At 37.8% G+C, this 72089-nt stretch overlaps 4 protein-coding genes across 4 annotated transcripts in view; 1 reads left to right on the top strand and 3 right to left on the bottom strand.

Moving 5' to 3' along the window:
* The window catches only part of LOC133327352 (beta-1,4-galactosyltransferase 2), a 975-nt gene extending 675 nt beyond the window's left edge, over nt 1-300 (bottom strand). The window contains exon 1 of the mRNA XM_061535911.1: nt 1-300. This exon is cut by the window's left edge and continues 675 nt beyond it. Within this exon, the coding sequence (XP_061391895.1) occupies nt 1-300 (300 nt within the window).
* A 15538-nt stretch (nt 301-15838) lies between these two features.
* LOC133327349 (uncharacterized) lies at nt 15839-29913 on the bottom strand. The gene is made up of 19 exons (XM_061535909.1): nt 29803-29913; nt 29394-29734; nt 29003-29326; nt 28045-28247; nt 27685-27983; nt 27457-27618; nt 26797-27378; nt 26477-26731; nt 26022-26408; nt 24880-25764; nt 24466-24814; nt 24123-24285; nt 23815-24004; nt 21011-21190; nt 19950-20950; nt 19792-19869; nt 16349-16844; nt 16120-16251; nt 15839-15952 (listed from the first exon to the last, which is right to left on the bottom strand). The coding sequence occupies exons 1-19, from the start codon at nt 29896-29898 to the stop codon at nt 15845-15847; spliced, it is 6231 nt and encodes a 2076-aa protein (XP_061391893.1). The 5' UTR covers nt 29899-29913; the 3' UTR covers nt 15839-15844.
* Nucleotides 29914-31586: 1673 nt separating this feature from the next.
* Nucleotides 31587-34090, top strand: LOC133327345 (zinc finger protein 3 homolog). The gene is made up of 4 exons (XM_061535906.1): nt 31587-32561; nt 32633-33140; nt 33585-33705; nt 33781-34090. The coding sequence occupies exons 1-4, from the start codon at nt 31587-31589 to the stop codon at nt 34088-34090; spliced, it is 1914 nt and encodes a 637-aa protein (XP_061391890.1).
* Nucleotides 34091-43737: 9647 nt separating this feature from the next.
* LOC133327353 (uncharacterized) lies at nt 43738-47909 on the bottom strand. The gene is made up of 3 exons (XM_061535912.1): nt 47889-47909; nt 47195-47605; nt 43738-47134 (listed from the first exon to the last, which is right to left on the bottom strand). The coding sequence occupies exons 1-3, from the start codon at nt 47907-47909 to the stop codon at nt 43796-43798; spliced, it is 3771 nt and encodes a 1256-aa protein (XP_061391896.1). The 3' UTR covers nt 43738-43795.
* Between the last annotated feature and the right edge of the window lie 24180 nt (nt 47910-72089).

Genomic DNA, 72089 nt, shown 5'->3' with positions numbered 1-72089 from the left:
TTCACCACCCGGCAAGATTTCTTCCGGCTTCACCACCTCATCACTGTACTGGGGTGTGTACATGAAACGATTCTCTTCGATAATTTCCTCATAGCTACACTCCTCCATGTGTTGTTGCGAGATATTTGTTGTCACCTGCGATACCAGGGCGTTGGGTATTTCTTCGGGACTCAAGTAATCATAATGGGAAGCAAATCGATGTGGTAGTATGGAATATATCAACAATATACAGCAGGTAACTTTGGCCAATAGTTCAGCAAGGTGATATTTTCTTTGGAAAATCTTTAGACTTTTTAACATTTTGTGGTTGTTGTTGGGATTTGCACTTTCTTTAACAGGAATTGAATTTTTGAAGGCTACTTGTGTTTTACACTTTTAACAATTGCTGGACATTTCTTTTAGTTTTTTGGGGTTATTGCAAAAATTACTAAGGCTAGACTGTTGTTGTTGTGGTTGCGGCTGAGGCCAAATCGTCGTTTTTTTCACTTTGAATTTTGATTATGACTTGAGTGGCCTCTTTGATAATCGCGAACCCCCAAAAAAAAGTACGGGGCCAGCAGTATTAAAACAAAAACAAATGCAGCACAATAGAAGCAGAATCAGAATTTGTTGTGTTCGTGCAAGATGCAGGGGGCACGCACACACATTGCAGTGCAATCAGCTGTTGCGAACAGATGTTAAGGAAACGGCGGCAACAGAGTTGTATTGTTGGAGAAGGGGAAGATTTTAATGCTACGTTTACATTAAATAACATTTTATGCAATTTTATACAATTTATAGATCACAAAAATAATTTTTTAAGTTTTTATATTATTTATTGATAATTTTATCATATGTAGTCCTTGGGGCCTTGATTAAATTGTTCTTGCGGGACTCCGTATTTTCGTAGATATGGGCCTTTAAAGTTCAATTTAAAGTTGTATAAATTCTGGTTGAAAAAATGTAAATGTAATATTTTATCAGGGGATTCAATATGGGTAGACCTATTTAAATTTTCTAAAGCAATATGGATAACAGCGACTGAAGTGCGGATGTCTAATATGTAGATTCCTTTTATTTTTAATTCATACTTCGTGAGACATTGGTCGGTAAGTACCTTTCATATTTAATATTGATGAAGATTTAGAAAGTCAAATAAGTTTAAATAAAGACTAAAAGTATTATGGCCAAAGTTGGCATCCGTTCATAGGAGGAAATCTTAAATCCTTGGCCGAGTGCCAGCCACTCACAAGTACTTACTTACTTACTTAGCTGGCTTGTTACAGAACGGTTGTTCCATAAGCCGAGCTTAAAAAAGATTTCCAAGCGCGTCGGTCTTGTGCGCAAGTCCACCAATTTGGAAGACCACGTTCCAAGATGTTGTTTTCTACTTGGTCTTTCCATCTAATTCGTGGCCTTCCCCTTCTACGGGAACCATCCGTAGGCTCATTTTTATATGCCTTTTGAGCTGGGGCATCTTCATTCATCCGCACAACATGGCCTAGCCACCGTAGTCGCTGCAGCTCAATACGACTGACTATGTCGATGTCTGCGTATAAATTGTAGAGCTCGTGGTTCATTCGACGCCGATATTCACCGTCGACGCAGATCGGCCCGTAGATCTTTCGGAGAATTTTTCTCTCAAACACCCCAAGCGCTGCCTCATCTGCTTGCGCAAGTACCCATGCTTCTGATCCATATAATAGCACGGGTAGTATCAGCGTCTTGTAAAGTGTGAGTTTGGTCTGGCGAGAGGTGGCCTTGTTTCTAAACTGCTTACTTAGACCATAGTAGCATCTGTTGGCCATCACAATCCTTCTCCGAATTTCAAAACTGATATCATTCGTTTTATTTATGGCGGTACCAAGGTATATAAAGTCTTTAACTACCTCGAAGCTGTAGTTCTCAAGTTCCACAGTTGGTCCGAGTCTACTGGACGTCTTGCGCGTTGATACCATCAGCTTGGTCTTCTCGCCGTTTACTGCCAGACCCACTTTGGCAGACTCCTTTTCAATTTGTTCAAAGGTGGCTGTTACCGCTCGCAATGTTCGACCCATTATATCGATGTCATCGGCGTAGGCGAGTAACTGGTGTTGTTTGGTGTACAGAGTGCCATTTCTGTTCACCTTTGCGTCTCGTATGACCTTTTCCAGTAGGATGTTAAAAAGATCACACGACAAACTGTCACCTTGTCTGAATCCTCGTTCGGTATTGAAGGGCTCCGATAGGTCCTTTCCTACTTTAACGGCTGACCTTGTGCCACTTAAAGTTATCCTGCATAGCCGTATTAATTTTGCAGGAATGCCGAACGCAGACATGGCTTTAAACACCTCTGAACGGATAGGACTGTCGAATGCGGCTTTATAGTCGACAAATAGGTGATATGTGTCGATATGTTTTTCGTGGGTCTTTTCCAGGATTTGGCGCAGAGTGAAAATCTGGTCAATGGTCGATTTGCCAGGTCTGAAGCCGCATTGGTATGGTCCGATGATGTCATTGACCATTGGCTTCAATCGTTCACACAGCACACTGGATAGCACTTTATATGCGATGGGAAGGAGACTTATTCCTCTATAGTTGGCACATATCGTCTTGTCTCCTTTTTTGTGCACGGGACACAGGATGCTGAGGTTCCAATCATTGGGCATGCATTCATCTAGCCAAATTGTGTTAATCAGCTGGTGCATGCTCCTGACCAGCATCTGGCCACCAGTCTTGAATAGTTCGGCTGGTAACCCATCGGCTCCTGCTGCTTTGTTGTTCTTGAGCCGATTAATTGCTTTTATGACCTCATCTTGGCTAGGTGGTATACACTCTATACCATCATCTCCTATTGGTTCTGGGGTATCTTCTTCATCGCCACTATTTGATACTAGTAGCTTTTCGAAATGCTCCTTCCAGATCCTCAACACGCTGTCTGTATCTGTCACCAGGTTTCCTTCTTCATCTCTACAGGAGGATGTGCCTGCACCAAAGCCTTCGGTTTGGTGTTTTACTCGTTGGTAAAATTTCCGGACTTCATTCTGACTCCTGTACATCTCGATTTGCTCACGCTCACGTTTTTCTTGTTCTTTCTTCTTTTTTCTGAAAACACGTTTCTCCTCTCTCCTTTTCTCCCGATAATTCTCCATCACGTTACGTGTTGCTACTGTCTGCAGGGTTGCCCTATACGCTGCGTTTTTCACATCAGTAGCATTACGACACTCCTGATCGTACCATGGGTTTCTTGGTGGTGGTTTTTGGTACCCAATTGTTCTTTTTGCTGCAGTTTGTAGGGAGTGGGCAATTCTTTGCCATTGTGTTTCTATACTATTATCGGGACAAGAAGTGCTTTCTTCAAGCAGATGGGTAAGTTGAGCGGAGTAGGCCTCGGCTACCTGTTGTGTTTGCAGCTTTTCGACGTCGAGTTTCCGTGTTGTATTAGATCGCACCTTTGCTGCAACATTTAGACGGGTGCGTACCTTGGCTGCCACAAGGTAATGGTCCGAATCGATATTCGCTCCTCGGATCGATCGGACGTCTAACACACTGGATGCATGCCTTCCGTCTATCACAACATGATCAATTTGATTTCTCGTTACTTGATCAGGAGAAATCCAGGTGGCCTTGTGTATATCGAGATGCTTGAATCTGGTGCTGCTAACTACCATGTTTTTTGCTGCCGCGAAGTCGATCAACCTCATGCCATTGTCGGAAGTTTCTTCATGAAGGCTGAATTTTCCGACGGTGGGGCCAAAGATATTTTCCCTTCCGATTTTTGCATTAAAATCTCCTAGCAGAATTTTAATGTCATGGCCAGGGCAACGGTCATATGCTGTTTCTAGGCGCTCATAAAATATATCTTTGGTCTGTTCATCTTTATCTTCGGTCGGAGCATGGGCGCAAATTAGACTGATGTAAAAGAACTTCGCTTTTATACGGATTATAGCAATTCGCTCATCTACTGGAGTGAATCTAGAGGCAAGGTCTTTTATTCTCCTGTTAACCATAAATCCGCAGCCAAATTCATGTCTCGTTTCATGGCAGCTATAATACAGGGCGTAATCGTCTGATTTACTTACGCCTGTCCCTTTCCATCGCATTTCCTGTAAGGCAATAATATCGGCTTTGTACTTCTTAAGTATATCCGCCAAAGCGAACACTGCCCCTGTTCTGTATAGCGTGGGCACATTCCAAGTGCAGATTCGCAGATCGTGGTCCTTTATACGTTTGCGGGGGTCGTCAACATTATGGGGGTTTGGTTTTCTTTTTCTTTGCTTTTTCATAGTAGGTTGGGTTTTCCGAGAGTGGGCAACTAACCCGACGCCTCAACCCATTTTTTTATAGTTCTTATGGGTGAACTCGCGGCACATATTAGCTCACTATTTCATCGGGTGATGAGAATAGCTCCCCAGGTGGCACCGCGGGGAGGTCAGTGTCCACAATTGAGATGAAAGAGGGACCAAGATAAGCCTGGGCTTCGCCATGTTAAAGCCAATCAAAGCCGTTGCTTGGTATCTATCATCCCCTACGCCACCCACTCACAAGTACTATTCTTACTAAAAAGAGATTTTGTCTTGTAGCCGGAGTTGTCATCTGCCCGCAGGAAAAAGTTCAAAACTTCGGGCTGGCCACCCGTAACCGGAATTGCCTTTTCTCCATAGGAGAAGGTCTTAAATCTGGCTCCGGATTATAATATATCTAAGTTTCTTTCTTCTCTCTTACTTAGTCTCTTCGAAAATTGCCACGATTTTAAAGCAGATATCCAAACAATCATGAAGGCAGCTGAGTTAGCCAAAGAACTATGTACATATTACTAAATCAGCACTTATAACAATATTTGTCTATAGGCAAGCGGCCCTAAAAGCAATTAAGTAACGACTGCAAAACAGCCTTGCGGGATATATGTCAGTTTGTTAAACTTTATTGGGTCCAGGTCATAGCGACATGAAGGGAAATCTATGTAGCAATTTATGCTATTACCAAACCCTATCAAAGCTGTCCGCCGATCGCCGATATACTCCTTAAAAACACTCTAACGTTGCTACATAAGCTTATACTTGCGATCAGAAGTATAGCTGAATACTATCGGACCCATCCGCAGGTTGCGTATAGTAGAAAGTCCAGCACTGTTTTTTGAGTAGTTGTGTGTGGAAGAACAGTCGCGGACAGTAAAAGGGAGAGTATCGGAGGAAATGCCATGACCTTCTGGACTGACGGGGCCAAGTGTTTTTGGCGCCCAAACTTAACAAAATTTAAGGAGCCCTAGACTTCTCTCCTAAAGACTGACTCCCAAACGCTGGTGTGTTATGCGAACTCTTGTCTATCTGTGTATATGGCTGGCAGTCAGGGTTCCGGGTTCAAAGGGAGGGTCTGGACCGACGAGGCAAAATGTTTTGGCACCCAAACTTAGCAAAATTTAAGGGGTCCTATACTCCTCCCCTAAAGGATAACTCTCTAACGCTGTTATGCGAACTTGTGCTCGTAACTGTTTTCGAATGGAGTCTCATCGATACCTGGGCGACTCGATGAGTATTAGGTTTAGTTACCAATTTCTTGCCAATGTAAGGAGGCTATGACATGATTGACCTCATGTCCTCCACTTAACCAATGCCGATAGAGTATCAGATCTTTAAAAAAAAACCCAAAAGCCAAGCACAAAAAAATCTTCCTCTGATGATGGTATCGCTGCCTTGGCGCATATACACGGAATATGAACTCGGATTCGGACAAGGACTCTTCTAACTAATCAATGAGCGTATGTTCACGCATGTTACAACGGGCGCCAACTGCGGTAGGGGACTACTTTGCGTTAATCTTGATCGACATAAATGAAAATTTGACCCGACAAAGTGAATCCTTCTTCGCCATCATTGAGGAATGCGGCAGCTTCCGTTTAAGCCAGGAGTGTATCCCAGCTGACCAATGGGATGATACGCCATTGTCAGATGAGGAGGTCGATGCTGATGCCACTGTCATCAGAACTCGATCATCGAATCAACAGGGGATGTCAAATATGTCAGCTGTGGGTGTGGCTCCTCCGAAGCGGAATCCGACGTAGATACTTCGCTTCAATCGATAGACCATCTATCATGAGCAAACTGCCACTTAAGGGATAGAAATTCAAAGTGACTGTTCCAAAGCTTCAAGCCAAACGAAGCGGTATCGAAGAGCATTTTGTTATTATCAACGATACATAAAGAATCTAACGTGATAAGGAGAAGAAATTGGATAAAGAAGCACCTAAACGTCGTGAGGATATACGAAAATAGCTATCCCCATAAGGCCTCTAGGTATCTTCCGATCAACCGAATTCCAACCTTGTGTACGGTGACAACAAAGGAAACCCACTCTCCAGGATCAATAAATGGGGGCAAACACGACACCAACGACTGGGGTTGTGTTAGCCTGAAATTTGTAGGTCTTTTAAAATTCAAGGCTAAGACTTTTAATACAAAGTCAGGAAACTATAAGGCGAATATAAGGAACTGGAACTACTACTTCAAGACGTAGGGTTCTATCGTTCTTCTCGACACATCAAACCGTTCAAAGAGAAGACATATTTGGAATTCTTCATGACTATTAAAAAATTCTCATTTCGCCCATCCTCAGCGATTGTTCTCATTTTCCAGTGTTAGTTCATTCTTATAATCGCATGTGTACGTTTGTAGTTAAATGTTCCGATTTGCTCATTTAAAACCTAATTGAGATTGAGAATAAAAACATAATTCAAACAACAACAACCAATCATTACTATCCAAATTAGTATTTAAATTGCCTCCTACACAGACATTTTTCATAGTGGTAGATCGTAGTATTTAATGCACATCAACAATTATTCCATTCACGTCGACATAGCTGGATGATAAGTTCGATTTCCTAAACCATATCGGACAAAGAGTTCAATTCCCTTGATATGGAAACAAAAAAAAATCAGAAAAATAATATGATTAAAAGTGACAAGAAAATACTTTTAAATTCCAATATATAGTATAAGATATGTGAAGTCTTTTTAATTCTGCGCGGGAAAAGATAAGATAAAATATGAAATTATAAAACTCCGAAACGTCGGAGGCATACTAAGTATGTAAAAACAATACAAAAACCTAGTAATAAAACAAAAACAAAATAACTGAATTTTATTTGTTTTGCAAAGTCAAACAAAAGGCAAGAAATGGAAGGGATGGATGAGGTCGACTTTGTAATGCGTTACAATATGAAATTGGAATTTAATATATACCGCCAATCATATAGGATTGATTGGAAAGTATTCTGTGTGTTTCCAGATATCGAACACATTAAATAGATCTTCTAATGGAAGGAAATCTTCTACAGATCCTGCATATTTTAAAACCCCTGTAAATAAGGTTTTCCATGGATTTTCAAAAGTCCATGTTTTAGCTCTGATATTCTATAATAACAGCTGCTAAATATATTTCTCAACGGATGGTCCTTGGAAATACTTTATTTAACAAATCCAAGTCTATGAATGTACCTTGTAGGTTTCTATTCTACCTGCTTCGAGACAGCGGGTTTGGATTTCACCACACCCTCACTGCTCTTAACAGGTTTCTCGAACGACACTAACGACGCGAATGAAGCAGAACTTTGTGCAACTGACGACTACGTGGGTCTCTTAGCAGCTGTGGGCTGTGATCGAGATTCGGCTCCTGGGGTCACAATTGCCGCAGAGATAGGTCCAGCCGACGCAGGCACCTGCTTCGCGCTCGCTACCTTTAGAGCATCCACTAATAACTGCCCAATCGTCACAACCTTGGATATCGGCTTCGACATTCCGGCAGAGGGTGGATTTCCAGAGGTAGGTTGTGCCTTATCAGTCTTCTTGGAGGCCTTTTTACGGGCTCTCTGTCGGGCTGACTTCGACAGTCCCTTACCCTCCGTCTTCGTGGATGCTAGTGTCTGAGACGTCTCAGTACTTAGTTTAGCCTTGAGGGCTTAGACGTCTCAGCTACCAGCTTCCTAGATGTGCTAGGACGTCCAACAGTTTTGTCCTTTTTTGAAGGGACTACCGTGGTGGTCTTCACACTAAGTCTAGGAATCCTTTAAATCAAGCAAACCCTCGCAATATCATTCGGATAGTTCCTGGAGAACTTCCGAATGAATTTGAGGTTCCTCTTGATCAAAATGAAATCCTTATCCGTGACGAAGTCGCTATCCCGTCCGATGAATCGGTTGCAGTAGTTAATCTCTCTCCGGTACATCTTCTTGGCAGCGACCTCCTTGGGGTTGACTTTTCTTGCAGTTCCTGGTACTGATGATTCATCCATCTCAACAACGGGAGTCTTCATCAGTTCCAGTCCAACTGCTTGAGAAGTCTCGCGACGTCACTACAGGCCATGGAGATGGAGTTCGGATCCTCTACCTCACCAGGGTTGACATCCCTACTCATCAGCTGGGAGGTCTAATCTTGCTTCGGAGAAGACATTAGGATAGCTGCTGTGTTCGTAACCGTAGCGCTAATCACTGCAGTTTCCATAATGTCTGACAAGGCTGTGTCGTCCCAGAGATGATTCGGGATGCTCTCCTGACTAAGGTGGAAGGAACCGGTTTCCTCTAATAAATTGAGAAGAAGATCCGTCTGCCTCTGCAGGTTTTCTTTCACATCGTGGAGAGTGACAGAACAAAAGAGTGGTCCAGGGGAATAGCTTGGATCGTCACCATGTGTGGGGGTTCATTGAAGTCTGATCTTGTAGAGTTCGAGACTGAGGGTGCCAAGGCAGTCACACCAGCATTAGTAGAAAAATCTCATGTCATATTGTTTTTGTTTTTAGAAGTGGGGGTTGTTGTTAAAATTCGGTTCCATAGAAAGTTTTAGTGAGGGATTGAGGTCACCCGTGGCATAGCCTCTTACCATGGCAAGGTCTCGGAAACTAGGCCTGAAAGAACTTTTTGAGGCGCCCAGGTATCAACAAGGCACAGTCGGGACCCTGATTGCAAACCGTACAACAGTGATGGGGACGAGGTCGCATGACACCCCAGCGTTAGAAGGGTCACTTTAAGATGTTGTGATCCAGACCTTTGAGATGGATATTTTAGGGGCACATTCTTGCCTCGTCAGCTCAGGGATCATAGGCACTCGGTCATTTTCTTCGAGACTCTCCCCCTGAACACTGAATGAATAGTATATGGCTTCCCACTATCCGCAACCTGTGGACGCGTCTGATAGCTCAAGGATAACCTTAAAACCCACTAAAAATTTCCTTAAATTTAGGTAAACTTGCTCTGAGACATCACCATCTGGTTCAGAAGATTTATAAGATTGGAAAGTTGTATTGGCTCATATCAGTTATGAATAATTTACTAGATCGTTAAAGATTGGATGAGATTGGATGTAACATGAATATCTGAATATCTAATGCTACCAATGGACTTTGTATTCTTAGATATTATTTTCCTATTTCTTTGCAGATTCTTTAACACCTTTTATCGACTCACAAAAGAATATTCCAAACTCTTACTCTTTTACATCTATTGATCTTCTTTATAGACATTCGATTTATTGGCTGTATAATATAATTTTCTTGTGTCTATTCGCTGGCATCTCTTCGAAAAGTTGGTCGATTTTTTGGCTAATGTGTGCTAATGACAAATTGAGGTAAAGTGTGATGTTTAACTACTCGACTCCGGATTCATCCAGTTGCTTAAGCATAACTATGGAAATTTCATTCGAGCCAATCGCTTTGGATACAATTACGACGAAATATTCGTAGTAGATCGTCATATCGGTTATATCCGCCTCTATATGATTTCTTTATCTAATCACATTATTTACCTTCCGAACGAACAAACGTAACGCATAAACTCAGTATACCCTCCCTCGCAATTTAGGGGAACACACAACAACAATAGCAACAAATGAGTGAGGAAAAATAGACCGAGAAAAAAGCAAACGGCTGCAGCTATTCAAATATTAGTTTGTTTTGTCAGTAACGTAATTGAGACCAATATGGAAGCAGTATTCATGCATCTTTCTGCAATAAAAATAAATTCATAATAATAAAAAAATTAAAACAAAGTGCTAATTAAAAATTATAAACACATACTTACAACAACGCAGAGATATGGCGGTTAAACAACAACAACAAAGGTTGCTGATAGTATTATGCTATGTGCTAATGTTGATGGTGGCGGCAATCAAGGCGGTGGAGAATGACAATGCTGCTGCTGCGGGTGATGTTGAGGATGGTGACAATTGTGAGTGAAATTCAATTACAAAATTAAAGAAAAAAATATTTCGTGAATGGAATTTAATTTATTAAATAAAACCTAATTCGCTTTGTTACTATTATTCTTTATAGTAAAAAGCTGCTCGCATAATTCAACGTCGCCCCTAGATTGCCCACCGAATTCCCTCTGCGCCCGACTGAATTCATCCGAACCGCAGGATTTAAAATGTATTTGTTTACAAAATTTCCACTTAAATCCTAAATGGGATGATGCGGATGATTTTACACCCACCTTGGCACCGCCACAAATCTATTGTATTCCCAATAATGGAGAAGAAGAAGTCCCGGGTAATGGCAACGATTCCCATAAAATTGTCGTCTATCTTCGTTCCACAGCAAATCCACATCATCTGATTTTTGGTATTGTCATGATTTTGCTCGGCGTTACCCTAGTCACTGCAGTATTATATGGCATTAAGGTTTTAAGTCCCGTCAAACGTACCAAGGCGGCTTATAAAATGTTAAAAAATCGCCGTCAAAATATAACACCTCTACAGGAGATGGATGAATTGGAATTGAATCGCCGCTATGAAATGCAAACTTTTTGAAATTTGTGAAAATGCGGAGCGGGCAGAAAAAAATAGAAATCTAAAGACTGAAATTGTGAAATGAAATTTTGTTTTATATAACGGTGGCTTTTAAATAAAATTTGTTTTTTATGTGATATTTAAATTTGACTGTAATTTGCAGAATAATGATGGTGGAAAATTTACTTTAATTTTAAAATTCCAATTGGTGAAGGAGATGATAAATTCTAACTATATATATATCAAGTGTAACATGAATCTGTAATAAAATTGTCTGCGAAGAAATTTTGTGCTCAAAAAGAATTTGGAATGCCATATTACAGCCACTTCGTTTGGACAATGAAGAGCGACTGCGTCTGTGCGTATACCATTCAGACCTGCTTGATAGGCTTCTTTGTCTAGAGGTTCACGTTTATATCTTTGGGCCACTCTCTCTAGATCATGAAAAACTCTTCTGAGGTGTCTGGGCCGAGAGTTCTGTCCATAAGACTTAGCAAGTACTGCATCGACAACATATAGTTGTGACGATGGACGGGTAAGATATTCGTCTCGTCATGAAGATGGTCCACTGGAGTCATGGGGAGACACTATGTTACAGTTCTCTAGGTAGCATTCTGGCAGATCTGGATATTCATCCACTGCGTATCATTTACAATCGCAAATCACACTGGTGCCCCTGACCGACCTATTGCTTTAAATGTGATCAACAGGCTTTGTCTGTCAGCGCGCCAAGTTGTGCAGGCTAGGAGGACCTGAGGACCTTATTACTACTTTTCAGCTTATCGCTGAAAAGTGGCTTATGCAGACAACATGAAAAGACTATCGAACGTTACCCCAGTCGGAATCAGTTCCCAATGAACCATTATGTTCATGTGGTGAAACAATTTACGAGATCAGTTGTGTAAAAGTTAAACCTCTCACAAATGTCATCAATAATGAGAGGACGCGACGCGATGATCGTACAATCTTCCGCATACATTACAGATTCACTCTACTAAGTTAGACTTCTTGTTTCTGAATTCCAAATACGACTGACGTACACACAAATAGTTGATTATACAACGTTTCAAACACGGTCGTAGATTTGTCTTCTCTTGGCCTTCGATAGGTCAAGTTCCAGCGTAACTGTTCGGTTGCACGGCCTGCATCAGGTGGTCTGACCACTTTTTCCTTTTGTGCTCGCATACTAATCTGTTGACTTCAAGGGTAAGTTCTCGCACCCTTGAGTTTTCAGAGTCATACGACGGAGCTCATCAGGTTCATTGGCCAGTACTGTCGCCTCTGGTGGGAAGTTTCGTCTTCGGCTATTCGACCAGAATGTATGAAGCGAGCGGCAACAGCCGTGATGATATTACGAAAATTTCTGTCAACTACCCGAGGATTTGTAAACACTCTGAAACCAGGCAAATCAGCTTTCCCATCGTTCAGGTTACGTCATTTATCAGATAATAAAGTCGGATGGCCTGTTTGATAGGAAAGTGGTCTGAGTCCAGTGAAATGAAATGGTTTGCCAGGTTATGTCATTTATCAGACCCGGTGTCACAATGATGGTGTCTGGCGAACAATCTCCTCTTATCCCCGTGAGGGCATCCTCATTAACCGCGTAAAATTTTGAGTTATCAATTTGCTCTGCCATCGCCGTACCCCTCTGGTAATTACACAGGACGGAAAGTCATAACTCATGGGGGGCATTGAAATCTCCTAGTACCAGGCGGTTATTACCTTCTTAAAGCGGACTGATATCCGGTAAATAAAGCGGTGTGCCGCTATTTATCGGCGGTATATAAACATTTAGCAACTCTACCTCGGTAGCTCAACAATTGACTGCTACCCCCATGCATTCAATGTATGGGTCACTAGAGTATAGCTTATAGATAGGTCTGTACTGGACAGAATGGTGTAACAATAATGCAAGTCCCCCACCTCCGACTCTGGTACGATTCTTTCGCACAGCGTTGTAACCACCGCAATGTTAAAAGCTACTGTTCTCCTTCAGCTTTGCTTCCTGGATCTTATTCTTTTTCTACTCATAAACTCCACAATTTCGCTGACCTTGTTGCGGAGACCATTGCAGTTGAACTGCAAGAACGATGCATTTTCTAGGCGCGGAACAGCAATAAGTGGTGTTAAGTGCTGCGTGTTTTGCTGTTGATCGTATCCTCAGACGACGATTCCTGAGAAACATTGGGAGCATGAAGGAACGTAACTCCTTTCGCAGTACTCCTGGATCCGGTTTAAAAGCAACGTCAAACATGCGCCCATTCTCTATATCAATTGCATTTCACAGAGATGGATCTACGAACCAAGGAACGGTGTTTCTTTTTATGCCGGCACGGACCAGTAAGGTTCGAAAAGGCATTACGGGGTATAATGCCTCTCCCATGACAAAAACAACGCACACGTAAATGTATTTGTTGAGGTGACAGCCTCTGGTCGGAGTCCACCTCCGGGTCAATCCGGTACACAGAACCAACCGCCGTGGCAGTTAGAAGTCATAGTCGCCCCTTCGCACTGGTGCATGGTACCAAGAATCTCTCATCACTCATTGACTCTCCAGAAGGGAAGAAAATCACTATACTAAAAAATGCAACTAAAAAACCTTCAAATTTCGATATTTTGAGAATAAAAATAAATTCCATAAAAAGTGGCTTAAATTTCGCGCTTGTTCTAATATTTGTTCAGGTAATAGCCTGTGCAGCTGTTGTTGAAAGAACATTCAGACCTTCCAGAATGTCTTCCTTTGGCCTTGAATAGAGTTAACGCCCTTGTCAAAAAATATATCACTCACGTAATGATTAAGTATTTTGATGTCCATAAATAGATAAGTAATAAAAAATGCTATCCCATTTTGACAAGTTGCACATACAATGTATTGTTTTAAAAACAAACTTAAATAAAACCAGTAAGGAAAGTAGTAAAGTCGGACGGGGCCGACTATATGATACCCTTCACCACTGTGGGTATATTAAACAGGACTATTAACATGAAATTAGATGAAATAAAATACCTAGATCTATCCATAAACATGTCATTCGTTTGTTACAATGGGACAAAAGTATGTAGATCGACTTCAAACAAATATAAATAGGTCATCCGTTGGGCTATATCTGTACTTCTGGAAAACGCAACTACGTAATTCTATGCTCAATTTTGTAAGTTGTGCAAAATTTGATGTCAATCTGACTAACATGAGCAGTTTGATGCCCAATTTACTTGAAATCGGGCGAAAATGTATATGGAAGCTTTATCCAAATATTAAGCGATTTCAAACAAACTTGTCACAGGTTAGGTTATACTAATTTCAGAACATTTTGTTCCTATTGGTTCCTTGGTGCGTCAATTACTTAAAATCAATCTAAAATAAAAGGGAGCTATATCTAAATCTAGGCCGATTTTCACGAAACAAGGCAGACATCACTCTATGCTCAATTCAGTACGTTATGCCAAATTTCGTGCAAATCGAAGGATATATAGGGACGTTGGTGCATCATTTACATGAAATCGGACGAAACTATATATGGGAGCTTTATCTAAATCAGGACCGATTTTCTCAAAACTTGGTAAACATCACTCTAGGCTCAATTCAGTACGTTATGCCAAATTTCCTGCATATGGAAGGATATATAGGGACTTTGGTGCACCATTTACATAAAATCTGACGAAACTATATATGGAGCTATATCTAAATAAGGACCGATTTTCTCGAAACTTGGCAGACATCACTCTAGGCTCACTTCAGTACGTTATGCCAAATTTCCTGCAAATCGATGGATATATAGGGACTTTGGTGCACCATTTACATGAAATCGGACGAAACTATATATGGGAGTTATATCTAAATCAAAACCGATTTCCACGAAACAAGACAGACATCACTCTAGGCTCAATTCAGTACGTTGTGCCAAATTTAGTGCAAATCGAAGGATATATAGGTACTTTGGTGCACCATTTACATAAAATCGGACGAAACTATATATGGGAGCTTTATCTAAATCTGGGCCGATTTTCTCGAAACTTGGCAGACATCATTCTAGGCTTAATTCAATACGTTATGCCAAATTTCGTGCAAATCGAAAGATATATAGGGACTTTGGGGCACCATTTACATGAAATCGGACGAAACTATATATGGGAGCTATATCTAAATTAGGACCGATTTTCTCGAAACTTGGCAGACATCACTTTAGCTCAATTCAGTACGTTATGCCAAATTTCGTGCAAATCAAAGGATATATAGGGACTTTGGTGCACCATTTACATGAAATCGGGCGAAACTATATATGGGAGCTATATCTAAATATGGACCGATATTCTCAAAACTTGGCAGACATCACTCTAGGCTTAATTCAATACGTTATGCCAAATTTCGTGCAAATCGAAAGATATATAGGGACTTTGGGGCACCATTCACTTTAAATCGGACGAAACTATATATGGGAGCTATATCTAAATCTTGACCGATTTTCACGAAACTTGGCAGACATCATTCTAGACCTAAATGATTAGGCTGTACCAAATTTCGTGCAAATCGAAAGATATATAGGGACCGTTTACATTAAATCGGTTAAATATATATATGGGAGCTATATCTAAATCTGAACCGATTTTTCCCAATAGGGTTCGTCCTTGGGCCAAACAAATGAGCTGTGCCAAATTTCATCCAATTCGGATCATAAATGCGACCTGTACTTTGCTCACAAAAATACATGGACAGACGGACGGACGGACATGCATAAATCGACTTAGAAAGTGATTCTATGCATATTCTCAAAAGGAACCATGTGTCTATCTCGTTTCCTTTTGCCTGTTACAAACATATGCACAAAGACATAATACCCTGTACCACAGTGTGGTGAAGGGTATAAAAATCATAAATATTAATATGGTTATAAATTAAATAAATAAAACAAAAAATATATATTATAAACAATTCATAATAAGTATTTGATTTATTATTTTCATGTGATATAAATATAGAAGGAAAAAAATTAAATTAAATAAAATAACTTTAAGTAAAAATAACTTAATGGAATGGGTTAATGAGATATGAATGAATACCTGTTATGTATTTGCATATGCATTATGAAGAACTTAAATCTGCCACGCAATAATCTATAATTTCAATTCTTTAAGAGCAAAATTTAAAATAAATGGTAGTATTCCGGCATCTTCTAAATCTAAAATGTCTTGACGCATTTTAGCATTGCGTGTTGTGATGAGCTGAAATGAGAAATGGAGAATGGAAACAATTTTAAATATTTTGATTATGAGTAATAATAAATAGATAACATATTATTTCACAAATCCATCCCAATGTCTATTAAATATTTGAATATTTACCATAACATCAATACATTTTTAAAAATGTTGCGTGGTGTTATACTCACATTTTTAATTTGATTTCTTTGTTCGTCAGTTCGACAGAATGCCAAAAATATTGCAGCCATGTGGGGTCTATTCAAACGTTCACAATTTTCGGCAAATTTCAAAAGATTCAAAGAATGCACCACGGGACAGCTCTAAAAAAAAACAAAAACAAAAAACAAAAAAAAAAAAAAAACAAATAATTCAAATATAAAAATGTATTTTATAATAAAATTAATTTTCCAAACTCACCTGCAATCGGAACAATGTCTTATGCAATAGTTCCTCCTGTTCCATCGACTTGGTTTGATTGGCATTTTTAAAGGGATGCATTAGAACACAATCCCATGCCAAAATTAAACCTTCTGTGTGCAACAATTGCGGTTTACATGATAGCAAATCCACTAAGGCATTCAATTCCTTCACCATACCAATCATAACCATACGTTTCAATATACCATTCCAAACTTTCGATAAATAGATATCAAATCCAAGACAAATGTTTGCCAATATTTGTAATGTATTGGCGTTGTGAGTGTTTCGCTGCCATATTGTCTTGAGGATATCAATTTTATTGCTATTCGCGAATTTATCTAAACTAGAATTATAGCCGAGTTTTTTCAGTTCATGGACACATTTTATGGTAATATATTGCTTCTGACTCAAGGTATTGTCAAACGATTTACTGCCATCGTACAATTTGAAATAGCATTCATACATTTGTAGCTGTTTGGAGGTATTAACGGTGCTGCAAAAAGGAAAATAAAAAAGTAATATTAAATGGGTTCGATTGCATGGTCTGTTTTGGTTAGATCCTCTGCAAATATGTGTGAAAATGAGGTATGTTCCAAACACAAGTCTACCAGCAAATAAAAATCTGAGATGGTCAATTTCGACCCAATTTCAAAAACGTTAACAAATCTGTTTTTAAAAGCAGGTAGAATGAAAGAAGTATTTTGTTTTTACTTATTCGATATCCACACTAATCCCTTGTGGAGTATTCATAATACAAATATTCCAACTTATTTTTAAAATAGGTTAGGTTTGGGAATGTGCAGTCACTTTTGTGGCTGCAGCACTCTGAGACCGTCAGGTCTATTGTGATCATCCACGAAAAGAAAAATATATGGAGAGATCCATGGAGGAGAGAAGAAGGGGGATAGAGAGATGGGAAGCTTGCAAGGAAGTGTATGAAGGTAAGTATGAGATAGTATCGATGGCTATAAAGATTGGACAGAAGATATATTACGTGTCAAGGTTGTACTTTTCCCAACCACTTTAGTTTTCTAATTATGCTGTAGATTAGAGCAGGTTCCGTTGTTGAGAAGATACTAAGACTCGGTGGAAAATGAGCACCCACTAGTCTGGGCCGTCTGTAAGCCAGCACTGGACAGTGATGCTCAATTGTCTCCGTCTCCTCCTCGTCAACAGAGAGTCTACATTAATCATTTGTATCATGGTAAAGGCCCTGATATTGCAATGACCAGTAATGATTCCTGTCATTCATGTCATTATTCTTATTTCAGCTTTGCTCAGGTTCCACACTGAGTGTGTCCTTTTGGTAGACAGATTTCATAGGCTCTTTCGTCGAAGAACGCTTCAAAATTCCGATAAAGATGACATATGAGTGGTTTGATTGAGCCATCAATTGCTAGGTCTGTAGATTGAGATCCTCGTCTTGATAATTCGTCTGCTCTTTCTTTGTCCATGATGTCACGGTGTCTTGTTACCTAACACAGCCGATAGCTGTAGGTAAGTTGTTCCAAAGCTGTAATACACTTGAGGACGGTCTCAGATTTGGCTTTATGTGCCGCTTGACTATCCACAAAGATAGGCAACGGTTCAATGATCTCTGGATCCAGACTTTTTATCAGTTCCGCTGCCTTCCAAATCGCGAAGATTTCAGTTTGGAAAACACTACAGTTGCTATCCAGCTTGTAGGTTAACTCAAGGTTAACTGTAGGTTAACCGGCCCCTGTACCTTCTTCTATCTTGGATCCGTCTATGTAGAAAGCCAGACCGTCCAGAGGAGGGTTAGCCCGATTCCAGTCGTCTCTACTAGAAATAACGACATCTACATCGTCAAATTTCAGGACTGGTGATATATAGTCGCTTAGTTTTACGCGTAGGTCCAATGTCATACCTGGTTCGTTCAAGATACAACCATGCCAAAGACAACATTGCCAAAGATTTTGTTCATGCAGCCTTAGGGCATTACGTGCGGCCTGACACTTAATGATGAGGAACAGTGGCCTTAAGTTCAGCATTGCATTCAGAGATGCTTGTGGCGTGCTCCACATGGCTCCTGTTATTAAAATCGAGGCGGATCTTTGTACCTTATCTAATTTGCTGGATGTCGACTTTTGGCGCAGGCAGTTCCTCCAAACAAGAGAACCATAGGAAAGGATGGGCCTTACTACGGTGTTATACAACCAGTGTAATTTTTGCATGCAAGAGTGCACTCACTTCGCCCGTTCCTCAGCGTTCCTGTTCCATCGTAATGGATTGTGCCAAGGTACTTTGCTTCGGGTGATAGATGAAGTTGCACTCCATCCAGTGTTGGTGGAGCAGAAACGCCGAGCTTACGCTTCCTAGTGAACATTACCAGTTCCGTCTTTTCACCAAGGCCGTTCGTCTTGGCCCAGCGTGACAGCGCCAGTAATGCTCTTTGCATAAGCTCCGAGATTGTTGACGGAAATTTTCCGAAAATCAATATCACTACGTCGTCCGCATAAGCTACGACTTTGATACCTTTCCCGTCTAGTTCCATCAGTATGTTGTTAATTATCAATAGCCATAGTAACGGTGAGAGCGTCCCTCCTTGAGGTGTGCCTATAGTTACGATTTTTCTGATTTTGTATCCCCCAAATTTGAATTTTTTAATTCTGTTGTTTAGCATTTTTTCTATCCAACACGTAAGGGTTTCAGGAGTGCCAACTTTTTTGAGTTAGTGGTTTTCGGACTCAAGTTTAACGTTGTTAAAGGCTCCCTCTATATCTAGGAAGACAGCCAGCGTAAAGTTTGAATTTTCCATACTCCTCTAAATGTAACTTACAACATCGAGCAGTGCAGATTCTACAGACTTGCCCTTTATGTATGCGTGATGTGAATTGCTAAGAGAGGTGGTGTCTATACGACTCCTAATCTCCAGGTCGATCAGTCTTTCGAGAGTCTTGAGGAGAAATGATGATAGGCTAATGGGTCTATAGTCCTTTAGTGCAGAGTAGCTTGGTTTCACCATTTTGGAAATGTAAGTAACCTTTACTTCGTTCCATAGACCCGGAACGCAAGTGAGAGTCAAACACGCCGTATAGATCTTCTCAAGGATCAGATATATACTTAGTGAAACAAATTGAAGCATCGCCGGTGTGATTCCATCTGGTCCTAGCGATTTATATGGTTTAAATGTATTGAGTGCCCAGCGTATCTTATTTCTGTTAACCACCTTGCCAATCAGATCCAAATCTAGAGTCGCGAGAGGCTGAGTGTCATCACGTTCACCGTTGATGGCATCCACATCTTTGCAACCTTGGAAATGAGTCTCAGCTAAGAGATTAAGAGTCTCAGGTCTCGAGTCCGTCCACGCTCCATCTTATGTTTAAATATTTACTATTATTTTTATGCATTTCGAATAAATTGTACATTATGAAAAACTGTGTTTTAAAATCCAAAGAAAAAATAAATTATAAACTTACCCATCAGCTGGAAAAATATGAGCTACCAAAAATTGCACTGCCACTTCTTTAGGCCAGCTATTGATGACATAATTTGCTCTAAAAATACAAAAATTAAAAAAAAAAAACAATAAAATTATTAAATCATAAAAACAACTTCTAAAAAAATCCTACATTACCTTATAACATTTTCTGCCGATGTTCCTGAATCTTCACTGGCATTATCGGCCAAATTTTGATCTTCAAAGAGCGTTTCATCCAATACCGTACCATCTGGGGTGTCAACCGTAAACGACAACCATTTTTGTAGCAATTTAAATTGTATCGTTTCCAAATTCAGATTATGCAATTCGGCAATTTCTTTCACCACCGTATTGATGTCCAATTTACCTCCTTTCAATAGTATATCATGATGATACAAATGATATATTAACTCAGTGGGATTTTCAATAAGACGCATTGTCTTCTCATCGGTTAACCCATAAATGTAAAGCAGATGTTGTGTCTTCAATATGGGGAAATTTCGTTTAATTTTAATAATTTGCTCTTGACATTTTGTATCGGTTATTTCCTTTTCATGTTCTATACAATATTTATAACATTCATAGGATGCCTCAACTTGATCAGCACCATCAGGGGCATAATTGGAAACAAAATATAAGATCAGGAATGCTTTGGAAGGATTATGGACATGTTTAACCAAACGTAAAATGGATTTAAGGAAAGCATTATTTGTAGGTTGCAAATGCCATGTTTCACCATCATCCCGACTTTTGTATTCTGTAATGGAATTCTTAACAGCCGACATACAAAAATAGTCACAATTGTGTGCAATATCTGTGGAACCCTTAAGCACAGTGTGCATTTGTATAAGTGGAAACCATGATTCACAATTGTCGACATTTAATTCGGAATCTAAAATATCCTTCAGCGGTTGTTCGACAATCGGTTTAAATGGCAAACGATAACGTGCTATCTTCGGTAAGACACCAATCTCTTTTTGTGATTCAAACCACATATCATTCTCTAATTGACCGGGACGGTTGCGTCTTCGTACAACCATTTTATGTTTTAGAAAATGTAGAATACTTGTCCAAACTTGCATTTCTTTTGGCACAGCTTCGAAGTATAAGAGAATTTCGATGACGCATAAATATAATTCATAGAAATAGATGTTAATCTGTAAGAAAAGTTTTGAGGGGAGTTATAGTTTTTAACTGATAGGATTTTTTTATTTTACCTCATCTATAAATTGCTTAAGTTTGGATGTTAAAAATTCGGTATTTTTTATTTCATTTATATATGGTTGACATAGGTTGCGTATACTCTCAACGGTTGTTATCATCACCAATTCTTCATCTCCAAAACTATCTGTTTTGATTTCGAATTGCATTTCCTGAGCCTGCAAAATGCTTATAACCTGAAATAAGGAAAATTGAAAAATATACAAAGTGAGTCAAATAAATATTTTTCTCTATCAGCTCCCCAAATGATATCGGCTAGCGACATGAAAACCTTGTATGTCCCTGCTCCTTACTTTATCGCAAATAGCTGTGGCATGCGCGGACGACTTTTAAAGACATCTAATGTGGTCCCTAGAACCTTGGTGGTAATTAGTTTCAAATTTTGGACCCATTGACCTGCACACTCAAGTAGGCGCATGTTCGCTGTTGATTTTGTGGCGGACATTTCCTTATTCCTCGTCCGCTGTTCTGACTCTCGCATATATCATAATTTTTTGGTCCTGCCGTACATGGCGGACCACACTGGGGTCGCATAGTTTATAACAAACCGGTCTATAGTTGAATATGTTATTAAAAAGGTTTCTTTTTCAGCTCCCCAAGTGCGGCTAGCAACATGAGACCATTGTTTCTGCTCCTGATTTTATAGCAAATAGCTGTGGTATGCGCGAACCACTTCTAGAGACTATCGAATGTGTCCCCAAGAATCTTAGCCCGGATTTGATGACCGGAATTGTGGACCCATCGACCTGCACACTAAATGGTAGCAGCATCTCCGTTGTCCATGTGGTGGTATAGCTGAATTTCGCGTACGCAGCGATCTTTCCGTAGGACGTGGAATTTCAAAAAGGCAAAGTTAAACAGGTCCGGAGATATCACCACTCTTTGCGAAATTCCCTTTTTAAATCTATTGGCTTTCAACGTCTTATTTCTGAATTCCAGGTACGACTGGCGTCCAAACATATAATTTACGATCCAACGTTTTAAATTAAGCAGGAGGGTTGATCAAATGCTTTTGGTAAATCCAACGACACCATAACTGCCGTATTATTCGACATATTTCGTTACATGTGTGGAAAAGGCGTGCAAAGCATCCTTGACTGGCTTCAGTAGCAGGACCACCCTGTCCATTTTTCAGGCATCGGGAACTATTAGGGTGACTAACGACAAATGGAAAACTGTGGTTAGGTGCTTTACTCCTGGCTCATCAAATTGCTTCAACATAGCATCGTAGAGATTCTAAGCGCCTTGGATGATGTTGCGCTTATGAACGCATTTCCCACATGCTCCAACGTAAATTGTGGTGGTTCCTCCTGACTAAACTTTTTACCTCCATTGTCAGTTCTCTGATTCTAGGGTTTGTACGACGAAGTTCATCACGCTAAAATGCTAATCTTGCCGACTCTGCTGGGAAGTTGTGGTTCAATTCGGGTATATGACCCAGCTAACTGAGCATCAGAAGGAATGGACAGTTCTCTGATTGGTGAAATTTCTGAACTCTTGCCTATTGGCTTTCACATGGTAAAGGAAAGTACGACGTTCGGAAGTTATGACGTCGGATTAGTCTATTGATATTATAATAGGGATCCAGCGTCACCATAACTGTCCTATGTATTAAACGGCCTGTTCTGGTTGAGTCCTTCGGTTATATGTGTGGAAATGGTGTGCAAAGCTGTTGTTGTGCCATTTCCGGCAGTATCAATGCCTCCAAAGTCATAGCTATTGGCGACAAAATTGAGATCGGTCTGTATGATTCACCTTTGCTGGCATCCTTGCATGCCTTCAGTAGCAAAACCACCCTGCCAATTTTTAAGGCATCGGGAACTGTTAGGGTGATAAACGACAATCGGCACTTGCAATTGGGCGTAACGCTCGACGGCATTTTTCAAGTCGTTGAGATAAAATGACAAGTTGGAACAAACAAAGTCTCCGCATTACCTACCAATACATTTTATGAGGTTCTATAGTAAGGAAGACCGCCAGCGTTGAATTGTAGTTCTCCGTTTTTTTGAAGTATAAGGATTTTCTAATCTCAAGATCGAGTAACCTTTCCATTGCCTTCAAAAGAAGTTAAGAAAGACTAATCTGTCTGCAATCATTCGGTAAAGTGATACTAGGTTTCCCATCTTCCGGAATGGATGTCACCATTACCTTATCCGCAAGACTTGGTATGAAGCGTCAATTTGCAGCATCGCTGATGTTACACGAATTGGTCCTAGAGATTTATAGTCTTGAAAAGTCTCTACTCTCCGGAAAATGAGTATCTGACGAAAATTATATGGTCTCTAAACCAGAGACGATCCACGTGAAATCATTTCTTTAATACTATATATTGACTTAGGATCCTTTCATATTATTTTCCAAGATCTCACCGCTTCATTAACACATTTTATCGACTCACTAAAGCATATCCAAAGATCTACGTTTAGCTTTCTTAATCTCACTTTTGTACTTATTGAAATTTTATTTTCATACTTCGATTTTTGAGGGATGCAAGGTTTTCAAAAACAAAAAACGACTTAGCTTTTATGCAGGTCTCTTATATCGACTCACTAAAAAAATATATCCAAGACTTACGTTTAGCTTTCTCGATCTTAGTCTTATACCTATTAAAATTTCCTTTGTAGGCATCCCAATCACAAGATTAATCTTTGATTTACTGGCCTTTTTATATAAGTTTCCTATATCTCTTTGTCGGAATGCAAGATTTTCAGATAAAAAAACACTTACCTTTTATGCAGACATCTTAAAGATGTTATCCTGTTGATAAGAAAACATAAATAAAAACTGATATGGAACTTACTTGTGATATCAACATTTTTTGATAGTCCAAATTGAAATCGGCACTCATCCTCTCCAACAAAGAAACATCCAATTGTTTATTGTGAAATTCTTTCAGTAGCTGTTCTATAGAATCAATATCGGCATTGAATTTACCCTTGATTGAGGGATCTTGTTTGCAAAATTCCATATAATAAAAATGTTTGATGCGTCTGGAAAGGAAAACAAATAAAATATGTATATAAAAAAATGTTCCAAATACTTGGAAATGGATGTAAGTGAATTTTGTTTTGTTGTTTGAAATAAATTATTAATAATTTTGTTACTTACTTTGTCCTAATATTCTCCACATTGATGGTATCTTCCGAATGCACATTATACATTTCGGAGAGTATTAGGAAATTTACTTTTTGTTGATCAGTTTTCAAATCATTTTCCAGCTTTTCCAAAAGCATTGATGAATGTGGATCGGAAATGAGCATAACAAAGAGATCTATAAAAAACAAGATATATTATTTTTTTTTTCAATTTATTTTTAATTCAAATATTTAAAAGAAATTAAAAAGAAATAAGGTGGAATCTTTGTAATTAACTTTAAATTGGCCACATGAATTGTAAATTGGCTTAAATTGCAAAGGAAACGAATAAATAAATAAATAAATAAAAAGCTTACCCAGAAAGTTGACATCCTTCTGTGATAGGAGATGACGAAATACTCTACCCATTTGCAGGGATACAAAGTCGCAATTTATCAATTTACAATTATGACGTTTTTGATAGTCCAAAACATATTGGGCCATGGTATACCATACGGTGTGCATTTTATTTTTAATGAGATGTTCCAACGATACAAAGAAATCATCCTTGGCACTATCTACATCAATTTTTATATCCAAATTAGGACCAAATATGAATTCTTTTAATTTTATCAACAGATAATTGGTGGGAGGAGTTTGAACAATTAGAAATAATAAGGTGCGGGAAATAAATTTGACAATATGGATATGTTCACTGTGATTGACCTGTAAGATTTGAAATATACACATAGGGTACTAAGAGTATTTTTATTTTTTTTCTCCTAACATACCTTTGCTTGCGAAGTCTGAGTGGGTAATGGTGCCACATCATCAAACACCGAAACGGAATAACGTTTTTTGGGTTTAATTTCCTGTTTGATGTCAAAGGAATTATTCAAATTCGTTGAGAAATTCAATGTGATCTCGCCCACAGTTATTTCTGAGGCATCTATGGCCTCACAAATTAATTGCGATATTTCCTTATCACGATTTTCATAAAATTGTGATATGGCATCTGAACTATAACCGGTACTACCAATTCGCACATAATTTATTAATTCCGACAATTCATTGATTCGATTCGTCTCCACCACAGAGGCCCGAACCAATAACTCATATGCCAAGGGGAAAGCCAAAGGATCATTATCATTGAGTAGGGCAGCCAATGTACTGGAGTTCTGTGAACTTTTTGTCAGCTGTATTTGTTGGGCCAATAACTCCAGAGCCAAGTCAATAAAATCATTTTTATTATCCTTATTACAATCGATAATATCTAACATTTGATAGGTTAGTGCACAGGTTATGATGAGACATTTTGTACGCTGACACAATCGCTTTACCACAAACATTTTCGATAAATCCAAGGCATTGGCCAAATCGGAAATTTCACCAACAAAATAATTACAAACATTATCGGTTTCTTGGCTACGTTTAATGACATTTTCCAAAGCCATGCTGAGATAGTGTAGACGATTTTGATAGGGTGCCAAATCAATGACATCGTTGATTTGTAAATCGTATTTGTGCCGAAGAATGAAACGATTTTGTATGGCCTTCAAACGTTTCTGTGCTGTTGGACAAGTCTTAGATGAAATGAATTTAAAGAATTCAATTAGATTTTTTTGTTCCAATATTGCCGCCTCAGTTAGGGGTGTGGGAGAGTGTTCCAAAACTTCCTGAAAATAAAAACAACATATAAAGTTTTAAATTCCTTAAAAAATTATTTTTTTTTTAATCTCCATTTCGGAGATTTCTTAAAAAAATATATATATTTTTAAATCGACACTTCGGAGGTTCCTTAAAAAAGTTTTTTTTTTTAATCCACGCTTGGCGTGGTCCCTAAAACTATTTTTTATACCAACCTACGAAGCGTGAGGAATGTCTCTAAAAAATATTCTTCAAAAAAATTGTTTTTGTTTATTTAAAAACTTACCGCAAATAGTTCCGCCACCTCTGTGGCATATTTCGGATTTATATCGGCCTTAAGAGATTTAAAAAATTCACATGCCACATCTGGCTTACCCTTTCGCACCATTTGATAGCAACAATTAAAATTGGCCGCGGTGGCAATTTCTGGTGCTGCTTTCGTCAAAATGCGTATATCATCCAACATATCGGGTAAATCCATTTTTATAATACGAAACATAAATAAATTTAAATTCATATCTGATGCACAATCGGCTGGCCAATTATATTTGGCTTTCATAATTTTAATAACTTGAATTTCATATTCTGTATTGATTTTCAATGCCAATGGGTGGGTTGAGTAGCGTAATTTGATCAAAGGATCAACCGTATCAGGCCAGGGAACGGGAGAGTTCTGAAAAAGAATAATCACCACAAATCAATAAAAATAATCGTACATTTTTAGTTTATGTATTGGCTTACCTGTAGCACTAATAAAGCCGATTCCAAACGATCATCTTCATTGTGCAAAAGGTCGATGCAGGCCACTGATCTCTCCAGCCATGTGGAAAATGAATTTCGACTGGCAACCAATTGACATATATAACGTCTAATGGCAGCCACTGGAGATTTGCCTTTTTCCTGATATATTGGATAAAGGAAATCATTGACCAAACTTTTTAAATTATCCAAATGGACACGTAGCAAAATACATTTAGCCGTTTCATCAATGCTGTCCTGTAGGAAGGAGAGAGTTTAAATTTTAATAAAAACACTAAAATTTTAGTAAAATTCCTACCCACCTGCAAATAATTATCCAATGTAAAAATAAGATTATAACTCTTCTTCAGCACAAATAAATCCTGCAGGGCATTAACCAAATCCCTTAGCTTGGAAATGTTACGTTCATGTTGCCGTCTCACATCCGAGTGCATAAATTGTATATCCTCAAATATTTCAGTGACTTTTGTTGAAAATTCCAAACCAATTTCAGGCCAATGTTCAGCATATTGCAGTGAACGTGTTTTTTCAATACTCCAGTCGGTTATGAATGGCATTATATTTGGATGGGTATTACTAACAACTGGAACAAATTGCCTAAGCCATTGTAAAATATTGAAAGGTTTTGTATCACTGGGTATTAAACTCAGCAACTTTCTCAACTCATTTTCATTTAATTGCGGTAATATGGCACATGAGTGACGTTTCCAGATTAAGGATGCTGTTGACATATCCGATTTAAATAAAGAATTTATATATTTTATTAAATTTGGATGATAGACAAATTTTTGCCAATCCATATTTATTTCATAGGGATCAAGAATGGCCAGTGTTTTCAAACGATCCAATTGCTCAACAATTTCTAAAATATGTTGTTCGTCGATCTGTAAGGACAATATGAGAGGGGTTAATAATTAATACATATTTACATATATTGAAAAGTGTGTGTGTACACATTATACCTCTTCATCCAAATGATTTAGAACCTCTTTAAGATATTTCTCCAAAATCTTTCGGGATGGTATGTTAAACATACGATTTTGCCGGAAGAATTCTTTGTTTTCAATTTTGTGTAAAAGTTCCATTAGATTGGCAAAAAGCTCATTTAATAATTCGGGGTTATTCTGAAAGAAAAAAGAGAACCGGTTTTAATATTTTTCGATTATTTATGAAGTAAATCATATACTTACATCACTCAACGAATTCATTTCAACTAATATCTTCTTAGCCTTTGCCTCATAAATCGGCTGTAGACATAACTCAAATTGTCGACCAAAATCTTCAGCCTCTTCCAAGTGGCCCTTGGCAATTAGTTTCTTAAAACGTTCACTTGGATGTGTTTCCGAAACCAAAATCATTTCCAAAATGGTGGGTAAATCATTTGCATTACATTCACCACCAGATAAATAATATAAATTTACTGAACATTTTGGTTGCTGTACCAACCAAGAGTGTTCCGACACATCCAATTCATTGTGGCATTTAAGACCTGTGAAAACCAATAAAAATTGCAATTAAAAATGGATTTTGAAAATGGGTGGAGCACTTACCGGGATAATCGACAATTTTAATACAACGTTCATCTTGTTTGGTATGCTTGGTGAGAATAAGGAATTCAATATGCTCATCATTGCAATCCATAACAATTAGATTGTCGATTAATAATGGTGGATCGCTTAGCTCACAGGTATCCAATAGAATTTTTGTATATGGACAAAGTTCCAATAAATGTCCCGAATTGGTTAGAATGATACTAAGGACAAAAATGTAAAAAAAAAATTAGTAAAAGGAGGTCTCTAACCCGAAGTTATTAGACTCAATCATTATGAAAACTTTAATCTAGATGGTAATCTTAATTAAAATAATTTTTAAAAGTTTCCACTGCGAATCTAAAATGGCTAGTTCATGACACTACAGCAGAGAAAATGGTTAAAAAGGTAACAAAAAATGGGAAAAATGTGATGGGAAGACAAAATTGATCTTCATTATGATCTACAATCTGTTGATGATAGTCAATTAGATTTCATATGATTCAGAAAAGTGCGGCGTACAGACGTAAATAAGTCGGGTGGTTTATAAACAGAAACGATGATAGGTCTGATCTTAGGGCAAAGACGTGATGCCAGGTTACGTTATTTATCAGACACGGTGACACCATGGTGTGTCCGGCGAACTTTGTCAATCTCCATTAATTTTCTATTGCCGGATAATTAACGGGGAATAAGGATATTTAACGGCGGAATGTATACGTTAAAGAACTCTACTTCGGCGGTATCACATTTGACTGCTACCACCATAAAAAATTCCATGTGTCACAAGAGTCAGACTTAAGCGAAATTGGTCTGTGCTGGGCAGAATGATACAACAGGAATCCATCTCTGGTACGTTCCATCTTAAAAGGTTATACCCACCACAACTCTGAAGTCTGAAGGCCATTGACATTCCCTCAAAGTTCAAAATATGACTTAATACGTTATTAAATATCAAGTATAGTAATAACGAACTTACATGAAATTTTCCAAATTATAGATTTCCTTGACACCCTGATACATTTCGGGAATACTCAATCGCACAATATCATCCGGTGACGAACGCAAATAGACAGCATTATGAGCACCGGCAATAACCAGTGGTTCCATTTGTTTACTCATATCAACATAATCCATATTTTGATTGATCAACAATGCGGCAGTGATTTCATTCAGCCCCCTAATGGTAAACATACGTTTGAGGCAAACACTGGAGAAATGTTTTTCCAAATCGCTTATTTCATTTTCAACCAACGACGTGTTTAATTTATCCTCCAAAGGACTTTCATCGATTTCGGTCAAGCTGCAAAAAGTTTTACATATTTGTTTTAGTCAATTAAAAATCAATTTGGAACTAAAAAAATACCCACCTATAAACACTGCCATTTGTGCATGTTATGCAAAATGTATTGCCCACCTGTTGTATGCCAGCAAATGTCTTGCCACCCACAACATGTATATCCTCGGCTTTAATCGATTGACTAAACAATGGTACACCCTTGATATAAATTCCATGAATTTCACCATCACTCAAACCGCAGACAATTAAATTGCCTGTATGCGAAATGGCCAAAATATCAATGTTGGCATTAAAAGACAATACAAAACACTTGGCCACAAGTTCATCCTCCAAAAGGAAAATGCTTTTATCCACGGCCACAACCATACGTTTATTTTGCACCGAGGCCTGCACATGAGGATGATGTAGGATCTGGAAGACAAATTAACAACAAAAAGCAATTTAAAAATACTGCAAAATTCCTCAACACTAAACCGCACCTCATCTTCACTGGTAATACGAAATATTCCCCGAGAAGAGAAAGCATTTGAAATAGTTTCATCTTCCAAAGGGGATTGTTCAAAATTATTCCACATCTTTATTTTGTTTTTCTATTTATTTTCGTTCTTCTATTTTGAAATTCTTACAAAATTTGCACAAAATGGCTGTATTTTGAATGAAACTAGCAAATCTCGCGCTTGTTCTTGTTCCACTTCTTCTTTTTCGATAGCATTCACTGGCAACTGATAGCACGTAATTTAAATTTGAGGGAATTAGTAACGGACACGTAACGTAGACTAAACATCGTTTAGTAAGGGATCACTTACACTAGATGATTCAAGGTAAATAATGGTTTAAACTATTTCAAACTCTTTTCTATAGAAAAAAATCATCACACCACTGATGACCACCTTTTTATTAGAAACAAACACAATTAAGGACACATTATCTTTTTTGAAAAAAAAATCGCAGGGAAGAAAAACTCTAAAGAACAAATTCCTCAGACCAATGAGCACTCTTTCATATATAAAAGGATTTTTTTTTTGTAGAAAAAACTGTCCTCAGCGGTCTGAGGAATTTTTTTCTATAGAAAAAAGAGTTCTCAACGTGTTGAAGATATTTTCTTTAGAAAAAAGAGTCCTCAGTGGTACTGAGGAATTTTTTTAGAAAAAAGAGTTCTCAGTGGTCTGAGGTTTTTTTTAGAAAAAAGAGTCCTCTGAGGTCTGAGGAATTTTTTTATAGAAAAAAAGAGTCCTAAGTAGGCTGAGGAATTGTTTTCTATAGAAAAAAAATTTGAAGACCAGTGAGTACTCGTTTTTCCCTATAGGAAGAAAATCATCTGACCATTGAATTTTTTTAACGAAAACGTAAAGAGCTGAGCACCAATGTTTTGGTTGGTAATTTTGTGTTATCAATTTAATGTGAATAGAGAAGCAACAGCTGCTTGTGCGTGCCAATTGCTGATCTAGACATCCCACTTTGCATTTTTCGTTCTATAGATCCCTTAGACTTTGGCTTGCTAAGAGTCTAAACGCAACCATAGAGTCTAGAGTCAGCGACAGTCGTTTGCCGTGTGTTTCTTATGAGTCTAAACGCAACCATAGAGTCTAGAGTCAGCGACAGCCCTTTGCAGTGTGTTTCTTATAGACAACGGGAAATCGCGACGGCTGACGTTCTCGTCTAGCCGCTTGACGCTAAAATAGATTTTATTCATTTTTGCTCAGCGTCATACTCAAATGTTCTCTCTTGCTCTCAGTTGAGTTGCCATATTTTAGGTAAAAATGAACAGTTCTACCAAATTTCAATGAGAATCTATATCAAAACATATGGCAGTGCTGTTAAAAAAAAACAAATATTTTCAAAGATTGTGGACGTTTTTTGAACGAATTAATAATAAAATGGAAGAAAAATAATTTTTTCAATAATTTTATCCAAGTTCCTTGACATTATTGTCTATTAAATAATAAATTGAATTTTGTTTGCACAACGTAAAATTTTCTGTCAGAAAATAAAAACAAATAATTGACATTTTGTGCCGCTAACGCCAACTCTTTCGTTTGGTTTTCACGCCGGCGAAAAAGTATGACGCTGACTCGTGACTCTCTGGTTGCGTTTAGACTCTAATGGCTTGTTGGGCTTGTTGAAGTTTGTTTTGGCTCCTTATTTTTATCTGCTTCTTTCACGATCCGCTGGTCCATAACAATTGGAGTGATAAGGAATTCAAGGAATTCCGCAGCACGAAAATAGCTTCTCCAGCACCAAACCAAGAAGCACTGAACGAAACATGATCTACCTTTGCCGCCTTTGTGCATCGCTAAAGAAACCGGACCACTTGATTACCATCAACGATGAGACAAATGATATTTGCCAAAAGGCCAAGGAGTGCTGTCAGGTCCACATACGAATGCAGGATCTAAAACCGAAACAAGTTTGTCAGGAATGTGTGGAGTCATTAAATGACTATTATAAGTTCTATATTAAAGTAAAAGAGGCTCAGGAGGCATTAGAGACTATTTATCCCACGCCTGAGGAGGACAAGGGGAAGAATGGAGAAGTTGCGACAAACAAGGAGAAGGTGACAGATGAAGTGGCACAGCCTGTGGAAATAGGGACACAAGCCGATGATGAGGACAATTTGCTACAGGAACTCGAAAGTCCTGAAAATAGTTCGCCTAAACGTACTAAAGCCCAAGCTGTAAGACGGGAAAGGGACAGAGTAAAACCTGCGACCAAAAGGAATCCAACCAATACAAAAATAAGAAAAATTGTTAATAAAGAATCGATCAAAGTTAAACAGGAAAGAACCAGCGATAATGAAATTCCAGCACCCAGACATCCCTCAGCCATAAAACGGCAAACCGAAGTTATTGTGACAAATGAAGCTGACGAGGATGATAATGACAATGATGGGTATTTGGAGGAGGTCTATACCATATTAAATATGGGAAAGGGTAGTAATAGTGATGGAGATGATGGCTATGATGAAATGCAGTTACAAGAAGAACGGGAATGTAATGAAAATATACATAAAGGGGAACCAAATGATCAATCATATATGGGAGATGAAACTTCGGAATATTATGAGGTTGAGGACCAGGTTAACAATACTAAATTAAGTGGAACCAATGAAGGGGAATATCATGAAGAGGACACGGTCAATGATGAACAGATCTATTTGGAGGAGAGTAATGCAAATGAATACGATATGGAGGAGGTAGAGGAAGAGGATGTAGGCAATGAAAATTATGAGGTAGCGGAGGTTTGTAGAGACTATTAATTAGATAATGTGTTAATATTTTATTTAATTTATTTTTTCGGTATATTTTCTAGGACTCCTCCACCTTACCACCCCATTTGCAATTGTCACATTGGACCTCATATCCATTTCTTTGCAGCTCTTGCGACTACAAAGCCGTAACACCTATGGATCTATTCAATCATGCCAATAGCACACACTCCATTGAAAATCTTCAAGATCTGCAATATAAATGCTATGATTGCAAGCAATTAATTAACCATTATGTTACGTTCCTGAATCACATTCGTTTTGAACATCATCCAGCATTGAAATTGAAATGTGATGCCTGTGATATTGCCTGTAAAGATTATGTCCATTATGCCAATCATCGTAGTCGTGATTGTACACAGCTTGCACAATATCCCGAAGTTGTACCCTGTAAACAATGCTTTCGTAATTTCGATTCGAATACTAGTTTACAAGCACATACCCGGCAGTATCATTCGGGGGCGGGCAAGAAGCCAAAATATAAATGCCAATATTGCAGCAAGGAATATACATGGAGGCGTAGCCTGCTCAATCATGAAATGTCACACGGATGTAAGTTGAAGGAATAATAAAATAAAAATTTGATTGGATACTAAGTAGGATTTAGGTCTTGTTATATACCACTCAAATGTTCTTCTTAGACAAGGCAAATGGGGGTTTCTTTTTTTGAAAACAAAATGGGTTTTTGTGTAGAAGACTGGAAGATCCTCTTATTGAACACTAGTAAGTCTTTTTATAGAAGTCTAATAGGTATTTTTTATAGAAGACTAGTAGGTTTACTTATAGATGTCCAGAAGGTCTTCTTGTGAAATACCAAATAGGTCTTTTTGTGGAACACCAAGTAGTTCCTCTTATAGAAGACCAGTAATGACTTCTCCAAAAATGGCTTCTTATAGAATCAAAATATAACTTATTTTAGAAGACTTGTCTTTTTCCTATATATAAATCACTCCCTCCATGTTAAGATCTTATTAATTGAATATTTCCTCTTTCCAGATAAACGTGAATTTGCCTGCACGATATGTGGCAAGAAATTCTTTAGTAAAATTCATTTGGAATCGCACATCTTTACGCATAATTCAGAGAAACCATTTGAATGTGATATTTGTCATAAAAAGTAAGTCGATCTAATAAAAATAAGTATTTTTTATTAAACATCCATCCTCCCCTCTCTGCTCTCTTATCGTTACAGTTTTAAGACGGCAACAATTATGGAACGTCATAAAATTGTTCACACCGATAAAAAACCATTCGCATGCCAATTTTGTCCGAAAACATTTCGTACGCGAATGGAAAGTATCACGCATGAGAGGGTACACACCGGTGAGACTCCGTTAGAGTGTAAATTCTGTGAGAAACGTTTTCGTTTTCGCAGTGCATTGAGCGCCCATTTAAAGGTTCACTTGGGTATTAAGGAACACGCTTGCCAACATTGTCCAAAGACATTTACCGATATATCGAATTTCTATAAACACATAAGACGTAAACATGCAGATGTTTAAAATAATTGTATTTTATTTATTATATACATAAATATTCCATTTAATATAAATAAAAGATGTTTTTAATATGTTAGAAAGAGTTTTCTGAATAATACAAAAAAGAAGAGGAAAAGTGAAGCCCCCAAAATGGGCTTAATAGACGACTAACATTTCCAAGTACTGCGGGAAGACGTATGCCCCGATACGAGCACGGATCATTTCTTACTCTATTGGACGACTTAAGCAGCACCACATCTAAGATGTTGCTTCCCACTCACGTTGAAGTAACACTTATATTCCGGTATGACCTTCTAGATGGCTTTAAGCCATCCAATTAAACCATCCATACCTGGGGATTTTCTACTTCGAATCCGGCAGATACTGTCCGCAACTTCTATACGTTCAAAACTCGAAGGCTTTGCCAATTCATTAACATCCATAACTGGAGATTTCTTACTTCTTATCCGGCAGATACTTGTCCTAAGTGTAGCAAGGAATTCTCATAGAAGTAAATCATCTGCATTGACCCACCTGGTACTCTGAAATATCTAACTCAATCGCTTAACTTGCAGCCGCATCGTAACTTGCTCACCGTTCTACCAATAGACGTCTATATAATCAAAACTCGAAGGCTGCGCCGATTCATCAAGAAGTGGAGAAATAATCCATACATACCTGCACCTAAAAAGCTCGTCCTTACACGTTGTAAGTGCAGCAAGGAGTTCAGATTTATATTTAAGTAAATCATCCGCATTTGCCCCATCTGGCACTCTGGAATTTCTTCCTCATTCGCACAACTTTTCGCCGCATCGTACCTAGCTCACGGATCCATCATTTGACCTTCGAACGGAGAATTGTTGATACCTGGGCGCCTCGATAAGTTTTTCCAGGCTCAGCTGGCGAGTTCTTACCATTGTAAGAGACCATGCCATGGTTGACACTAAGTCCCCACAGTCAGTCTCGAACTCGACATGGTCAGATGCCAATTAACCTCCACAAACCATGACGACCAATGCCAATGTAGCGGTTTCCTAAAATTCCATTATTCTAGACGATATCAATGCAAGCCTGCAGACTTTATTGAGGTAACCGGCTCCTTTCACCTTAGGAAGGTATCTCGACTCTTCTCTGAGATGACTCACCTTTGTCAGACGAGGAAGGTGCTGGATACTACTGTGAATAGCACTACGGTAATTAACACAATGGTTATCCTGGTGATTATTCCAAATCAAGGTGAGTCTTCTACGACGATGAGAAAATATGCAATCTCTAGCGAGGACGAAGATCCCAAACCCATCTACACGGCGTGCAATGAAGTCTCTCGAGACGCAGCTCGCTGTTGAAGTAGAGACTGGTGCCTATGACCATCCCATCGAAACGATTAATGAATCATAAGCACAAGAAACTACCGAAACCGCAAATGCCAAAGAGATCTCTGACAAAAATATTTACCGGATACCAATTAACTTCTACAACCGATTTATCGGACGGGCCGCGGACTCTATAACCGACAAGGAATTCCTTCTGATTAAAAGGAATCTGAAATTCATTTGGAAGTTCATTCGAAACTATCTAACTGACATTTCGAGTGACTTCCTGATTAAAAGAATTCCTACGTAGCGTTCGAAGTCTACCACAGTAGTCCCTCCCCCAGAAAAGGAGAAGACTGTGAGTATTCTGAGTACAATCAAGACAATGATGGCTGGGACTTCTGATCACTCAGCAATCCCCAAAGGGTCTCTGACTGTTGAGATTTCCCCATGACCATCATCCACTACTGATGAAGGCAAAGTACTGTTCATGACGGACCGCTGAAAGGCATCCAGGATGATGTCTTGAGCGAAAGAACAAACCTGCCGATCCGCAAACCGCGAGATCCGCCTACTGTTGAATTGCCGAAACCCAAATCCAGGGTTATGACAATTGATCAGTTGTTGCTGGATTTAACAAAAATGGCGAATACAAAGCGTGGGTTCGCTACAGCTGAGTCAACTTCTGTGACAGCTACAATATCGCCGTCGAATAAATTCTCGGTTATCGACATGGTCAGACGGATCGAGCTGCAGCGACTATGTTGGTTAGGCCATCTTGTGAGAATGGATGAAGATGCCCCAGCTGAGAAGGCATATAAAAGCGAGCCAAGTGAAGGTTCACGCAGAAGGGGAAGGCCACGAATCCGATTGAAAGATCAAGTAGAAGACAACATCTCGGAAAATGATCATTCAAATTGGATGAGATGCGCACGATATCGACGCGCCTTGAAATCTTTTTAAGCTCGGCTTATGGAACAACAGTCCTCTCATAAGCCAGCTAAGTAAAGTAAGTATTGATTTTGGTTGGGATATGGCGCCCAATTAATAATTCTAGTTCGGTTTTGTGTATGAAACAACTCGAAATCGGTGTAATTCTAGCCACCGTCTTATTCACTTACCCGAACTTACACTTCTCCTGGCCTTGGAATACAAACTGTGAGAATAATGCTGCTCTTCTAAGATGTCATAAGACTTATTTCCCACTAACATATCCTGGGAGGAAACCTCTGCTGGTATGGCGGTCTATTGAACTAGCAGCCCTACGAAAAATCTGCTCACAAAGCATACAATAAAGCCAGTAAGACAAAATTGAGTACTGATTGGGATGTTTATAGAGAACAATTAAATAAGTACAGACTTAAATCGAGAACGGTAAAACTTACCTTAAAATACATCTAACCTAACCTCACTTTATTAACCAAATAATAAAACTTCATATTGTTTTTTTATTTATAGATCTTTTTTTATTGGAACTAAAGTTGATTTTTTTTATTTTATTATTTTTTGTATTTTAAAGGTATTAAGTCAAATATATTGTGTTTTATTTTTATTTCTCATTTATAGGTTAGGGGATTCTTTAGTTATTTTAATTATGTATGTAGGTATGTAATTAGGCATATATTTACTATATTTATATAAAAGCATTTTTTTAATAAATATATTTTATTTTTCTTTATTTTATTATGCTTGAATGTGTGTTTTGTAAATATAATACAAGTGTAAGTTTCCTGTTATTTTATTTTAGCTATAAACTATTTGTTTGCTCCTTTTGAGGTTATGTTAAATAAATTGAAAAAAAAAAATGTTGTTGTTATTATTATTAATAGTTAATGGGGGAATGTTGTTAGCATATCCAAACTTCATAATCATATTTATACAATCATTCCTTGTTTATTTATTTATTTTTTTTGAAATTTGTAAATATTTTTTAGGCGCCTAATTTTCTTTTTTTTAATTATTTATTAGGGTTAGGTTATGTTTCCTAACCTTCATTGTTTAAGAGTTTATTTAGTTCGTTACTTTTTTAAGTTCTTATTTGTTTTGTTTTTGGGCTAACTACATTTAAAAACTCATTCACAGTCAGACAATTTCATTGATTTTTTGTTTGTTTTGTTACAATTTTTGTGTTAGTTTCGTTTATTTAAACAAAAAACAGAGAGTATTTTGGAAATACTTTTATTATAAAAAAAATAAAAAAGGGGGAAAATAATATTTTTTGTATTTTTATTACTACTTAGCATGGTACAATTATCAAGGAAAATCCGCCATTTAAACGAATGTTAAGAAACGCCTAACAAATGAAGGCGTTTTTACACCATACATTTGTTTTGTTTGGCAGTGTTACACTTGCCATACGTTAAGGTTTATGGTGTAAGGCTACGTTTAGACAACTAAATCCACTCGATCTCAAAGTTAATCATGTGCATAATGCAATAATAAGGTGATGTAAAATAACAAACAAATTTGTTTTTTTCTCGACCATCTCTCAAATTTTTCTTTATAATATTTCACATGGTTGGCAACACTACACATCGAATACAAGTAGAAATTACCCACTTTGACAGTTATTCGAGACATCAGCTGCGCTAAATGGACTACCTATTTAATGTGCCATGATCCATTGGATATTTGACGTATACGCTATGGAATTGACATTTGAGATCGAGTGGATTTCGTAAATCTAAACCATGATGCAAAAATAAGGTGATGTATGATAACAAAAACCTTTGTTTTTGTCTCGATTATCTGTCAAATTTTTCCATATAATATTTAAAAGGGTTGGCAACACTGCACATCGAATTCAAGTAGAAATTACGCACTTTGACAGTTAATCAAGACATCAGCTGCTCTAAATGGACTACCTAATTATTGTGCCATGATCTAAACGTACCTTATACATTTAGGATAGGTTTACATTCAACTCAAAAAATATCAAGACATCAAGGAGACCAGCTTTATATCAGCTGCTTTTCATGTTTGCTGTCAAAATCCATGATTGTGAATTGACTTCTATTATGAAAACTTAAACAAAGCCCAATTAGGAAAAATCAGCTGACTTTCGCTTGCTGGGTGACCTTATTAATAGATCTTGATTTTGGCGTTATTTAAGTTTTTATAATGTAAAGTCAATTTACAATAAAGAATCTTGACAGCAAACTTGAGAAGCAGCTGATCTTACTAGATGACCTGATCAATAATCCTTGGCACGGCCTATTTTTAAGGCCAAACAGGATGAACAGCTGATACTCTTTCGGGCTGTTAAAATGCTACCTTATTAATTATACCATGAATTCGATTATAAATGACAAATTATAAATAAATACTTTTATTTTGCTTGCCAGTTAATTTTGATTTTTAGATGGCCAGACATATGGAAATGAAAATTTACCTTTTCTTTTTGGTATATGTAAGAGAGAGAGAGAGAGGGGGTATTTATATTGTGGTAGATTAGTGATGGCAGCAATTAATACTATTTTCATTTTGTTTTTATTTTTTGGGTTGCTTTGGAATTTCAAAAGATGTAAATGCATTTTTATTGATATATTATTTTAAGGTGTTTTTATATACTTGTTAAATGGTTTTATATATAAATGTTACGGTTTGCTTTGGGTTATATTTTGGGTAGTTATTTTTATATGAAAAAATTACGTTTCTATTAATATTGGTTGAAAAAATGTAACGATCTTCATGTTGTGTTTTTTTGTTTAGTTTTATAAGGGTTTAAATAAAAAATAAATAAATAAAATAGTGTAGTGGAATACATTAACGAAATCACCTATTATAATAAAATGATTACCAAGTACAAATTGATATTGGTAAATGCAACCCTGTTAAGGGGAAAAAGAACAACAAAGATGATGAAATAAAAGTAGACGCCATTTATTCGAGTCACGCTTAAAAGTTATCAATAGAAGTTAGAAATACAAAAATATTAGAATTAAAAAAATAAATATGATAAATTGAACGACGTTATGGGAAATTCGGCATTTCAGGAGTGGCATATTAAATTATATAAAGAATAAAAGAACCCAATTAAAACTATATTTTTCTTTAAAAATTTAATAAAACTTGAATAAAAATATTTGATAAAATTCAGCATTTCAAAATTTTTATTTTTATACATATACTACGCAACTATTTCGAGCTGGTATTATAAGTTTGTATGACCCCAAGAATTTTAACGCCACGAAATATAGGCCCTAAACCCACTGTTTAAGTAAGAATCGCTTTTATTTGTATTGTTGGGAAATGCATCCTTTGAACGCTCGTGTTCATTGTGTTTGTTTGCATACTCATTAGAAAACTGCATACTCTTTATTGCTACAACATTGAACTGACAGTTTTCTAATGAGTATAGTTTTGCGCCAATGACACTTTTCAGCATTGTTATTGATCTTCTTCTTTTCGTCACGATCGCTACACGTAACACAGGTAATCTGTTCTTCCCAATTCTCTTTATTTTCCCTATTATTATTTATTTTTATTACCTCAACAATGTTCTGGAATCAGAAACTAATACGTTCGTCTTTTATTTCATTGCCTTTTTCGAAACGCAATTTCGGCGCCTTTACACCCACCATTTAGCATATTAACCACAACCACACTTAGCTAGATTCTGTCTAGCAAAGTGTGGTTTCATTTGTAATCAAAGTGAAATATGTCTCCTTCCCATCGCATATTAAGTGCTATACAGCGTTCTGTGTGAAGGAGTGAAGCCAAAGGTCAATGACATTATTGGACCATACCAATGTTGCTTCAGGCCTGGCAAATTCACCATTGACCAGAATTTCACTCTGCGCCAAATCCTGTAAAAGACCCACGAAAAACCCATCTACACATTCCACCTATTCGTCGACTTAAAAGCCGCATTCGACAGCCCTATCCGTTCAGAGGTATTTAAGGCCATGTCTGCGTTCGACATTCCTGCAAAATTAATACGGCTTTGCACATGGTCAGCAGTTAATGTCTGCAAGGACCTTTCGAAGACCATCAATACCGAACGAGGATTCAGACAAGGTGACAGTTTGTCGTGTAACCTGTTTAACAACCTGCTGGAAATGGGCATACGAAATGCAAATGTGAACAGAAAAGACACTTTGTACTCCAAACAACGTATGTTATTCGCCTACGCCGATATCATGATCATTGCGAGCGGTAACATCCACATTTAAACGAATTGATAAGGAGTCTGACAAAGTGGGACTGGCAGTAAATGGCGAGAAAACCAAGCTGATGGTATCAACGTGAAAGACGTACAGTAGACTCGGACCAACCGTGGAACTTGCTTCTGTGGAACTACATCTTCGAGGCAGTAAAAGATTTTATATACCTCGGTACCGCTATAAAAAAAAAACTTTAGCTTTGAAATCCGAAGAAGAAAAATGAGAAAAAAATCTCTGGAAGATCTATGGACCGATCTGAACGGTGAATATCGCCGTCGAATGATCCATGAGCTATACCATCTATTCTCGGACATCGACATATTCAGATGGATCGAGTTGCAGTATGTTGTGGGTATGGATGAGTATACCCCCCACTCAAAAGGCATATAAAAGCGAGCCAAGTGATGATCCACGCAGAAGGGAAAGGCCACGCATCTGATGGAAAAATCATGTAGAAGACAATATCTCGGTACATGGTCTTTCAAATTGGATTAGATGCGCACAAAATCGACGCGCTTGGAAATCTTTATTAAGCTCGGCTTATGGAACAACCGTTCTGTTACAAGTCAGCTAAGTAAGTAAGTATCTAGGCTTAGAGTTAAGAAGCTATTTTGAACAAAATGAGTTTACCGCGGAAGAATGAAATCAGGAGTCATCTCATCAGGGCGTATGAAGAAGGATATAGAGAGTGAGGTTCTATGACGTAATGGAGAATCAATACCGACAATGATACATGACCTTTGTTAACATTTATACTAAGTTTTTTATTCATCAATGTCCCGTAATCCTAAATTACAGGCTGGGAAATGCGCCTAGGACCATCAAAATACCTATAGAGTCGCTAATACTCTTTATTGGCGATATTCTCTTCTTAATTCGGGTTAAAAACGTGTCCATCCTGGACCAATATTAATAACTGTTGGTAGGAAGATTTGCTACCCAATGAGAAGCATATTTATCAGTTTACATCGAATTAGTTTAAAAAATGTCCCCAAAATCTCCAAAATACCGTAATTTGGTAGGATCCGATATATGGAGGCAACCCTAAAAATTGCAACAATCTTGATAATTTGAGAGTCCATAAAAGTTTTGTAGTTTCATTGTTATGGATGAAACTAACATTTCATGGGTTTCCCTACTGAATTTTTAGAATAAATCATAACCACAGAGCCGGAGATCGCTGATTCCAAATAGAATATTAATCAGAGAGTACTTTATAGGGTCTCGCGTGAATACTTCCACCTTATGGATGCCATTAAAAAAGCTCCAAATACAAATATTTGAACATTTGTGCACGCCACTGTATACAAATGGTAAGTGGATATGGCGTTTTTACATCATTTGCAATGCTCGACTGTTTATGGCGTATCAACGCTAACATAATAACAATTCACAATAATGAGAAGGTAATGTTAATAAAATTATAATAAAAAAAAATAAATAAACAAAAAAACCAATCGAATTGAAATGAAATAAAAATCTTCGATGATTCCTTAAATCTTATTTAATATTACATAACAATTTATGTATATATATTATATATTTAGTACTTATTAACCTATAAAAATGTTTTATTAATACTAGAAAAAATTTTCAATTTTGCAATTCCTTTTAAACCTTTTATGTGTGTATGAATGTATTTGTTTTTTTATTTACTTTAAATACTACAAATATTATTGATAATATTTGGTAAAAATATTTTTGTTCATTTAATGAAGTTTAAGGCCAGTCTAACAAACGTTTTTATTACAACTGACCTGATCTTCTTGTAATTACCTTTGTCACAAAAAATCGAAAAAAAAAAATATGAGACAAATGAGGCGGCTTTTCAAAAAAATTTAATTTCTTTTTTTGCCACGCGATTTTTTATTTTTTTTTTGTTTAAATTCATAGATATATTTTGTTTATATTTATGATTTTGGTTTTTAGGTTATGTTTTTTTTAATGTTATTTAATTTTTAAATCCAATTATAGTAGATCAAAGGAGTATATTTTGTTTTTTAATATGGGGAATATAATTTCAATATCTTCTTATTTTTGTTTTGTTTTCTAGGGTTGCCAACTTTGATATTATGTTAATAGTTGGTTCCCATTTAGAGGCATGATGAATTATTATAATTTAAAAATGTTTTATTTTTTTAATATATATTAATTTTTTCTTATTATTGTAATTAATATTTTTTATAAATTTTATAAAGTCTTTATAATAATGTTAAGTTGTTCGTTTTCCTGTAGATTAAAGGAGCGAGAACTATGATTGATTTTTATATTTATGTTGGCAAATAATATTTTTTTTCAATAAATATTTACAATTTATTTTTAGGGTATGGCAATGTGAACTTAAGGGTATATTTTACGTTGAAATAAAGAAATGGTTATGAAAACTTTAATTCAGCCCAGCTCAATAAGGTTTTCTATAGGAAATATTTAATTCAATCCAGTTGAATAAGTTTTTCTATAGGAAAACATTAATTCAGCCCGGCTGAATACGGTTTTTAATAGGAAAACATTAATTCAGCCCGGTTGAATAAGGTTTTCTATAGGAAAACATTAATTCAGCCCGGCTGAATAAGGTTTTCAATAGGAAAACATTAATTCAGCCCGGCTGAATAAGGTTTTCAATAGGAAAACATTAATTCAGCCCGGCTGAATAGGGTTTTCAATAGGAAAACATTAATTCAGCCCGGCTGAATAAGGTTTTCAATAGGAAAACATTAATTCAGCCTGGCTGAATAAGGTTTTCAATAGGAAAACATTAATTCAGCCCGGCTCAGCTGAATATGCCGTTTCATATAAAATTTCCACATTTTACGCATACAAATCATGTTTTCAGTTGAAAAATTGCAATTCAGCTGAGCTGAATTTTATTTTTCATAGCCAAATTTGTTTTTTACTTCACCAAATGCTATTTTCGTTTATAAATCTGCAATTCAGCTCAGCTGAATATGAATTTTTATAAGAAATTTCATGAAAATTACTTTTTTATTTATTTTAGTACAAAATACCGCTTTGTCCGCTGCCAAAAAAGAGGTTTTCTAAATCTTAACTACTTATTAATATAGAATATAAATAAATTAAATAAAATATTGAGCTTTTTTCCATCATTCGAATAACAAATAAATTAGGCATGTTGTGTATACATGGGGGGTTGTATATGGGATTTCAACATTGTCGAATTTTATCATTTTTCTATTTCCAAATCCACACACTATCTAACTTCTATCTATTTAGTATTCTATCCAGCCAACCACTCAAATTGTCCATACTTGCACTTTTTCAGCAACCACACACCAACTGGCACGCTCATAATACGACGACACGATGTGCAGGCTAGCGACATGATGATTGATCAGAGCATCCAGTTCACCCTCACGAAAAACGTGATAGTAACGATGGTGTGTAGTGGCGCCACCTTGTGAGGGGCTATCAAGTGATGTAGTCGAACTGTTCGAATGTTCCCACGACTCTGTGGATTGGTTGCGATTTTGCAGCGTGGTCTCTTCGCCGGAACTCTTTTTCGTCTCATCCTCCTTGTCGTCGAGAGAGTCACATTTTAGGGTTGTGTCTTTGGTTTTCGTTGAGGAACGATCGTTGTCTTGGCTCGGTTCTTCATCTTCATCCTCTTCGTCTTCTTCGGGTATGACGTCGTGTTCAATTTCTGCTACTCCTTCCTCCACTTCATCGTCGTTGTCTTCTTCTTCATCCTTAAAAGAGGAATCTTCATCCTGCAGCAGATAAGTGGTCTCGGGATGTAAATTATTGTTGTTGTGTAGATGGCGTTTATAGTTCAGCTTGGAGATTTTACAATTTTCGTAGAGCTGCAGCGAATAGCTGCGCTCATGTTCCTCCTCATCTTCTTCTTCGTCCTCTTCGTGTATAGTAAAGCTACGGGTTTGTGAGGACAGTGATGAGGTGGAAGAGGAATTTGGCGATTGATTTAGGCTGGGTTGGGTGGAGAGATTGGCCAGCATTAGACGCCGTTCGCGCAATTCATCCCTTAAGGCAGTCAAATCCTTGTCACCATTCCTCTTGCGGTGCGGCTGAGGAGCAAACGGATCATCATAGAATTCCTCGCTGACATTTTCCAAGCTACGACTTTTCGTCTCTGGGTTTTGCGACTTCTCCTCCAATTCCCGCATTAACTGAGCACTAAGTTTTTCAGCAAATTCGGCACAATCCTCGGGCGGATTACTTTGCTGGCCACCATATTTGGTGGGGATTATTTCACCCGTATCATCGTTGACAATGATATCGGGATCTGGGTGATGGGGAGGAGATTTATTTGAATTTTGAGCAGTGGTTTTTTCTTTCTCCTCCAAGGGACTGGAATCTTTACCAGCATCCAAACTAGGGGCCGTAGTTAAGGCGTTAGAACGTGGTGCACTAATAACACTATCCACCGAGTCCGGAGAGGATGGCTCACTGGAATCACTGTCCAAATCATCTGTGGCCGGATTGAAAAGTTCCAAAGACATTAGCTTGGGTATGGTGGCAATGGCAGGACCCCCAGCCCCAGTGGTTGTCCTACGCACAATGGGATAATTTTGCCGACTTATCTGCAGGGATTGTTGTTTGCGGAACTTGGGTATGGCTGGTAGATTTTGTATCGTCTGCCTTGTAATTTTGGGTTCTAGAAAAATTTTCCTCTCCCTTTCCAAGGGGTCTCTAAGGGGTTCCGGTTTCTTCACCTCCATTTTAAATTGTGGATGCTGGTGTGGCTGCTGTTGTTGCTGCTCTTGCTGTAATAAATCCTTACTTTCCTGCTGCCTTATGTGGGCCTCATCAAAGTTAAATCTGGTCTTGGCCAGACCATTTGTTAGGGGTTTCTCTTGGGCGCCATTTTCCTGCTCTTCTGCAATGGCCGTTTTGGCAGCCGCCACGGCTGGTGGTGTAAACATGGCCATGGCCGCCACAACAGCTGGCACCGATTGTGGCGGTGAGGTGACCTGAGTCTGGGCCGCAGCCGGTGAATGGGCAGGTGTGGGAGGACAGGGCATAATTAGCGGCGAAGTTGGTACGGAGGATATACGATGACCATTAATGTCTAGTTTACAACATTGGGCGCCACCACCACCCAGGTTGGAGGATGTGGCCGAAACACAACGACTCTGGCAACAGGTCTTGTGGACATAGCAACCACCACTGCCACCCCCATTACTCGAGGAGGAATTACTCGAACTGGAATTTGAATTTTGATGTTGTTTTTGATAGTTCAGCTGTTGCTGATGTTGCTCTGGTTTGGGTATAAAAATGACGGAGGCAAAACTATCTTCAGACTCTATACTGGTATCCGATTGTAGGCTACTATCCTTGGACGAATCAGAACCAGATTCTCGGGAATGCCTACGGGCCTTCTCCTCACTACTCTCGGCGTTACATTGTGAACAACCCTGATGATAGGTTTGACAGTAGCAGGCGGTGGCGGCACATTCCAAACTTTTACAAATGGTTACCGGTCCGGCAAATTTATTGGTCGTTGGAGCGGTATTTTGGCGATGCAACAGATGATGTAAATGGGTCTGGAAATTACTAACTAAGGGGGAGTTCGGCTGCGGCTGCTGATAATGTTGCTGTTGCTGTTGATGGTGGTGATGATGATGGTGTTCATGGGTACACATGGCTGCCTTAGAGGCCTTAACATTACTTGGACTGGGGCCATTTGCCATTCCGCTGCCACCCTCCTCCGCATTATTCGCCGTCTTGAGATTCTGCATGATTTTTGTAATACCCGTTTTGGTTACCCTCTCCAAGCTACCCGTTGAACTTTTAATTTTACTTGTGAAGCCTTCTCGTATAACCTGCAGCCTCTTCGAAAAGAGAGCGGAACGACACAGAAATGCCTCATTCAGCGACATTTGTTTTTGTATTCGTTTGCGCACCCTTTCCTTTTCCCTTATCCGATTACCCGCCATCAACTCCTCATTCAGCGAACTTTGTTTTCTCATTTGTCTCGTGGTCAAATGACCCGAATCCGAACGATGACCTGCCTTGGGAGAATATAGCGTATTGGTCACACCATTTGTTGTCACATTGTATTGACTCAACATATGGAAAGGGGTATCTGGCAGTTGATAATCTTCATCGCATAGCGATTGTTTTTGTTTGATAAGTTTAGGACGGCGACTGAGATTTGTTGTGGCTGCTGATGCGGAGCTGGAGGTTAAAAGATTTGTTGTATTGGGCGAAGTACTGGCATGATTGATGGGTGAATGGCCATTGGAGTGCCCACTGGAATTGGGAGAACCTGAAATAGCACCCGAGGACGAGGGAACTCCATATTGTGGAGCATCGAGGAATTGCAGATTTTTATTACCACTCTCTTGGCAAGGGACCAGAGGACCACCCAGACTAGGTACACTTGAACGTGAGCGTACAATTTGTCGTGGTGGTGGATTGAGTATACTACCCAGACTGCGTGATTTAAGACCCGCCGATAGTGGTGGATCGGTGAAATCTTCAAAATCTTCCAAACGTCTCAGTTCGATGGGCAGATCTTTGGCATCTTCATAGTCCATGCTGCTGTCGTTTTTGGTATCTTTGGAGGTCCATGATTCCAAGAACCAAGCATGTTTGCGGCCGCCGGCTAGTTTCTGGAAGACCCAAAAGAAAGTCACACTTCCATCTCAATTCCAGTTATATCCATGACTTACCTGTATTGCCCTTCTCACAAAACTATAACACGATTCCCCTGGTGATGAGGAAGATAAGCTCGAACTATCACCATCTCCTGCCGAACGACTTGAATTTGTTGAATCCTCTGTGTAGGCATGATAGGGTGGCAAGAAATCCTCATCATCTTCTTCATCGGAATAGTTAAAATTACGATTTTTTGGTGGTTGCCATGGTATTAGGACATCCTGCGATTCAAAACGTCGATGTCGTTGTTCCAGTGCCCAAACGGTTATTACAACCCGACCACCAATTCGTAAAATGCGTGCCAATTCGCGGAGGGCATTAACTCGCCGCTCGGTGGTGGCGAAATGATGCACAACGGCAATGGATAGCACCGCATCGAATGATTCATCACGAAAGGGCAATTCGAGATTATCGCAGAGGGCAACCTGAAATGAGAGAGTGGGAGAGAGGAAATAAATATTTAAAATTTAAGAAAACGAAATAGTTGAAATAGGTAGAATTGGTCTTAAAATATTCCCTCGATAGCAAAAGGAAGGTTAAAGCTACTCGATGAGAACGATTCCCAGTCTTATTATAAGTGCGACATAATAAAAACAACGCGATATTTATATTGGATGATGGTTCTTGTTTCGATGGGATCTCACTTTATTTTAAGTTCTTCTAACTCTAGACCTTAACATAAAAACATATAACTTGACAAGCAAATACATCGAAACTGGATATTTTCATATTTTATCGAGGTATAAACAATTGTCAAAGAAGGGAAATCAGCAGATTTATTTTATCAAGATTAATGGCAACAATATGGGTCTTTTCGTAATGTGACGTTAATTCACAATAATGCCTTTTGACAGAAACAGCTGATCTTTCTGGGTGACCTTTGTTTTTGTCTCGACTATATGTCAACATTTTCATTATAATAGTTCACATCGAATTCATGTAGAAATTATCCACTTTGACAGTTAAGCGAGACATCAGCTGCACTAAATGTACTACCCAGGGACGTACGCAGGGGGGCCCGGGCCCCCCCGAAATGATTTTTTTTCACAGTAAATTTATGTTTGCAACAGCGAATTTTTTCATTTTGTACTACCGGGCCCCCCGAAATGAAATCCTGTGTACGTTGCTGGTACTACCTATATATTGTGCCATGGGATCACATAGAATGATCAGCTGTTTCAAAAGTTTCTTTTGACGTTTAGAGAAATAAAAGCTGTTTTTGCTTTCTGAGCTTTATATTTAAATTTAATTGCTAAAATGTAAAGGTACGTTTAGACTATGCCTTCTGAATCCTAGCTGCTGTTCATTCAAGATCTAATAGTAAGGTCACACATCAAGCGAAAGTCAGCTGATTTTTCTCAAGGTGAATGTCAAAAGTTTTTGACGTTGTTTATGTAATGGAAGTCAATTCACAATAATGGATTTTGACAGCAAACATGAGAAGCAGCTGATATGCAGCTTGTCTCCCTGGATAACCTTGTTAATAGGCCTTAAAACTATTTGGTATTTTAACGTTGCTCCATTTAGGAGAAGTGATGAATTTTTTGGGTTGCAGGGTTGTATTCGAAATTATCTCGATTTAGAATAGAATTTCGAACAAATCGAAATATTGAGTGGATTTAATTTTGTATGATAAATTTAGGTAAATTTAACTCGATTATGGAATTAAATTGAGATCATTCACCGCAATCGAAAGAAAATTGACTCAATAGAGCTAAAGAGTTGATTCGCTTGGCCGAAAGTGGAGAACTGCCGAATTTTGTTTTTTCCAATGAGAAAACATTCGTTGTCCAGCTGATTGTAAACAAACAAAATGATCATGTTTACTTGCCAAAGAGGTCAGCTGAAAATGTGCACCTTCGGTTGGCCACAAGAACTTAAGCGCCGGCCATGGTGATGTTGTGGGCCGTAACATACATAACAGCATACATAACAGCCGATGGTCGCCCTCAGCTCGTATTAATCGACCCTGGCATCAGAATAAATGCCAAATATTATTGTGAAAATATTCTGGAGGGTGTATTAAAGGCTTGGGCACGCAAACATTTTTGCCGCAGACCTTGGGCATTCCAACAGGACTTAGCACCAAAGCACTCAGCCCGCGCCACCCAAGAATGATTACAAAATGAGGTTCCTTGCCTTATTTCCAGCGCACAATGGCTACCAAAATCTCCGGATACCAATCCGTTGGACTATTGGTCTGGAGTATTTTGGAAAGCAAGGTTGGCACTAAAAAATACCAAATGTCGATCACTTCACTTCGCCGGAAATGGGCCAAAGTACCGCAGAGCAACATTCGGGTAGCGTGTGACGGTTTCATTGGCCGTTTGAAGGCCATAATTCGTGCCAAAGGTGGTCAATTCGAACAAATCTAAACTTTTTCTAAAATTTGATGCTATTTCCGAAATTTTTTGCTTTCATTCAATAAAATTTAAAAAAAACAAATGTAAAAATTATGGCGTTTGACTTTGTTGCAGATTTTTCTCAGCTTGAATATATTCATAAGTAGGTCTAGAATTATGAAAATATTATAAAACCAGTGAGCGGAACAGTATAGTCGGACGGGGCCGACCATATTACCCTACACATCTACCACGGAACTCTAACTTACTGCGGTTCTATATTGTGAAACTGGACAATATTTCGTGATATTTGAATCCTCTTGATCGATTATAGGTCAACAGCTCAACTTTCTAACCCTGACATATTTCCATACTTTTTCTTGAAGTGAATTTTTACGCCATAAAATAAAAAAAAAAACTTGTCACTTTATTCTTTGGTTGATTTGACCCTCGGAATATTGACCGATCATCATCTAAACAGCCGCTCTAAGTATTTGGTTACATCTCCTTCACCTTGTAAAACATGCGATGTTCTGCATATAATAATTGTCTCTAGAGCGACTAGAACATCTGACAAAATTCATTGCACCCCCTGAATGAAATCTTAACTTCACCGAAAACTATAGGCGTCGTCCTTGACCATAATCGGAACTTCCTTTACAATTTCAAAGCGATCAGCGCGACATTTCCGTCCTTTAATGGAATAATAGTAATACTATGCGCATAGTTTAATTTACCTTATTATGTATAACTCCCATATCTGAGCACATCCGGCAATAGAATTCGTATCATTTCAAAGGCCAACCACTCCTCTAGGATATACTATCAACTTCTCGGGTATATGTCCTTCAGGAGTAAAAATATTCGATATAGAATACAAATTTTGTCATTTTTCACACAAAAGTCAAGGTCAATTTGACCCGCTAAATATTGACCGATGTTTGTCAAAGCAGGCATGCTTATTCTTTGGCCCGATCCCCTTCTCCATGCAAAAATTCGCGATGTTTGGGCAATAATTGCAACCTGTGGAGTGACCAGAAAAACCGACAAAAATTAAATATTTGGTCCATTTCATCCCCTAAATATTAACCGATCTTTACCAAAAACAATAGGGGTCGTCATTGACCAGAACCCATCCTACATGCAAAATTTCGTGAAGATTGGTCCATAACTGTATCGTGTTTACAATTTATAATGGACAGACGGACGGACACACATGTCTAGATCGATTCAGCTAGTCGAGATATGACGATCGGTATACTTAAAGGTGGGTCTAGGACCAATATTTCGCGGCGTTACAAACTCTTGGGACTGCACAAAGCTATAATAATACCCTGACAACATAATTGTGTAGGGTATAAAAATGAGTTCACCTCGAACCACAGAACCATCAACACTGTGTTAGTTTAGTGTAGTTTCTTCCATCACACTTCATTATGGGATCAGGAGTCATCTCATGCGAAGCTTTTTACATCTAATCGTTCAAGAGAAAGCAAATATCGCGGAACATTACCCCGTCTCGGAAAATAGATCAGCAAAAACTAAGAGCTCATTGTTATTTTTGTAGGCTATTTGGGGCCGACCATATACTCCAACATATTATACTGCTCTGCTTACTGGCTTATGAATGAATATAGATTGATTTTAGACACCTTCTATGTCCGCTTTAGATACAAGGTGTTCTTTGAATTGTTGGATTTCTTAGGATACCTAAGTCATTCATGTGCGGAAAAGCGAATCTTTAAAATCTTTAAAGCGACGAATCCAACTATTTCCTCATATCTATACCCTTAGGATAACGATGCAAATGTGTGTTTTTGTTTTAGGTCGGTGTATGAGTGTGCAACTGAGACTATGTTCACACTGGCCCTCTATGATATTTTTCACATACTTTTTTTTTAGCTACAACTTCTGTTGATCTGTTGTCATGGCCTGTTCTTCCTCCTAAAAAATATATGTTGAGATGTGCGATAGTTATTGTACATGTCGGTGTTGTTGTTATTGGTATCTGCCTTCCGGTATGTTGTTTGACAAAAAAAAAAAAACAAAATCCCTAAGGGCACATATGGGTATGGGACACTATCGTATAACTACATTTAACTACAGGGCATCCGTTTCCAGTCGTTGAGAATGCAACAAAAGAAAAAAATACAAAACCTTGTTGCTTTTTCTTCACTTTGCTGCAAATGCATTTCAAAAAAAAATTGTTGCTGCTATTCTTTTTTTGGCCTGAGAATGTTCCATTTGTTGGTGGTGCCTACGGGTAAAGTGTAATATGGTCTCTTGTGCCCTGCTGCAAAAGCATTGAAGTCCAAAAGAATTTCTATGGCATACACTCTAACATTGTATGCCACATTGCTGCAAGGAACTTCCTAGTTCTCAACACACATACATGCATATACTCGTATGCCTGCCTACATGTGTGTGTGTGTGAGTGTGACCATGCAACAGACCATTCGAATTCTTCCTTCATTTTTTGTTAGAATTTATGCAGTTGCCAGTTTATTGAGTCTCTTCTTTTTGATTCTTTATATTGTTGTTGTATTTTTTCTTTTTTTTTAGAAATGAAAGAGAAATAGTTTTTGGATCAATAGACCAAAAAAGCGGGCTTTGATAATGGGTTAGTGTGGACGGGTGAGTTCGGATGCTGGTATTTGTCAGGCATCTCCTAACGATATGAGTGGCTTAGTTCTGTGCCTTAGTAAGGAGTTTTTATATATATCTTCCTATACTTACACACATATGTGGGTGTGTGTGTGTGTGGGATAGTTGAGCATGTGGGTGATGCTGTTCGAAATTCAATTGACGCTTGAACTTTAATTAAACTTTTGGCAAATTGTCAAATAATGCCAATTGAAAATTAATATTTCAATCCTCAACGACTATCAATGACAAAAAGGCATACAATATTATCCTTTTTGTACACGGACACACACATGCCTACATATTCACGAAATGGGATAAATGGAAATGTATATCTAATACTAAATGCATTTTTAAAATGTGATCTCGTAAAGAAAAATGAAAGGGAAAACGGGAGGGAATTTTTTATGTGAAAAATCTGACAGAATATTTCCTAAATGGGATGGTAAATTTTAAAGAAGAAGTTTTGAATCAATACGAAAAATCTATCTTAATGACCTTAAGAAATATATTTTTAAAAAATCCACCTCTATGGTATGACCTCTAGAAAATAATTTTAAATAAAATCCAAACCTATTGTATGGCGTCTTGAAATAAATTTGAAATCGCGACTCCTACGAGAAATTGCATAAACTAAAATATGTGATCTTTATCTAACTGTGAACCGACTTAAATCAATCATAGCCTCAATCTCAATCGGATACTCATTGATTATTTTGGAGCCCAATTAACATGAAGTCGGTCGAATACATAGACTATGTCTGCCTCAATTTCAATCGGTCCCTCTTTCATCTCAAATGTGGACACTGACCTCCCCGTGGTGTCACCTGGGGTAGCTATTTTCATCACCCGTTGAAATAGTGAGCTGATATGTGTCGCGAGTTCAGCCATAAGAACTATAAAAAAATGGGATGAGGCGTCGGGTAAGTTGCCCACACTCGGAAAACCCCTCCTACTATGAAAAAGCTAAGAAAAAGAAAACCAAACCCCCCTAATGTTGACGACAAACTTATAAAGGACGACGATCTGCGAATCTGCGTTTGGAATGTGCATACGTCGTACTCTCACTTTGGCGGATGTACTAGAGAAGTACAAAGCCGATATTATTGCCTTACAGGAAATGCGATGGAAAGGGACAGACGTAAGTAAATCAGACGATTACGCACTGTATTATAGCAGCCATAAAACGAGACATGAATTATGCGGATTTATGGTCAAGGGGAGAATAAAAGAACTCGTCTCCACATTCATTTAAGTAGATGGGCGAATTGCTATAATCCGCATAAAAGCGAAGTTCTTCTACATCAGTCTTATTTGAGCCCATGCTCCGATCGAAGACAAAGATGAGCAGATAAAAGACATATTTTACGAGCGCCTAGAAACAACATATGATCGCTGACTTGACCATGACATTAAAATTCTGCTAGGAGATTTTAATGCAAAAATCGGAAGGGAAAATATCTTTGGCCCCACCGTCGAAAAAATTCAGCCTTCATGAAGAAACATCCGACAACGGCATAAGGTCGATTGTCCACATAAGGCCACCTGAATTTCTCCTGATCAAGCAACGAGAAATTAGGTTGATCATGTTGTTATAGAAGGAAGGCATTCATCCAGAGTAATAGGCGTTCGATCGATACTAGGAGCGAATATCGATTCAGACTACTACCTTGTAGCAGCCAAGGTTCGCACTTCTCATAATGTTGCAGGAAAGGTGCGATCTAACACAACACGGAAACTCGACATCGAAGAGCTGCAAAGACAACAGGTAGCCAAGGCCTACTCCGCTCAACTTACCCACCTGCTAGACGAAAGCACTTCTTGGGTAAAGAATTGCCCACTCTCTAAAAACTAAATTACAAACCAAAAACCACCACCAAGAAACCCATGGTACGATCAGGAGTGTCGTAATGCTACTGAGGTGAAAAACGCAGCGTATAGGGCAACCATGCAGACAGTAGCAACACGTAATGCGATGGAGAATTTCGGGAGATATGGAGAGAGGAGAAACGTGTTTTCGGAAAAAAGAAAGAACAAGAAAAGCGTGAGCAAATCGAGATTTACAGGAGTCGGAATGAGGTCATAAAAGCAATTAATCGGCTCAAAAACAATAAAGCAGCCGAACTATTCAAGACTGTGCCAACTATACAGGAATAAGCCTTCTTCCCATCGCATATAAAGTGCTATCCAGTGTGCTGTGTGAACGACTGAAGCCAATGTCAATGAAATTATTGGACCATAACAATGCGGCTTTAGACCTGGCAAATCCACCATTGACCAGATTTTCACTCTGTGCCAAATCCTGGAAAAGACCCACGAAAAACACATCGACACATACCACCTATTCGAATATAAAGCCGCATTCGACAGCCCTATCCGTTCAGAGGTGTTTAAAGCCATGTCTGCGCTCGGCATTCTTTCATAATTAATACGGCTATGCAGGATAACTTTAACTGGTACAAGATCAGCAGTTAAAGTCGAACCTCTTGGAGCCCTTTAATACCGAACGAGGATTCAGACAAGGTGACAGTCTTTCGTATGATATTTTTAACATCCTGATGGAAAAGGTCATACGAGACGCAAAGGTGAACAGAACAGGCACTCTGTACACCAAACAACACATGTTACTCGCCTACGCCGATGACATTGATATAATGGGTCGAACATTGCGAGCGGTAAAGGCCACATTTGAACAAATTGAGAAGGAATCTGCCAAAGTGGGTCTGGCAACAAACGGCGAGAAGACCAAGCTGATGGTATCAACGCCCAAGACGTCCAGTACCATGGTACCGCTATAAATAAAACGAATGACATCAGTTTTGAAATTCGGAGAAGGTTTGTGATGGCCAACAGATGCTACTATGGTCTAAGTAAGCAGTTTAGAAACAAGGTCACCTCTCGCCAGACCAAACTCACACTTTACAAGACGCTGATACTACCCGTGCTGTTATATGGATCTGAAGCATGGGTACTTGCGCAAGCAGATGAGGCAGCTCTTGGGGTGTTTGAAAGAAAAATTCCCCGAAAGATCTAGGGGCCGATCTGCGTCGACAGTAAATATTGCCGTCGAATGAACCACGAGCTTTACAATTTATACGTGGACATCGACATAGTCAGTCGTATTGACTACGCCGTGTTGTGCGAATGACTGGGAATGCCCCAGCTCAAAAGGCATATAAAAGCGAGCCTACTGATTGTTCCCGTAGAAGAGGAAGGCCACGAATTAGATGGAAAGACCAAGTAGAAAACAACATCTTGGAACGTGGTCATAAGACCGATGCGCTTGGAAATCGTTTTTAAGCTCGGCTTATGGAGCAACCGTTCTTTAACAAGCCAGCCAAGTAACGTAAGTAAGCTATATCCAAATCTGAACCGATTTCAAAGAAAATTGCCATACGATAGGCTATACTAAATTCAGTATGATTTTCAAAATTTTCTGCCTATCGGCGATATATTACGTCTTTGGTTCATTATTGATCTGCGGTGCAAAATTGTGTGTTAATCGGTCATATTTTGGGGCTTTGGTGCACCATTTACTGAATATCGGACGAAACTATATATGGGAGCTATATCGAAATCTGAACCGATTTTTTCCAATTTCAATAGTGTTCGTCCTTGGACCAAATCTGAGCTGTGCCAAATTTCATCCAATTCGGATCTATTAAAAATTATAAGCGTTGTCCTTGACCATAAGTGGAACATCATGGAACATTTTGAAGCGATCAGTGCTATATTTCCGCCCTCTACTGTGGTAATGGATTACTAAATAATGTATGAATATAAGCACCTGTAAATATTTAAGAGTAACTCCCACATCCGAGTACATATGATAATATAGTTGGTATCAATTTAAAGGTCAACCACTCCTCTTGGATATACTATCAACTTCTCGGGTCTATATCTATCTAGAATACAAATTTTTATCAAAACAGGCATGTTTATTCGTTGGACCAATCCCCTTCTCCATGTAAAAATTCGAGATGTTTGGGCCATAATTGCGACCTCTAGAGCGACAGACGGACACACATGTCTAGATCGACTCAGTTAGTTGGGATATAACGATCGCTATAAATAATGGTGGGCATAGGATCAATATTTCGCTGCGTTACAAACTCTTGAGGCTGCACAAAGCTATAATACCCTGACAACATACTTGTCATAGTCATCTCAAATAATAACCCCTGTTTTATATGGGCCCATCTGCATAATTCTACACACATTCCGAGATACATCTGTGCATCAATTAAAAATGTTAATCGTTTAATCCACGTGCCCTTTCAAAAGTACTTTTTTATCTGGTTCATGTCGAGAGCCAATATAAACATATTTTTTAGGAATCTAGACCTTTGAAAAAATACATGTATTTAGAAAAAAAAACTAAATTATTTATACAAAACGATAATCCTTTTCGTCGAATTTAAAACCAAGTAAAAGATCCGTATAACAACAATTAACCCGTCTACCGTTAGCATCTGTTAACTGCAATTGTTTCCCAGAAATTTGTGACATCCTTTAATTAGAGTCCTTAAAACTGTTGTCAAATGTAGACTAAAAGTTATCCTTAGGGATGGTTTCAATTCTAGAAAATACACACACACACACGTACATACCTACAAACAATAAACAAATTGTAACAAAAATAGTAGGGAAAACATATTTACACACAGGTTGTTATTAACATGAATATGAAAAGAAACACACGATGGTGTATCTCCGGGATACAATTAAAAAAATATAAGAATAGCTAAAATACATCAGGAAGAGTTAGCAGCTAACTGAGTAGCTAGCTAATAAAAAGAGAGAAGAGTTAACTAACTAACCAGCTAACGAATCATCGTCACTTAGACAACAACGAAACATATGAAGAGGATGCTTCTCAACTTAGCATACCGTGGGCCACAAGAAAAAAAATTCTTCAAGTGTAGGTCCTTGAAAAATATTCTTTAAAAAAGTGTGGGTCCTTGAAAAAATATTCTTTAAAAAATCCACGCCTAGTTTAGGTCCTTGAAAAATATTCTTTAAAAAATCTACGCCTTGTAGTACCCTTGAAAAAATAGTCTTTAAAAAATCTACGCCTTGTAGTACCCTTGAAAAAATATTCTTTAAAAGATCTACGCCTTGTAGTACCCTTGAAAAAATATTCTTTAAAAAATCTACGCCTTGTAGTACCCTTGAAAAAATATTCTTTAAAAAATCTACGCCTTGTAGTACCCTTGAAAAAATATTCTTTAAAAAATCTACGCCTTGTAGTACCCTTGAAAAAATATTCTTTAAAAAATCTACGCCTTGTAGTACCCTTGAAAAAATATTCTTTAAAAAATCTACGCCTTGTAGTACCCTTGAAAAAATATTCTTTAAAAAATCTACGCCTTGTAGTACCCTTGAAAAAATATTCTTTAAAAAATCTACGCCTTGTAGTACCCTTGAAAAAATATTCTTTAAAAAATCTACGCCTTGTAGTACCCTTGAAAAAATATTCTTTAAAAAATCTACGCCTTGTAGTACCCTTGAAAAAATATTCTTTAAAAAATCTACGCCTTGTAGTACCCTTGAAAAAATATTCTTTAAAAAATCTACGCCTTGTAGTACCCTTGAAAAAATATTCTTTAAAAAATCTACGCCTTGTAGTACCCTTGAAAAAATATTCTTTAAAAAATCTACGCCTTGTAGTACCCTTGAAAAAATATTCTTTAAAAAATCTACGCCTTGTAGTACCCTTGAAAAAATATTCTTTAAAAAATCTACGCCTTGTAGTACCCTTGAAAAAATATTCTTTAAAAAATCTACGCCTTGTAGTACCCTTGAAAAAATATTCTTTAAAAAATCTACGCCTTGTAGTACCCTTGAAAAAATATTCTTTAAAAAATCTACGCCTTGTAGTACCCTTGAAAAAATATTCTTTAAAAAATCTACGCCTTGTAGTACCCTTGAAAAAATATTCTTTAAAAAATCTACGCCTTGTAGTACCCTTGAAAAAATATTCTTTAAAAAATCTACGCCTTGTAGTACCCTTGAAAAAATATTCTTTAAAAAATCTACGCCTTGTAGTACCCTTGAAAAAATATTCTTTAAAAAATCTACGCCTTGTAGTACCCTTGAAAAAATATTCTTTAAAAAATCTACGCCTTGTAGTACCCTTGAAAAAATATTCTTTAAAAAATCTACGCCTTGTAGTACCCTTGAAAAAATATTCTTTAAAAAATCTACGCCTTGTAGTACCCTTGAAAAAATATTCTTTAAAAAATCTACGCCTTGTAGTACCCTTGAAAAAATATTCTTTAAAAAATCTACGCCTTGTAGTACCCTTGAAAAAATATTCTTTAAAAAATCTACGCCTTGTAGTACCCTTGAAAAAATATTCTTTAAAAAATCTACGCCTTGTAGTACCCTTGAAAAAATATTCTTTAAAAAATCTACGCCTTGTAGTACCCTTGAAAAAATATTCTTTAAAAATTCTACGCCTTGTAGTACCCTTGAAAAAATATTCTTTAAAAAATCTACGCCTTGTAGTACCCTTGAAAAAATATTCTTTAAAAAATCTACGCCTTGTAGTACCCTTGAAAAAATATTCTTTAATAAATCCACGCCTTGTAGTACCCTTGAAAAAATATTCTTTAATAAATCCACGCCTTGTGTAGGTCCTTGAAAAAATATTCTTTAATAAATCCACGCCTTGTGTAGGTCCTTGAAAAATATTCTTTAAAAAATCCACGCCTTGTGTAGGTCCTTGAAAAAATATTCTTTAATAAATCCACGCCTAGTGTAGGTCCTTGAAAAAATATTCTTTAATAAATCCACGCCTTGTTTAGGTCCTTGAAAAATATTCTTTAATAAATCCACGCCTATTTTAGGTCCTTGAAAAATATTCTTTAATAAATCCACGCCTAGTTTAGGTCCTTGAAAAATATTCTTTAATAAATTCACGCCTAGTTTAGGTCCTTGAAAAATATTCTTTAATAAATCCACGCCTAGTTTAGGTCCTTGAAAAATATTTTTTAAAAAATATACGCCTTGTGTAGGTCCTTAAAAAAATATTCTTTAAAAATCCACGCCTTGTGTAGGTCCTTGAAAAAATATTCTTTAAAAATCCACGCCTTGTGTAAGTCCTTAAAAAAAATATTCTTTAAAAATCCACGCCTTGTGTAGGTCCTTGAAAAAATATTCTTTAAAAAATCCACGCCTTGTGTAGGTCCTTGAAAAAATATTCTTTAAAAAATCCACGCCTTGTGTAGGTCCTTGAAAAAATATTCTTTAAAAAATCCACGCCTTGTGTAGGTCCTTGAAAAAATATTCTTTAAAAATCCACGCCTTGTGTAGGTCCTTGAAAAAATATTCTCAAAAATATTCTTTAAAAATCCACGCCTTGTGTAGGTCCTTGAAAAAATATTCTTTAAAAATCCACGCCTTGTGTAGGTCCTTGAAAAAATATTCATTAAAAAAATCTACGCCTAGTGTAGGTCCTTGAAAAAATATTCTTTGAAAAAATCCACGCCTAGTGTAGGTCCTTGAAAAAATATTCATTAAAAAAATCTACGCCTAGTGTAGGTCCTTGAAAAAATATTCTTTGAAAAAATCCACGCCTCGTGGTCCTTGAAAAAATATTCTGTGAAAAAATCCACGCCTCGGTTAACTCTTTGAAAAAAATTAAAAAAAACATGCCTATTTGACCCTTGACAAATTCTTTAGAAAAAATCTACGCCTCTTTGGGCCACTGTATGTTTGCACTTTGCAGGAAAAATCCTGTGCATTGTTATGTTTCGAAGACAATCACATGTCTCTCCTTGTATCCTGTGGGCATAGCCCAGATGATGGGTAGTGAAGTGTTGTTGTTGTTCTTTGGTTGTTTAGTAACGTTGTCAAGCATCTAGAATAATAACCCGCTTTTTTAGATGTGGGCCCACCTGCATAATTCTCCACACGTTCCGAGACACACATCTGTGCATCAATTAAAAAACATCCTCCAAGCGGTTACATTTCATTTGACCAAAAGTTGGAGAGACGGAGAGTGAAAAGTGGGATTTATGCTTTCCTAAAAATATCGTCGTTGTCGGAGCTACCCGACCAGCATCCATTGGAGTCCTTTTGTGTTTGCCTCACTCACTTCGAGATTGCTATGTGTCTATTGCACATTAAATGCTCAAACAAACAATGGATGGCTGGATGGATGAATGCACTTAACAAACCATGGACTAGCATCCTCGAACAGTACTACAGCCAGCATATGTTCGGAAGACCGTCATTTCTGTTTTTTCTACTCCGCACGGAAATTGTTAAAGGTATGTGTGGATGTGTGGATGTGTGGATATGTGGTGCATATCTCCGTGTGTGTGTGGGTGTTCATTAAACGTAGCATGTCAATTCAATTTGGTCGGTTTCCTGATGGTGCTACTGGTGGAGATGTGCCCGATACAATCTCGGATGTCTGCCTAAGCTTAGTTAGCAACAACCAACGAAGCAAACAACCAGGACATTTAGACTGCATGTCTGATAGTTCACTTGAGTGATTTGTTTGTGTGTGTGTAGGTGTGCGAAACTGAGTGTATGCGCCTTTCTAAGTGTAGGAAACTAGCAAACTGGATGTGTATTTAAAACAAGAAATGAGGAAATTAAATGCCTTTTAGCCACATTAAGATTTGCCTTGGTAATCATTAAATTTCCAACACTTTGAAATTGGGAGGATGGGTCAGGATGATGCATTTTGGTCTACATGGTCTCGGGATAATCTATATGAAAGGAAACTTTGAGGTTTTATTGTGGGCTAGAATTAAATTGATCTTGGTTGCAGGATGTCATTTGTCCATTACCAAATTGTGGGTTAGGATTCGGCAAAATGTATTCTCATGTTCCACACAGAAGATTAAAATAGTACAATGTAACCGAGGGCGTATACGTATTGTCAATATGTATACGCTATGGAGAATCTTGGCATAAGGGATATTTTTTTCTTCAAGGCTTAACCGAGTCGTGGATTTTTTAAAGAATATTTTTTGAGGTGCTATACCACTTCTAGGGTTAACCGAGGTGTGTCTTTTTTATACCCTTCACCACACTGTGGTACAGGGTATTATGTCTTTGTGCATATGTTTGTAACAGGCAAAAGGAAACGAGATAGGCACATGGTTCCTTTTGAGAATATGCATAGAACCACTTTCTGAGTCGTCTGTCCGTCCGTCCGTCTGTCCGTCCATGTATTTTTGTGAACAAAGTACAGGTCGCATTTATGATCCGATTTGGATGAAATTTGGCATAGGTCACTTATTTGGCCCAAGGACGAACCCTATTGAAATTGGGAAAAATCGGTTCAGATTTAGATATAGCTCCCATATATATTTTCACCCGATATAGGCACCAAAGTACCTATATATCATTCGATTTGCACGAAATTTGGCATAGCGTACTGAATGAGGTCCAAAATGATGTGTGCTGAGTTTCGTGAAAATCGGGTCAGATTTAGATATAGCTCCCATATATATTTTCGCCCGATATAGGCACCAAAGTACCTATATATCATTCGATTTGCACGAAATTTGGCATAGTGTACTGAATTAGGTCCATAATGGTGTGTGCTGAGTTTCGTGAAAATCGGTTCAGATTTAGATATAGCTCCCATATATATTTTCGTCCGATTTAAGGTAAACGTGGCACCAAAGTACCTATATATCTTTCGATTTCCACGAAAGTTGGCACATCGTAATCAATTAGGAATATAATGGTGTGTGTTAAGTTTCCTGAAAATCGGTCCAGATTTAGATATAGCTCCAATATATATTTTCATCCGATTTAATCTGAATGGTGCACCAATGTCCCTATATATCTTTCGATTTGCACCAAAGTTGGCACAGCGTAATGAATTAGTTATAGAATTGTGTGTGTTAAGTTTCCTGAAAATCGGTTCAGATTTAGATATAGCTCCTATATATATTTTCGTCTGATTTAATGTAAATGGTCTACCTAAGTCCCTATATATCTTTCGATTTGCACGAAATTTGGCACTGCGTTATGGATGAGGTCTGGAATGATGTGTGTTAAGTTTCCTGAAATCGTTGAAATCGGTTCAGATTTAGATATAGCTTCTATTTCATCTGTTGAATATGCTCAAAGTGGTGAAGGGTATCATATAGTCGGCCCGTCCGACTTTACTACTTTCCTTACTGGTTAAAGAATATTTTTTCAACGCTTAGCCGAGGCGTGGATTTTTTGAAGAATATTTGTTCAAGGCTAAACCGAGGCGTGGATTTTTTTAAAGAATATTTTTTCAAAGCTTAACAGAGTCGAGCATTTTTTAAAGAATATTTTTTCAAGGCTTAACCGAGTCGAGCATTTTTTAAAGAATATCTTTTCAAGGCTAAACTGAGACGTTGATTTTTTTCAAGGCTTAACCGAAATGTGGATTTTTTAAAGAATATTTTGTCAAGGCTTAACCGAAACGTAGATTTTTTAAAGAATATTTTTTCAAGGGTTAACTGAAGCGTAGAATTGTTAAAGAATATTTTTTCAAGGGCTAGCCGAGGCGGGGATTTCTTAAAGAATATTTTTTCAAGGGCTAACCGAAGAGGGGATTTCTTAAGGAATATTTTTCCGAAGGTTAAACGAGGTGTGAATTTAATAAAGAATATCTTTTCGAAGGTTAACCGAGGTGTGGATTTATTAAAGAATATTTCTCGATGGCTCACTGGTTCTTAAACCAGTGAGCGGAGCAGTATAGTCGGACGGGGCCGACCATATGATACCCTACACAACTTCCACGAAAATCGAACTTCTTGTTCTTCTATATTCTGAGCTCGGGAAATATTTCGCGATATCTACACCCTCTGGCAAATGTTTTCGGCCCAGTACATCCCAAAGTTATTATCTGATCATCACCGAAAATTATAGGCGTTGTCCTTGACCATACCTGGATCCTCATGAAAAATTTCAAAATATATTTCCGCCCTCTAGTGTGGGTTCCCAAATAATATCTGAATACGTAAGCACATGTAAATACATAAGTGTAACTCCCACACCCGAGTACATACCACAATAAAATTGGTATCAATTTAAAGGTCGACCACTCCTCTTGTATATATTGTCAACTTCTCGGCTCTATGTCCATTTGACCCGCTAAAATGGACCGACCTTTATCAAAATAGGCATGCTTATTCTTTGGCGCAATCTCCTTCTCCATGTAAAAATTCGCGATGTTTGGGCCATAATTGCGGCCTCTGGAGCGACCAGAAAATCAGGCAAAATAAAGTTTTTGGTCCATTTCATCCCCTAAATAGTAACCGATCTTTTCCAAAAACAATAGGGGTCTTCATTGGGCAGAACCCATCCTACATGCAAAATTTCGTGAAGATTGGTTTAGACAGACGGACGGACGGACACACATGCCTAGATCGACTCAGCTAGTCGAGATATGACGATCGGTATACTTAAAGGTGGGTCTAGGATCAATATTTCGCGGCGTTACAAACTCTTGGAGCCGCACGAAGCTATAATACCCTGACAACATAGTTGTGCATGGTATAAAAATCCACGCCATGGACGATGGTCCTTGAAAAATATTCTTTAAAAATCCACGCCATGGACGATGATCTTTAAAAAAATATTCTTTAAAAATCCACGCCTTGGACGATGGTCCTTGAAAAAAATATTCTTTAAAAACCACGCCTTGGACGATGGTCTTTAAAAAAATATTCTTCGAAAATCCACGCCTTGGACGAAGGTCCTTGAAAAAATATTCTTAAAAAATCCACGCCGTGGACGATGGTCCTTGAAAAAATATTCTTAAAAAATCCACGCCTTGGACGATGGTCCTTGAAAAAATATTCTTTGAAAATCCACGCCTTGGACGATGGTCCTTAAAAAAATATTCTTAAAAAATCCACGCCTTGGACGATGGTCCTTGAAAAAATATTCTTTGAAAATCCACGCCTTGGACGATGATCCTTGAAAAAATATTCTTTAAAAATTCATGCCTTGGACGATGGTCCTTGAAAAAATATTCTTTAAAAATCCACGCCTTGGACGATGGTCCTTGAAAAAAATATTCTTAAAAAATCCACGCCTTGGACGATGGTCCTTGAAAAAATATTCTTTGAAAATCCACGCCTTGGACGATGATCCTTGAAAAAATATTCTTTAAAAATTCATGCCTTGGACGATGGTCCTTGAAAAAATATTCTTTAAAAATCCACGCCTTGGACGATGGTCCTTGAAAAAAATATTATTTAAAAATTCACGCCTTGGACGATGGTCCTTGAAAAAATATTCTTTAAAAAATCATGCCTTTTTTCAATGACCATCGTCCAAGGCGTGAATTTTTAAAGAATATTTTTTTAAGGATCATCGTCGATGATCGACGATGGTCCTTGAAAAAAATATTCTTTAAAAATCCACGCCTTGGACGATGGTCCTTGAAAAAAATATTCTTTAAAAATCCACGACTTGGACGATGGTCATTGAAAAACTATTCTTTAAAAATCCACGACTTGGACGATGGTCCTTGAAAAACTATTCTTTAAAAATCCATGCCTAGGACGATGAACCTTGAATAAAAAAATATTTTTCAAAAATCCACGCCTTGTACGATGGTCCTTGAAAAAAATATTCTTTGAAAATCCACGCCTTGGACGATGGTCCTTGAAAAAATATTCTTTGAAAATCCACGCCTTGGACGATGGTCCTTGAAAAAATATTCTTCGAAAATTCATGCCTTGGACGATGGTCCTTGAAAAAATATTCTTTAAAAATTCATGCCTTGGACGATGGTCCTTGAAAAAATATTCTTTAAAAATCCACGTCTTGGACGATGGTCCTTGAAAAAAATATTCTTTAATAAATCCACGCCTTCGATGGTCTTTAAAAAATCTTTAAAAAATCATTGATCATATCAATCATATTTGAAAGAAAAGTCTTTAATAAAACCAAACATATTTAATGGCCTCTAACGTCGTCCGGTTCGTGGGTGCGTATGGTTATTGTCGCTACGTATACGCCACAGAGGAGTTTCAAATAAGAATTTTACAGTTTCCCTGTTTATTTCCCTACTTGAAGGAATGAAAATAAATAAATTAGCTTAAAATTTGAAATCTATTTCAATTGTAGAATTCCGTTTAGTGATAGGGTAACAAAAATTGTTTTAATGACAATTAAACGCTTTTAAAAGTAAAGCACTTGGCAATCTCTCTTTCATTCTGAAAGAGATACAAATTTCATGACAATAATTCCCTACACCATGTGGCCTATTAATGACAGTGTACGACATTTGTAAATTGATGGGGGAAATCTCAAAAACAACAATATCATCATCGTTATTATTTCGAAGGGGTTTACACATAGCACTGGCAGACTAACTGACATTACCCTCTGTACATATTCATGGCTACATGTGTGTGTGTGTCCTGACACATATCGTTATGTTGAATGTTGCTGTGTTGGTTAGGGGTTTGTTGTAGTTGTTTTATTTTTTCAGTGTAACATCGTACCAAGAGCAAGATTGTACACAACAAAAATAAAAAGGTGAACACTGCCAACAACAGGCTGGCAGTACCCAATGTCAGTATCATCATCAGCAGCAGCAACACAATGTGGTTGCATACCTTTCGTTTGCCCCGCCCACTCACAATCGCCAACACTCGTCCACAACAGCAACACAGCTCAGCACAGTACAGAGTTTATCAGTAGAGGTAACATTTTCTCTTTTATTTTTATTTTTTTTTTTGTGCAAAAAAGTTCTGCTTCGAAACCTTGACCCAAATGTTGTCTATATAAAAGACACTAAAAGAATGAAAATGAAAATGCTAACAACAACAACAGCAACAACACAAAAAACAGAAATAACATCAACGCAACGTTTTGCTGGATAAATGTAATGAATTCTTCTTTCGGACTCGGATTCACAAAGAACACAGAAATTCACCAAAATGAATAGAAGGTGGTTTTTGGTATTTTTTTTTCGGTAAGGATGCTTTAAATAAAGGATTATAAGCGGAATTCGTTTTAGCCAATCGGATTCATATACACTTTAGCTTTTTTGAGGGGGATTTATAACACAACTTAAGATAATAAATGGTCATACAGGGAGTTTTTTTATTTGTGGAGAAATTAAATAAAAGAGAAAAAATAAGTGAAGAGGAACCGATGATGGTACTTTGAGACTTGCAGCTATTTAATCCTGCAGTTAAATAGAGCAGATTTTGGAAAGGGGGAAAGAAAATAAGTGTATGCAATTGATTATTGCAATTCCGACTGCAATCAACCACATCTTATTCATAGGCCATGGTGCGTATAACTGTTGCCAAAACGTATACGACTGGGGGTAGCTATTTTTTATCACCCGTTGAAATAGTGAGCAAATATGTGCAGCGAGTTCGCCCATAAGAACTATAAAAAATGGGTTGAGGCGTCGGGTTAGTTGACCAGACTCGGAAAACCCCTCCTACTCTGAAAAAGCAAAGAAAAAGAAAACCAAACCTAACACAACACAACACGGAAACCTACTTCGCTCAACTTTCCCACCTGCTTGACGAAAGCACTTCTTGTCCCGATAATAGTATAGAACTGCAGCAAAAGCAACACTTGGGTGCCAAAAACCACCATCAAGAAACCCATGGTACGATCAGGAGTGTCGTAATGCTACTGATCTGAAAACGCATCGTATAGGGCAACCCTGCAGACAGTAGCAACACGTAATGTGATGGAGAATTATCGGGAGAAAAGGAGAGAGGAGAAACGTGTTTTCAGAAAAAAGAGGAAAGAACAAGAACAACGTGAGCGTGAGCAAATCGCGATGTACAGGAGTCAGAATGAAGTCCGGAAATTTTAGCAACGAGTAAAACACAGACATGCACATCCTCCTGTAGAGATGAAGAAGGAAACCTGGTGACAGATACAGGCAGCGTGCTGAGGATCTGGAAGGAGCATTTTGAAAAACTTCTAATATCAAATAGTAGCGGTGAAGAGGATACATCAGAACCAATAATATATGACGGTATAGAGTGTATACCAACTAGCCAAGATGAGGTCATAAAAGCAATCAATCAACTTAAGAACAATAAAGCAGCAGGAGCCGACGGATTACCAGCCGAACTATTCAAGACTGGTGGTCAGATGTTGGTCAGGAGCATGCACCAGCTGATTAGTACAATTTGGCTAGAGAAATGCATGCCCAATAATTGGAACCTCAACATCCTGTGTCCTGTCCACGTTCGGCATTCCTGCAAAATTAATATGGCTATGCAGGATAACTTTAAGTGGCACAAGGTCAGCAGTTAAAGTCGGAAAGGAGCTATCGGAGCCCTTCAATACCTAACGAGGATTCAGATAAGGTGATAGTTTGTCGTGTGACCCTTTTAACATCCTGCTGGAAACTGTCATACGAGAGGAAAAAGTGCATAGAAATGGCACTCTGTACACCAAACAACACATATTACTCGCTTACTCCGATGACATCGATATAATGGGTCGAACATTGCTAGCGGTAACAGCCACCTTTGAACAAATTGAGAAGAAGTCTGCAAAAGTAGGTCTGGCAGTAAACGGCGAGAAGACCAAGCTGATGGTATCAACGCCCAAGACGTCCAGTAGACTCGGACCAACTGTGGAACTTGAGAACTACAGCTTCGAGGAAGTTAAAGATTTTACATATCTTGATACCGCCATAAATAAAACGAATGACATCAGTTTTGAAATTCGGAGAAGGATTTTGATGGTCAACAGATGCTACTATGGTCTAAGTAAGCAGTTTAGAAACAAGGCCACCTCCCGCCAGATCAAACTCTCAATTTACAAGCCGCTGATACTACCCGTGCTGTTATATGGATCTGAAGCATGGGTACTTGCGCAAGCAGATGAGGCAGCTCTTGGGGTGTTTGAAAGAAAAATTCTCCGAAAGATCTACCGGCCGATGTGCGTCGACGGTGAATATCGCCGTCGAATGAACCACGAGCTTTACAATTTATATGCGTACATCGACATAGTCAGTCGTATTGAGCTGCAGCGACTACGATGGCTACGCCGTGTTGTGCGAATGAATGAGAATGCTCAAAAGGCATATAAAAACGAGCCTACTGATGGTTCACGTAGAAGGGGAAGGCCACGAATAAGATGGAAAGACCAAGTAGAAAACGTGGAACGTGGTCTTCCAAATTGGTGGATTTGCGCACAAGACCAACGCGCTTGGAAATTTTTTTTAAGCCCGGCTTATGGAACAACCGTTCTGTAACAAGCCAGCTAAGTAAGTATGTAAAGTACTAAATTGAGTCTAGAATGATGAGTGGTGAGTTTCGGGAAAATCGGTCGAGATTTCGATATAGCTCCCATATATATGTTCGTCCGATTTTATGTAAATGATGCACCAACGTCCCTATATATCTTTCGATTTGGACAAAATTTGGCACAGCGTACTGAATTATGTCTAGAACGATGTGTGTTAAATTTGGTGAAAATAGGTTGAGATTTAGATATAGCTCTCATATATATTTTCGTCCGATTTTAGGTAAATGGTGTACCAAAGTCCATTTGTATCCTTCGAATTGCACGAAATTTTGCTGGATTAAGTCTAGAGCGATGTGTGTTTAATTTCGTGAAAATCGGTTGAGATTTAGATATAGCTCGCATATATATATTGTCGTCCGATTTTAGGTAAATGGTGTACCAACGCCTCTATATATCCTTCGATTTGCACGAAATCGAGCTGAATTAAGTCTAGAACGATGTGTGTTAAATTTCGTGAAAATCGGTTGAGATTTAGATATAGCTCCCATATATAGCTTCGTCGGATTTTAGGTAATTGGTGCACAAAAGTCCCTGGAAATCTTTTCATTTGCACGAATTTTGGCATAGCATACTGAATTAAGTCTAGAATGATGTGTGCAAAGTTTTGTGAAAATCGGTTCAGATTTAGGTATAGCTCCCATATAAATTTTCATCCGATTTTAGGTAATTGGTGCACCAAAGTCTCTGAAAATCATTCGATTTGCATGAAATTTGTCATAGCGTGCTGAATTAAGTCTAGGGAGATGTGTGTTAAATTTCGTGAAAATCGGTTGAGATTTAGATATAGCTCGCATATATATTTTCGACCAATTTTATGTAATTGGTACAGCAAAGTCCCTATATATCTTTCGATTTGCACGAATTTTGGTACAGGGTACTGAATTAAGTCTAGAACGATGGCTTGGCCGATTGACAAAACGTACTGGCAAGTTTCCCTGAAATCGGTACTGATATATATATATATATATATATAACAAAAATGCATCGTCTGTTAGGATGCATATGTAGAATATACCCAAAGTGGTGAAGGGTGTCATATAGTCGGCCCAGTCCGACTTTACTGCTTTCCATACTGGTTTAATATTATCTTTTCAGGGACCACATATAGAGGCCACGGTGCGTATAATTGTTGTCATAACTTATACGACACGGAGTTCGAACATTGAAACCAATTCATATAGCCCACACTATTTGGCCTATATGTGTGGATTATTTAATGAATATTTCTTCGGGGACCAGTTTAAGCCTTAATGGATATTTTTACCAGGACTAAAGAGTAAATTTCGAAGGCCTTTTTCAGGACTAAATAGGCGCGAATTATTTTTTTTTTTGGAGTTTGGGATTTTTAATGAATTTTTGAGGAATAATTTCTTTAAGTACTACCAGAGACGTGGATTTGTAAAGAATATTTTTTTCAAGGAGTACTAGAGGCGTGGATTTTTAAAGAGTAATTTTTTCAAGAACTACCAGAGGAGTGAATTTTTAAGGAATAATTTTTTCAAGGATCTTTAAGATGTGAATTTGTAAAGAATATTTTTGCAAGAACTATAAAAGGCGTGGATTTTTAAAAAATATTTTTTCAAGGCCTTTATAAAAATATATGTTTTGATCTTGCTTTTATTACATTATCGTAACCCTCTTTAGAGTTCACCATTAAATATTCATGTTATGTTTATATAAGCGCACCTAGTGCGTATGCATATTGACGTAACGTATACGACCACTATAAATTTTCATGTTCTTTTTGTATATGTATATGCTTATATGTATTTGATCAATTCGATTGATAAGTAGTTTTACAAATATAAAAAAATAAGCACAACTAACTTTTTTTATTTCCTCATTTATCATTTACAACTTGTACATGTTGCAAACAATTTAGTTTTCTTTTTTCACTGCAACAACTTCCCCCCAAAACTTTGAACGCCAGCGAACATTGGCAACACTAATCAGTTGCCATATCACTCAGTGCCAAACTGTTAGTTTGGAAAGTTTTTTTCTTCTCAGCTCTCATTTTTATAGATGCTTATAAAACACACACACACACACACATATGCGTATATATGTTTGAATATGCATGTTGGCAGCGGAGTGCACGTGTTTGTGCTTTCCTGTCCACATTTATTTATTGTTGCCAGTTTTGTAGTTTCTTGTCGTAGTTGTTGTTGTCGTTTTTTTGTTGTTTTGTTTTCTCTATCAACTAAATGAAAATTTTTTCAACTTGTTTCGCTACTAATTTTTATATCCGTTAAATTTCCCTTTTGAATCATTCATTCGCTTGCTTGCGTACAAACAAACAATCAAACATGTCCTTTTGTGTTACACTGCACTGCATCCTTTTTTCCCCATATTTTTTTCTATGCTCAGAAAGTTACTCTCTAAGCTGACATGCTATGGAGAACGTACATATATGTATGAATGTTGTTGTTGTTTTTTGTTGTACTCAATATACATTTGTAACTCTATACATGTGAATAAACATATGAATGTGAATAGGTGACTGGATGGATGTGTGTGTGTGTGAGTGAATGTTAGGTTGGGTGTGGAACTTCGAGTCAGTGTTGCCAAAACTTTGTTGAGGAAAAATGAAACTAGATTTTGTTGAAAAAAATGCTAGAAAGTGCTAAAAATACTAGGAAAAATATACGAAGGGAGGTGTTAAAGTAAAAGGTGAGATGGATGTCTGGCGGGTTAACCAAGGCGTGGATTTTTTAAAGAATATTTTTTCAAGGAAACAAACAAGGCGTGGATTTTTATACCCTACACAACTATGTTGTCAGGGTATTATAGCTTTGTTCAGCCCCAAGAGTTTGTAACACCGCGAAATATTGGTCCGAAACCCACATTTAAGTATACCGATCATCATATCTCGACTAGCTGAGTCGATATAGACATGTGTGTCCGTCCGTCCGTCTGTCCATTATAAACACGATACAGGCCACAGTTATGGACCAATATTCACGAAATTTTGCATGTAAGAAGGGTTCGGCCCAATGAAGACCCCTATTGTTTTTGGTAAAGATCGTTTAATATTTAGGGGATGAAATGGACCAAATACTTATTTTTTGCCGGTTTTTGTGGTTGCTCGAGAGGCTGCAATTATAGCCCAAATTTCGCGAATTTGTATATGGAGAAGGGGATCGGGCCAAAGAATAAGCATACCAAAGAATAAGCATATGTAGCGGGTCAAATGGACCCTACTTTTTGTGTGAAAAATTACAAAATTTGTATTCTATGGCGTATATATTTACCCCTGAAGGACATAGACCCGAAAATTTGATAGTATATCCAAAAGGAGCGGTTGACCTTTAAATTGATACCATACATTATGTTGTCGTATGTACTCGGATGTGGAAGTTACGCTTAAATATTTACAGGTGCTTACCTTCTTAGATATTATTTAGTAGCCCATTACCACACTAGAAGGCGAAAATATAGCGCTGATCGATTTGAAATTTTCCATGAGGTTCCAGTTATGATCAAGGACAACGTCTATAAGTTTCGGTGATGATCAGATTATAAATATGGGATGAAGTGGACCGAATACTATTTTTTGGTGTTTTTTCGAGTCGATGCCAATAATAGGTCGAAAATCACAACACAACCCACGGTAAAGGGAATCTGTACGGAATATGTCCGTCCGTCTGTCCGTCTGTCTGTCTGTCCA

This window comes from Musca vetustissima, unplaced genomic scaffold (assembly GCF_032173495.1).
Source record: "Musca vetustissima isolate MV318-11 ecotype Yass unplaced genomic scaffold, APGP_CSIRO_Mvet_v1 utg8614, whole genome shotgun sequence".
Lineage (NCBI taxonomy): Eukaryota > Metazoa > Arthropoda > Insecta > Diptera > Muscidae > Musca > Musca vetustissima.
This window is presented reverse-complemented; position numbering and strand designations above follow the sequence as displayed.

What these genes read in the sequence shown, in the direction of transcription:
- LOC133327349 (XM_061535909.1), bottom strand. Translation starts at nt 29,898, where the DNA reads ATGTGGAATAATTTTGAACAATCCCCTTTGGAAGATGAAACTATTTCA. An exon ending in GTATTACCAGTGAAGATGAG is followed by an intron (nt 29,735 to 29,802) that starts GTGCGGTTTAGT and finishes TTTGTCTTCCAG; the next exon opens with ATCCTACATCATCCTCATGT. An exon ending in TCGGCAGAAAATGTTATAAG is followed by an intron (nt 19,870 to 19,949) that starts GTAATGTAGGAT and finishes TTGTATTTTTAG; the next exon opens with AGCAAATTATGTCATCAATA.
- LOC133327345 (XM_061535906.1), top strand. Translation starts at nt 31,587, where the DNA reads ATGATCTACCTTTGCCGCCTTTGTGCATCGCTAAAGAAACCGGACCAC. An exon ending in TCATGAAATGTCACACGGAT is followed by an intron (nt 33,141 to 33,584) that starts GTAAGTTGAAGG and finishes TCCTCTTTCCAG; the next exon opens with ATAAACGTGAATTTGCCTGC. An exon ending in TGTGATATTTGTCATAAAAA is followed by an intron (nt 33,706 to 33,780) that starts GTAAGTCGATCT and finishes TTATCGTTACAG; the next exon opens with TTTTAAGACGGCAACAATTA.
- LOC133327353 (XM_061535912.1), bottom strand. Translation starts at nt 47,909, where the DNA reads ATGAAAATATCCAGTTTCGAT. An exon ending in TGAAAATATCCAGTTTCGAT is followed by an intron (nt 47,606 to 47,888) that starts GTATTTGCTTGT and finishes CTCTCATTTCAG; the next exon opens with GTTGCCCTCTGCGATAATCT. An exon ending in TTGTGAGAAGGGCAATACAG is followed by an intron (nt 47,135 to 47,194) that starts GTAAGTCATGGA and finishes TGGGTCTTCCAG; the next exon opens with AAACTAGCCGGCGGCCGCAA.